The sequence below is a fragment of the Rhipicephalus microplus genome, chromosome 4, assembly GCF_043290135.1.
Source record: "Rhipicephalus microplus isolate Deutch F79 chromosome 4, USDA_Rmic, whole genome shotgun sequence".
Classification (NCBI taxonomy): domain Eukaryota; kingdom Metazoa; phylum Arthropoda; class Arachnida; order Ixodida; family Ixodidae; genus Rhipicephalus; species Rhipicephalus microplus.
Genome location: NC_134703.1, coordinates 191,938,560 through 192,010,648, shown reverse-complemented (window position 1 = coordinate 192,010,648; position 72,089 = coordinate 191,938,560). Strand labels below are relative to the sequence as shown.

The window sequence follows — 72,089 nt, the reverse complement described above, 5'->3', positions numbered from 1 at the left end:
CTGTTCTTTCTTCTTATTTACATTCCATTGGTTCTAATAACTTCCCCTGTACATTCCTTGGCATTACTGTCTGTTAGATCTCATTAATATTGTGTTAAAACACGGAAAACGCGCCCTTAGGTATACACTTTTTTCCCTTATTTCATTGAACGGGGGTCTCGTACTGGCAGACTTGGTGTGTTTAGGTTGTATAAGAGGGACAATTACAAAGCTTCCTGCTCATAATGAGTTAACGTGCTACGTGACGCCTAACATGCGCATAAGAGTGTTTTTACACTCACCGTTTGCTTATAGAAGGCGCTGACTGTCACTCCTACTTCTAAATTCACACATAAACCTCAAAAGAGGATGGAATAAAACCACTGTGGTAGCTCAGTGGTTAGAGCATCGAACGCGTTATTCGAAGGTCGTAGGTTCAATTCCTGCCAACGGCTGGTTATTTTTTCATCCACTTTTCTTTCTTCCTATTTACATTCTATTAGTTTAAATAACTTCACCTGTACATTCCTTGGCATTACTGTCTGTTAGATCTCATTAATATTGTATTAAAACACGGAAAACGAGCCCTTAGGTATACACTTCTTTCCCTTATTTCACTGAACGAGGGTCTCGTACTGGCAGACTTGGTGTGCTTAGGTTGAATAAGAGGGACAATTAATCAGCTGCCCGCTCATAATAAACTCATGTGCTACGTGACGACAAACATGCGCATAAGAGTGTTTTGTTTTCACACTCGCTGTTTGGCTTATGGCGCTGACTGTCACTCCTACTTCTAAATTCACTATAAACCCAAAAAAGTGGATGGAAGGAAGGCCGCTGTGGTAGCTCAGTGGTTAGAGCATCGAACGCGTTATTCGAAGGTCGTAGGGTCGATTCCTGCCTACGGCTGGTTATTTTTTCATCCACCTTTCTTTCTTCTTATTTACATTCCATTGGCTTTAATAACTTCCCCTGTACATTCCTTGGCATTACCGTCTGTTAGATCTCATTATTATTGTGTTAAGACACGGAAAACGCGCCCTTAGGTATACACTTTTTTCCCTTATTTCATTGAACGAGGGTCTCGTACTGGCAGGCTTGGTGTGTTTAGGTTGTATAAGAGGGACAATTACACAGCGGCCCGCTCATAATAAGTTAACGTGCTACGTGACGCCTAACATGCGCATAAGAGTGTTTTTACACTCACCGTTTCTTATAGAAGGCGCTGACTGTCACTCCTACCTCTAAATTCACATATAAACCTAAAAAGTGGACGGAGAGAAGGCCGCTGTGGTAGCTCAGTGGTTAGAACATCGAACGCGTTATTCGAAGGTCGTAGGTTCGATTCCTGCCCACGGCTGGTTATTTTTTCATCCACTTTTCTTTCTTCTTATTTACATTTCATTGGTTCTAATAACTTCCCCTGTACATTCCTTGGCATTACTGTCTGTTAGATCTCATTAATATTGTGTTAAAACACGGAAAACGAGCCCTTAGGTATACACTTTTTTCCCTTATTTCATTGAACGAGGGTCTCGTACTGGCAGGCTTGGTGTGTTTAGGTTGTATAAGAGGGACAATTACACAGCTGCCCGCTCAAAATAAGTTCACGTGCTACGTGACGCCAAACATGCGCATAAGAGTGTTGTCACACTCGCCGTTTGGCTTATAGATGGCGCTGACTGTCACTCCTACTTCTAAATTCACATATAACGCCAAAGAAGTGGATGGACGGAAGGCCGCTGTGGTCGCTCAGTGGTTAGAGCATCGAACGCGTTATTCGAAGGTCGTAGGTTCGATTCCTGCCCACGGCTGGTTATTTTTTCATCCACTTTTCTTTCTTCTTATTTACATTCCATTGGTTCTAATAACTTCCGCTGTACATTCCTTGGCATTACTGTCTGTTAGATCTCATTAGTATTGTGTTAAAACAAGGAAAACTAGCCCTTAGGTATACACTTCTTTCCCTTATTTCATTGAACGAGGGTCTCGTACTGGCAGACTTGGTGTGTTTAGGTTGAATAAGAGGGACAATTATTCAGCTGCACGCTCATAATAAGTTCACGTGCTACGTGACGACAAACGTGCGCATAAGAGTGTTTTCACACTCGCCGTTTGGCTTATAGATGGCGCTGACTGTCACTTCTACTTCTAAATTCACATATAAACCCAAAAAAGTGGATGGAAGGAAGGCCTCTGTGGTAGCTCAGTGGTTAGAGCATCGAACGCGTTATTCGAAGGTCGTAGATTCGATTCCTGCCCATGGCTGGTTATTTTTTCATCCACTATTCTTTCTTCTTATTTACATTCCATTGGTTCTAATAACTTCCCTTGTACATTTCTTCGCATTACTGTGTGTTAGATCTCATTATTATTGTGTTAAAACACGGAAAACGCGCCCTTAGGTATACACTTTTTCTCTTATTTCATTGAACGGGGGTCTCGTACTGGCAGACTTGGTGTGTTTAGGATGTATAAGAGGGACAATTACACAGCTGCCCGCTCATAATAAGTTCACGTGCTACGTGACGCCAAACATGCGCATAAGAGTGTTTTCACACTCGCCGTTTGGCCTATAGATGGCACTGACTGTCACTCCCACTTCTAAATTGACATATAAACCCAAAAAGTGGATGGAGGGAAGGCCGCTGTGGTAGCTCAGTGGTTAGAGCATCGAACGCGTTATTCGAAGGTCGTAGGGTCGATTCCTGCCCACGGCTGGTTATTTTTTCATCCACCTTTCTTTCTTCTTATTTACATTCCATTGGTTCTAATAACTTCCCCTGTACATTCCTTGGCATTACTGTCTGTTAGATCTCAATAATATTGTGTTAAGACACGGAAAACGAGCCCTTAGGTATACACTTCTTTCCCTTATTTCATTGAACGAGGGTTTCGTACTGGCAGACTTGGTGTGTTTTGTTTGTATAAGAGGAACAATTATACAGCTGCCTGCTCATAATAAGTTCACGTGCTACGTGACGCCAAACATGCGCATAAGAGTGTTTTCACACTCGCCGTTTGGCTTATAGATGGCGCTGACTGTCACTCCTAATTCTAAATTCACATATAAACCCAAAAAAGTGGATGGAGGGAAGGCCGCTGTGGTAGCTCAGTGGTTAGAGCATCGAACGCGTTATTCGAAGGGCGTAGGTTCGATTCCTGCCCATGGCTGGTTATTTTTTCATCCACTATTCTTTCTTCTTATTTACGTTTCATTGGTTCTAATAACTTCCCTTGTACATTTCTTCGCATTACTGTGTGTTAGATCTCATTATTATTGTGTTAAGACACGGAAAACGCGCCCTTAGGTATACACTTTTTTCCCTTATTTCATTGAACGGGGGTCTCGTACTGGCAGACTTGGTGTGTTTAGGTTGTATAAGAGGGACAATTACACAGCTGCCCGCTCATAATAAGTTAACGTGCTACGTGACGCCTAACATGCGCATAAGAGTGTTTTTACACTCGCTGTTTCTTATAGAAGGCGCTGAATGTCACTCCTACTTTAAAATTCACATATAAACCTAAAAAGTGGATGGAGGGAAGGCCGCTGTGGTAGCTCAGTGGATAGAGCATCGAACGCGTTATTCAAAGGTCGTAGGTTCGATTCCTGACCACGGTTGGTTAGTTTTTTCGTCCACTTTTCTTTCTTCCTATTTACATTCCATTAGTTTTAATAACTGCCCCTGTACATTCCTTGGTATTACTGTCTGTTAGATCTCATTATATTGTGTTAAAACACGGAAAACGAGCCCTTAGGTGTACACTTCTTTTCCTTATTTCATTGAACGAGGGTCTCGTACTGGCAGACTTGGTGTGTTTAGGTTGTATAAGAGGGACAATTACACAGCTGCCCGCTCATAATAAGTTAACGTGCTACGTGACGCCTAACATGCGCATAAGAGTGTTGTCACACTCGCCGTGTGGCTTATAGATGGCGCTGACTGTCACTCCTACTTCTAAATTCACATATAACCCCAAAGAAGTGGATGGACGGAAGGCCGCTGTGGTAGCTCAGTGGTTAGAGCATCGAACGCGTTATTCGAAGGTCGTAGGTTCGATTCCTGCCCACGGCTGGTTATTTTTTCATCCACTTTTCTTTCTTCTTATTTACATTCCATTGGTTCTAATAACTTCCCCTGTACATTCCTTGGCATTACTGTCTGTTAGATCTCATTAATATTGTGTTAAAACACGGAAAACTAGCCCTTAGGTATACACTTCTTTCCCTTATTTCATTGAACGAGGGTCTCGTACTGGCAGACTTGGTGTGTTTAGGTTGTATAAGAGGGACAATTATTCTGCTGCCCGCTCTTAATAAGTTCACGTGCTACGTGACGCCAAACATGCGCATATGAGTGTTTTCACACTCGCAGTTGGGCTTATAGATGGCGCTGACTGTCACTCCTACTTCTAAATTCACATATAAACCCAAAAAAGTGGATGGAGGGAAGGCCGCTGTAGTAGCTCAGTGGTCAGAGCATCGAACGTGTTATTCGAAGGTCGAAGGTTCGATTCCTGCGCACGGCTGGTTATTTTCTCATCCACTTTTCTTTCTTCTTATTTAGATTCGATTGGTTCTACTAACTTCCCCTGTACATTCTTTAGCATTACTGTCTGTTAGATCTCATTATATTGTGTTAAAACACGGAAAACGAGCCCTTAGGTATACACTTCTTTCCTTATTTCATTGAACTAGGGTCTCGTACTGGCAGACTTGGTGTGTTTAGGTTGAATAAGAGGGACAATTAATCAGCTGCACGCTCATAATAAGTTCACGTGCTACGTGACGACAAACGTGCGCATAAGAGTGTTTTCACACTCGCCGTTTGGCTTATAGATGGCGCTGACTGTCACTTCTACTTCTAAATTCACATATAAACCCAAAAAAGTGGATGGAAGGAAGGCCGCTTTGGTAGCTCAGTGGTTAGAGCATCGAACGCGTTATTCGAAGGTCGTAGGTTCGATTCCTGCCCATGGCTGGTTATTTTTTCATCCACTATTCTTTCTTCTTATTTACATTCCATTGGTTCTAATAACTTCCCTTGTACATTTCTTCGCATTACTGTGTGTTAGATCTCATTATTATTGTGTTAAGACACGGAAAACGCGCCCTTAGGTATACACTTTTTTCCCTTATTTCATTGAACGGGGGTCTCGTACTGGCAGACTTGGTGTGTTTAGGATGTATAAGAAGGACAATTACACAGCTGCCCGCTCATAATAAGTTCACGTGCTACGTGACGCCAAACATGCGCATAAGAGTGTTTTCACACTCGCCGTTTGGCCTATAGATGGCACTGACTGTCACTCCCACTTCTAAATTGACATATAAACCCAAAAAGTGGATGGAGGGAAGGCCGCTGTGGTAGCTCAGTGGTTAGAGCATCGAACGCGTTATTCGAAGGTCGTAGGGTCGATTCCTGCCCACGGCTGGTTATTTTTTCATCCACCTTTCTTTCTTCTTATTTACATTCCATTGGTTCTAATAACTTCCCCTGTACATTCCTTGGCATTACTGTCTGTTAGATCTCATTAATATTGTGTTAAGACACGGAAAACGAGCCCTTAGGTATACACTTCTTTCCCTTATTTCATTGAACGAGGGTCTCGTACTGGCAGACTTGGTGTGTTTTGGTTGTATAAGAGGAACAATTATACAGCTGCCTGTGCATAATAAGTTCACGTGCTACGTGACGCCAAACATGCGCATAAGAGTGTTTTCACACTCGCCGTTTGGCTTATAGATGGCGCTGACTGTCACTCCTAATTCTAAATTCACATATAAACCCAAAAAAGTGGATGGAGGGAAGGCCGCTGTGGTAGCTCAGTGGTTAGAGCATCGAACGCGTTATTCGAAGGGCGTAGGTTCGATTCCTGCCCATGGCTGGTTATTTTTTCATCCACTATTCTTTCTTCTTATTTACATTTCATTGGTTCTAATAACTTCCCTTGTACATTCCTTCGCATTACTGTGTGTTAGATCTCATTATTATTGTGTTAAGACACGGAAAACGCGCCCTTAGGTATACTCTTTTTTCCCTTATTTCATTGAACGGGGGTCTCGTACTGGCAGACTTGGTGTGTTTAGGTTGTATAAGAGGGACAATTACACAGCTGCCCGCTCATAATAAGTTAACGTGCTACGTGACGCCTAACATGCGCATAAGAGTGTTTTTACACTCGCTGTTTCTTATAGAAGGCGCTGAATGTCACTCCTACTTTAAAATTCACATATAAACCTAAAAAGTGGATGGAGGGAAGGCCGCTGTGGTAGCTCAGTGGTTAGAGCATCGAACGCGTTATTCGAAGGTCGTAGGTTCGATTCCTGACCACGGCTGGTTATTTTTTTCGTCCACTTTTCTTTCTTCCTATTTACATTCCATTGGTTTTAATAACTTCCCCTGTACATTCCTTGGTATTACTGTCTGTTAGATCTCAATAATATTGTGATAAAACACGGAAAACGAGCCCTTAGATGTACACTTCTTTCCCTTATTTCATTGAACGAGGGTCTCGTACTGGCAGACTTGGTGTGTTTAGGTTGTATAAGAGGGACAATTACACAGCTGCCCGCTCATAATAAGTTAACGTGCTACGTGACGCCTAACATGCGCATAAGAGTGTTTTTACACTCACCGTTTGCTTATAGAAGGCGCTGACTGTCACTCCTACTTCTAAATTCACACATAAACCTCAAAAGAGGATGGAATAAGGCCGCTGTGGTAGCTCAGTGGTTAGAGCATCGAACGCGTTATTCGAAGGTCGTAGGTTCAATCCCTGCTAACGGCTGGTTATTTTTTCATCCACTTTTCTTTCTTCCTATTTACATTCCATTGGTTTAAATAACTTCACCTGTACATTCTTTGGCATTACTGTCTGTTAGATCTCATTAATATTGTATTAAAACACGGAAAATGAGCCCTTAGGTATACACTTCTTTTCCTTATTTCACTGAACGAGGGTCTCGTACTGGCAGACTTGGTGTGTTTAGGTTGAATAAGAGGGACAATTAATCAGCTGCCCGCTCATAATAAAGTCATGTGCTACGTGACGACAAACATGCGCATAAGAGGGTTTTCACACTCGCTGTTTGGCTTATAGATGGCGCTGACTGTCACTCCTACTTCTAAATTCACTATAAACCCAAAAAAGTGGATGGAAGGAAGGCCGCTGTGGTAGCTCAGTGGTTAGAGCATCGAACGCGTTATCGAAGGTCGTAGGGTCGATTCCTGCCAACGGCTGGTTATTTTTTCATCCACTTTTCTTTCTTCCTATTTACATTCCATTGGTTTAAATAACTTCACCTGTACATTCCTTGGCATTACTGTCTGTTAGATCTCAATAATATTGTATTAAAACACGGAAAACGAGCCCTTAGGTATACACTTCTTTCCCTTATTTCATTGAACGAGGGTCTCGTACTGGCAGGCTTGGTGTGTTTAGGTTGAATAAGAGGGACAATTATACAGCTGCACGCTCATAATAAGTTCACGTGCTACGTGACGACAAACGTGCGCATAAGAGTGTTTTCACACTCGCCGTTTGGCTTAAAGATGGCGCTGACTGTCACTTCTACTTCTAAATTCACATATAAACCCAAAAAAGTGGATGGAAGGAAGGCCGCTTTGGTAGCTCAGTGGTTAGAGCATCGAACGCGTTATTCGAAGGTCGTAGGTTCGATTCCTGCCCATGGCTGGTTATTTTTTCATCCACTATTCTTTCTTCTTATTTACATTCCATTGGTTCTAATAACTTCCTTTGTACATTTCTTCGCATTACTGTGTGTTAGATCTCATTATTATTGTGTTAAGACACGGAAAACGCGCCCTTAGGTATACACTTTTTTCCCTTATTTCATTGAACGGGGGTCTCGTACTGGCAGACTTGGTGTGTTTAGGATGTATAAGAAGGACAATTACACAGCTGCCCGCTCATAATAAGTTCACGTGCTACGTGACGCCAAACATGCGCATAAGAGTGTTTTCACACTCGCCGTTTGGCCTATAGATGGCACTGACTGTCACTCCCACTTCTAAATTGACATATAAACCCAAAAAGTGGATGGAGGGAAGGCCGCTGTGGTAGCTCAGTTGTTAGAGCATCGAACGCGTTATTCGAAGGTCGTAGGGTCGATTCCTGCCCACGGCTGGTTATTTTTTCATCCACCTTTCTTTCTTCTTATTTACATTCCATTGGTTCTAATAACTTCCCCTGTACATTCCTTGGCATTACTGTCTGTTAGATCTCATTAATATTGTGTTAAGACACGGAAAACGAGCCCTTAGGTATACACTTCTTTCCCTTATTTCATTGAACGAGGGTCTCGTACTGGCAGACTTGGTGTGTTTTGGTTGTATAAGAGGAACAATTATACAGCTGCCTGCTCATAATAAGTTCACGTGCTACGTGACGCCAAACATGCGCATAAGAGTGTTTTCACACTCGCCGTTTGGCTTATAGATGGCGCTGACTGTCACTCCTAATTCTAAATTCACATATAAACCCAAAAAAGTGGATGGAGGGAAGGCCGCTGTGGTAGCTCAGTGGTTAGAGCATCGAACGCGTTATTCGAAGGGCGTAGGTTCGATTCCTGCCCATGGCTGGTTATTTTTTCATCCACTATTCTTTCTTCTTATTTACATTTCATTGGTTCTAATAACATTTCTTCGCATTACTGTGTGTTAGATCTCATTATTATTGTGTTAAGACACGGAAAACGCGCCCTTAGGTATACTCTTTTTTCCCTTATTTCATTGAACGGGGGTCTCGTACTGGCAGATTTGGTGTGTTTAGGTTGTATAAGAGGGACAATTACACAGCTGCCCGCTCATAATAAGTTAACGTGCTACGTGACGCCTAACATGCGCATAAGAGTGTTTTTACACTCGCTGTTTCTTATAGAAGGCGCTGAATGTCACTCCTACTTTAAAATTCACATATAAACCTAAAAAGTTGATGGAGGGAAGGCCGCTGTGGTAGCTCAGTGGTTAGAGCATCGAACGCGTTATTCGAAGGTCGTAGGTTCGATTCCTGACCACGGCTGGTTATTTTTTTCGTCCACTTTTCTTTCTTCCTATTTACATTCCATTGGTTTTAATAACTTCCCCTGTACATTCCTTGGTATTACTGTCTGTTAGATCTCATTAATATTGTGATAAAACACGGAAAACGAGCCCTTAGGTGTACACTTCTTTCCCTTATTTCATTGAACGAGGGTCTCGTACTGGCAGACTTGGTGTGTTTAGGTTGTATAAGAGGGACAATTACACAGCTGCCCGCTCATAATAAGTTAACGTGCTACGTGACGCCTAACACGCGCATAAGAGTGTTTTTACACTCACCGTTTGCTTATAGAAGGCGCTGACTGTCACTCCTACTTCTAAATTCACACATAAACCTAAAAAGTGGATGGAGGGAAGGCCGCTGTGGTAGCTCAGTGGTTAGAGCATCGAACGCGTTATTCGAAGGTCGGAGGTTCGATTCCTGACCACGACTGGTTATTTTTTTCGTCCACTTTTCTTTCTTCCTATTTACATTCCATTGGTTTTAATAACTTCCCCTGTACATTCCTTGGTTATACTGTCTGTTAGATCTCAATAATATTGTGTTAAAACATGGAAAACGAGCCCTTAGGTGTACACTTCTTTCCCTTATTTCACTGAACGAGGGTCTCGTACTGGCAGACTTGGTGTGTTTAGGTTGAATAAGAGGGACAATTAATCAGCTGCCCGCTCATAATAAACTCATGTGCTACGTGACGACAAACATGCGCATAAGAGTGTTTTGTTTTCACACTCGCTGTTTGGCTTATAGATGGCGCTGACTGTCACTCCTACTTCTAAATTCACTATAAACCCAAAAAAGTGGATGGAAGGAAGGCCGCTGTGGTTGCTCAGTGGATAGAGCATCGAACGCGTTATTCGAAGGTCGTAGGGTCGATTCCTGCCTACGGCTGGTTATTTTTTCATCCACCTTTCTTTCTTTTTATTTACAATCCATTGGTTTTGATAACTTCCCCTGTACATTCCTTGGCATTACCGTCTGTTAGATCTCATTATTATTGTGTTAAGACACGGAAAACGCGCCCTTAGGTATACACTTTTTTCCCTTATTTCATTGAACGAGGGTCTCGTACTGGCAGGCTTGGTGTGTTTAGGTTGTATAAGAGGGACAATTACACAGCTGCCCGCTCATAATAAGTTAACGTGCTACGTGACGCCTAACATGCGCATAAGAGTGTTTTTACACTCACCGTTTGCTTATAGAAGGCGCTGACTGTCACTCCTACTTCTAAATTCACACATAAACCTCAAAAGAGGATGGAATAAAACCGCTGTGGTAGCTCAGTGGTTAGAGCATCGAACGCGTTATTCGAAGGTCGTAGGTTCAATTCCTGCCAACGGCTGGTTATTTTTTCATCCACTTTTCTTTCTTCCTATTTACATTCCATTGGTTTAAATAACTTCACCTGTACATTCCTTGGCATTACTGTCTGTTAGATCTCATTATTATTGTATTAAAACACGGAAAACGAGCCCTTAGGTATACACTTCTTTCCCTTATTTCACTGAACGAGGGTCTCGTACTGGCAGACTTGGTGTGTTTAGGTTGAATAAGAGGGACAATTAATCAGCTGCCCGCTCATAATAAACTCATGTGCTACGTGACGACAAACATGCGCATAAGAGTGTTTTGTTTTCACACTCGCTGTTTGGCTTATGGCGCTGACTGTCACTCCTACTTCTAAATTCACTATAAACCCAAAAAAGTGGATGGAAGGAAGGCCGCTGTGGTAGCTCAGTGGTTAGAGCATCGAATGCGTTATTCGAAGGTCGTAGGGTCGATTCCTGCCTACGGCTGGTTATTTTTTCATCCACCTTTCTTTTTCTTATTTACATTCCATTGGTTTTAATAACTTCCCCTGTACATTCCTTGGCATTACCGTCTGTTAGATCTCATTATTATTGTGTTAAGACACGGAAAACGCGCCCTTAGGTATACACTTTTTTCCCTTATTTCATTGAACGAGGGTCTCGTACTGGCAGGCTTGGTGTGTTTAGGTTGTATAAGAGGGACAATTACACAGCTGCCCGCTCATAATAAGTTCACGTGCTACGTGACGCCAAACATGCGCATAAGAGTGTTGTCACACTCGCCGTTTGGCTTATAGATGGCGCTGACTGTCACTCCTACTTCTAAATTCACATATAACCCCAAAGAAGTGGATGGACGGAAGGCCGCTGTGGTAGCTCAGTGGTTAGAGCATCGAACGCGTTATTCGAAGGTCGTAGGTTCGATTCCTGCCCACGGCTGGTTATTTTTTCATCCACTTTTCTTTCTTCTTATTTACATTCCATTGGTTCTAATAACTTCCCCTGTACATTCCTTGGCATTACTGTCTGTTAGATCTCATTAATGTTGTGTTAAAACACGGAAAACTAGTCCTTAGGTATACACTTCTTTTCCTTATTTCATTGAACGAGGGTCTCGTACTGGCAGACTTGGTTTGTTTAGGTTGTATAAGAGGGACAATTATTCTGCTGCCCGCTCTTAATAGGTTCACGTGCTACGTGACGCCAAACATTCGCATATGAGTGTTTTCACACTCGCCGTTTGGCCTATAGATGGCACTGACTGTCACTCCCACTTCTAAATTGACATATAAACCCGAAAAGTGGATGCAGGGAAGGCCGCTGTGGTAGCTCAGTGGTTAGAGCATCGAACGCGTTATTCGAAGGTCGTAGGGTCGATTCCTGCCCACGGCTGGTTATTTTTTCATCCACCTTTCTTTCTTCTTATTTACATTCCATTGGTTCTAATAACTTCCCCTGTACATTCGTTGGCATTACTGTCTGTTAGATCTCATTATTATTGTGTTAAGACACGGAAAACGCGCCCTTAGGTATACACTTTTTTCCCTTATTTCATTGAACGGGGGTCTCGTACTGGCAGACTTGGTGTGTTTAGGTTGTATAAGAGGGACAATTACACAGCTGCCTGCTCATAATAAGTTAACGTGCTACGTGACGCCTAACATGCGCATAAGAGTGTCTTTACACTCGCTGTTTCTTATAGAAGGCGCTGACTGTCACTCCTACTTCTAAATTCACATATAAACCTAAAAAGTGGATGGAGGGAAGGGCGCTGTGGTAGCTAAGTGGTTAGAGCATCGAACGCGTTATTCGAAGGTCGTAAGGTCGATTCCTGCCCACGGCCGGTTATTTTTTCATCCACCTTTCTTTCTTCCTATTTACATTCCATTGGTTCTAATAACTTCCCCTGTACATTCCTTGGCATTACTGTCTGTTAGATCTCATTATTATTGTGTTAAGACACGGAAAACGAGCACTTAGGTATACACTTCTTTCCCTTATTTCATTGAACGAAGGTCTCGTACTGGCAGACTTGGTGTGTTTTGGTTGTATAAGAGGAAAAATTATACAGCTGCCCGCTCATAATAAGTTCACGTGCTACGTGACGCCAAACATGCGCATAAGTGTGTTTTAACACTCGCCGTTTGGCTTATAGATGGCGCTGACTGTCACTCCTAATTCTAAATTCACATATAAACCCAAAAAAGTGGATGGAGGGAAGGCCGCTGTGGTAGCTCAGTGGTTAGAGCATCGAACGCGTTATTCGAAGGTCGTAGGTTCGATTCCTGCCCATGGCTGGTTATTTTTTCATCCACTATTCTTTCTTCTTATTTACATTCCATTGGTTCTAATAACTTCCCTTGTACATTTCTTCGCAATACTGTGTGTTAGATCTCATTAATATTGTGTTAAGACACGGAAAACGAGCCCTTAGGTATACACTTCTTTCCCTTATTTCATTGAACGAAGGTCTCGTACTGGCAGACTTGGTGTGTTTTGGTTGTATAAGAGGAAAAATTATACAGCTGCCCGCTCATAATAAGTTCACGTGCTACGTGACGCCAAACATGCGCATAAGAGTGTTTTCACACTCGCCGTTTGGCTTATAGATGGCGCTGACTGTCACTCCTAATTCTAAATTCACATATAAACCCAAAAAAGTGGATGGAGGGAAGGCCGCTGTGGTAGCTCAGTGGTTAAAGCATCGAACGCGTTATTCGAAGGTCGTAGGTTCGATTCCTGCCCATGGCTGGTTATTTTTTCATCCACTATTCTTTCTTCTTATTTACATTCCATTGGTTCTAATAACTTCCCTTGTACATTTCTTCGCATTACTGTGTGTTAGATCTCATTATTATTGTGTTAAGACACGGAAAACGCGCCCTTAGGTATACACTTTTTTCCCTTATTTCATTGAACGGGGGTCTCGTACTGGCAGACTTGGTGTGTTTAGGTTGTATAAGAGGGACAATTACACAGCTGCCTGCTCATAATAAGTTAACGTGCTACGTGACGCCTAACATGCGCATAAGAGTGTTTTTACACTCACCGTTTGCTTATAGAAGGCGCTGACTGTCACTCCTACTTCTAAATTCACACATAAACCTCAAAAGAGGATGGAATAAAACCGCTGTGGTAGCTCAGTGGTTAGAGCATCGAACGCGTTATTCGAATGTCGTAGGTTCAATTCCTGCCAACGGCTGGTTATTTTTTCATCCACTTTTCTTTCTTCCTATTTACATTCCATTGGTTTAAATAACTTCACCTGTACATTCCTTGGCATTACTGTCTGTTAGATCTCATTAATATTGTATTAAAACACGGAAAACGAGCCCTTAGGTATACACTTCTTTCCCTTATTTCACTGAACGAGGGTCTCGTACTGGCAGACTTGGTGTGTTTAGGTTGAATAAGAGGGACAATTAATCAGCTGCCCGCTCATAATAAACTCATGTGCTACGTGACGACAAACATGCGCATAAGAGTGTTTTGTTTTCACACTCGCTGTTTGGCTTATGGCGCTGACTGTCACTCCTACTTCTAAATTCACTATAAACCCAAAAAAGTGGATGGAAGGAAGGCCGCTGTGGTAGCTCAGTGGTTAGAGCATCGAACGCGTTATTCGAAGGTCGTAGGGTCGATTCCTGCCTACGGCTGGTTATTTTTTCATCCACCTTTCTTTCTTCTTATTTACATTCCATTGGTTTTAATAACTTCCCCTCTACATTCCTTGGCATTACCGTCTGTTAGATCTCATTATTATTGTGTTAAGACACGGAAAACGCGCCCTTAGGTATACACTTTTTTCCCTTATTTCATTGAACGAGGGTCTCGTACTGGCAGGCTTGGTGTGTTTAGGTTGTATAAGAGGGACAATTACACAGCTGCTCGCTCATAATAAGTTCACGTGCTACGTGACGCCAAACATGCGCATAAGAGTGTTGTCACACTCGCCGTTTGGCTTATAGATGGCGCTGACTGTCACTCCTACTTCTAAATTCACATATAACCCCAAAGAAGTGGATGGACGGAAGGCCGCTGTGGTAGCTCAGTGGTTAGAGCATCGAACGCGTTATTCGAAGGTCGTAGGTTCGATTCCTGCCCACGGCTGGTTATTTTTTCATCCACTTTTCTTTCTTCTTATTTACATTCCATTGGTTCTAATAACTTCCCCTGTACATTCCTTGGCATTACTGTCTGTTAGATCTCATTAATGTTGTGTTAAAACACGGAAAACTAGTCCTTAGGTATACACTTCTTTCCCTTATTTCATTGAACGAGGGTCTCGTACTGGCAGACTTGGTTTGTTTAGGTTGTATAAGAGGGACAATTATTCTGCTGCCCGCTCTTAATAGGTTCACGTGCTACGTGACGCCAAACATGCGCATATGAGTGTTTTCACACTCGCCGTTTGGCCTATAGATGGCACTGACTGTCACTCCCACTTCTAAATTGACATAACAACCCAAAAAGTGGATGGAGGGAAGGCCGCTGTGGTAGCTCAGTGGTTAGAGCATCGAACGCGTTATTCGAAGGTCGTAGGGTCGATTCCTGCCCACGGCTGGTTATTTTTTCATCCACCTTTCTTTCTTCTTATTTACATTCCATTGGTTCTAATAACTTCCCCTGTACATTCCTTGGCATTACTGTCTGTTAGATCTCATTAATATTGTGTTAAGACACGGAAAACGAGCCCTTAGGTATACACTTCTTTCCCTTATTTCATTGAACGAAGGTCTCGTACTGGCAGACTTGGTGTGTTTTGGTTGTATAAGAGGAAAAATTATACAGCTGCCCGCTCATAATAAGTTCACGTGCTACGTGACGCCAAACATGCGCATAAGAGTGTTTTCACACTCGCCGTTTGGCTTATAGATGGCGCTGACTGTCACTCCTAATTCTAAATTCACATATAAACCCAAAAAAGTGGATGGAGGGAAGGCCGCTGTGGTAGCTCAGTGGTTAGAGCATCGAACGCGTTATTCGAAGGTCGTAGGTTCGATTCCTGCCCATGGCTGGTTATTTTTTCATCCACTATTCTTTCTTCTTATTTACATTCCATTGGTTCTAATAACTTCCCTTGTACATTTCTTCGCATTACTGTGTGTTAGATCTCATTATTATTGTGTTAAGACACGGAAAACGCGCCCTTAGGTATACACTTTTTTCCCTTATTTCATTGAACGGGGGTCTCGTACTGGCAGACTTGGTGTGTTTAGGTTGTATAAGAGGGACAATTACACAGCTGCCTGCTCATAATAAGTTAACGTGCTACGTGACGCCTAACATGCGCATAAGAGTGTTTTTACGCTCGCTGTTTCTTATAGAAGGCGCTGACTGTCACTCCTACTTCTAAATTCACATATAAACCTAAAAAGTGGATGGAGGGAAGGGCGCTGTGGTAGCTAAGTGGCTAGAGCATCGAACGCGTTATTCGAAGGTCGTAAGGTCGATTCCTGCCCACGGCCGGTTATTTTTTCATCCACCTTTCTTTCTTCCTATTTACATTCCATTGGTTTTAATAACGTCCCCTGTACATTCCTTGGCATTACTGTCTGTTAGATCTCATTGTTATTGCGTTAAGACACGGAAAACGAGCCCTTAGGTATACACTTCTTTCCCTTATTTCATTGAACGAAGGTCTCGTACTGGCAGACTTGGTGTGTTTTGTTTGTATAAGAGGAAAAATTATACAGCTGCCCGCTCATAATAAGTTCACGTGCTACGTGACGCCAAACATGCGCATAAGAGTGTTTTCACACTCGCCGTTTGGCTTATAGATGGCGCTGACTGTCACTCCTAATTCTAAATTCACATATAAACCCAAAAAAGTGGATGGAGGGAAGGCCGCTGTGGTAGCTCAGTGGTTAGAGCATCGAACGCGTTATTCGAAGGTCGTAGGTTCGATTCCTGCCCATGGCTGGTTATTTTTTCATCCACTATTCTTTCTTCTTATTTACATTCCATTGGTTCTAATAACTTCCCTTGTACATTTCTTCGCATTACTGTGTGTTAGATCTCATTATTATTGTGTTAAGACACGGAAAACGCGCCCTTAGGTATACACTTTTTTCCCTTATTTCATTGAACGGGGGTCTCGTACTGGCAGACTTGGTGTGTTTAGGTTGTATAAGAGGGACAATTACAAAGCTGCCCGCTCATAATAAGTTAACGTGCTACGTGACGCCTAACATGCGCATAAGAGTGTTTTTACACTCGCTGTTTCTTATAGAAGGCGCTGAATGTCACTCCTACTTTAAAATTCACATATAAACCTAAAAAGTGGATGGAGGGAAGGCCGCTGTGGTAGCTCAGTGGTTAGAGCATCGAACGCGTTATTCGAAGGTCGTAGGTTCGATTCCTGACCACGGCTGGTTATTTTTTTCGTCCACTTTTCTTTCTTCCTATTTACATTCCATTGGTTTTAATAACTTCCCCTGTACATTCCTTGGTATTACTGTCTGTTAGATCTCATTAATATTGTGTTAAAACACGGAAAACGAGCCCTAGGTGTACACTTCTTTCCCTTATTTCATTGAACGAGGGTCTCGTACTGGCAGACTTGGTGTGTTTAGGTTGTATAAGAGGGACAATTACGCAGCTTCCCGCTCATAATAAGTTAACGTGCTACGTGACGCCTAACATGCGCATAAGAGTGTTTTTACACTCACCGTTTGCTTATAGAAGGCGCTGACTGTCACTCCTACTTCTAAATTCACACATAAACCTCAAAAGAGGATGGAATAAAACCGCTGTGGTAGCTCAGTGGTTAGAGCATCGAACGCGTTATTCGAAGGTCGTAGGTTCAATTCCTGCCAACGGCTGGTTATTTTTTCATCCACTTTTCTTTCTTCCTATTTACATTTCATTGGTTTAAATAACTTCACCTGTACATTCCTTGGCATTACTGTCTGTTAGATCTCATTAATATTGTATTAAAACACGGAAAACGAGCCCTTAGGTATACACTTCTTTCCCTTATTTCACTGAACGAGGGTCTCGTACTGGCAGACTTGGTGTGTTTAGGTTGAATAAGAGGGACAATTAATCAGCTGCCCGCTCATAATAAACTCATGTGCTACGTGACGACAAACATGCGCATAAGAGTGTTTTGTTTTCACACTCGCTGTTTGGCTTATGGCGCTGACTGTCACTCCTACTTCTAAATTCACTATAAACCCAAAAAAGTGGATGGAAGGAAGGCCGCTGTGGTAGCTCAGTGGTTAGAGCATCGAACGCGTTATTCGAAGGTCGTAGGGTCGATTCCTGCCTACGGCTGGTTATTTTTTCATCCACCTTTCTTTCTTCTTATTTACATTCCATTGGTTTTAATAACTTCCCCTGTACATTCCTTGGCATTACCGTCTGTTAGATCTCATTATTATTGTGTTAAGACACGGAAAACGCGCCCTTAGGTATACACTTTTTTCCCTTATTTCATTGAACGAGGGTCTCGTACTGGCAGGCTTGGTGTGTTTAGGTTGTATAAGAGGGACAATTACACAGCTGCCCGCTCATAATAAGTTCACGTGCTACGTGACGCCAAACATGCGCATAAGAGTGTTGTCACACTCGCCGTTTGGCTTATAGATGGCGCTGACTGTCACTCCTACTTCTAAATTCACATATAACCCCAAAGAAGTGGATGGACGGAAGGCCGCTGTGGTAGCTCAGTGGTTAGAGCATCGAACGCGTTATTCGAAGGTCGTAGGGTCGATTCCTGCCTACGGCTGGTTATTTTTTCATCCACCTTTCTTTCTTCTTATTTACATTCCATTGGTTTTAATAACTTCCCCTGTACATTCCTTGGCATTACCGTCTGTTAGATCTCATTATTATTGTGTTAAGACACGGAAAACGAGCCCTTAGGTATACACTTCTTTCCCTTATTTCACTGAACGAGGGTCTCGTACTGGCAGACTTGGTGTGTTTAGGTTGAATAAGAGGGACAATTAATCAGCTGCCCGCTCATAATAAACTCATGTGGTACGTGACGACAAACATGCGCATAAGAGTGTTTTGTTTTCACACTCGCTGTTTGGCTTATGGCGCTGACTGTCACTCCTACTTCTAAATTCACTATAAACCCAAAAAAGTGGATGGAGGGAAGGCCGCTGTGGTAGCTCAGTGGTTAGAGCATCGAACGCGTTATTCGAAGGTCGTAGGTTCGATTCCTGCCCACGGCTGGTTATTTTTTCATCCACTTTTCTTTCTTCTTATTTACATTCCATTGGTTCTAATAACTTCCCCTGTACATTCCTTGGCATTACTGTCTGTTAGATCTCATTAATGTTGTGTTAAAACACGGAAAACTAGTCCTTAGGTATACACTTCTTTCCCCTATTTCATTGAACGAGGGTCTCGTACTGGCAGACTTGGTTTGTTTAGGTTGTATAAGAGGGACAATTATTCTGCTGCCCGCTCTTAATAAGTTCACGTGCTACGTGACGCCAAACATGCGCATATGAGTGTTTTCACACTCGCCGTTTGGCCTATAGATGGCAGTGACTGTCACTCCCACTTCTAAATTGACATATAAACCCAAAAAGTGGATGGAGGGAAGGCCGCTGTGGTAGCTCAGTGGTTAGAGCATCGAACGCGTTATTCGAAGGTCGTAGGGTCGATTCCTGCCCACGGCTGGTTATTTTTTCATCCACCTTTCTTTCTTCTTATTTACATTCCATTGGTTCTAATAACTTCCCCTGTACATTCCTTGGCATTACTGTCTGTTAGATCTCATTAATATTGTGTTAAGACACGGAAAACGAGCCCTTAGGTATACACTTCTTTCCCTTATTTCATTGAACGAAGGTCTCGTACTGGCAGACTTGGTGTGTTTAGGTTGTATAAGAGGGACAATTATTCTGCTGCCCGCTCTTAATAAGTTCACGTGCTACGTGACGCCAAACATGCGCATATGAGTGTTTTCACACTCGCCGTTTGGCCTATAGATGGCACTGACTGTCACTCCCACTTCTAAATTGACATATAAACCCAAAAAGTGGATGGAGGGAAGGCCGCTGTGGTAGCTCAGTGGTTAGAGCATCGAACGCGTTATTCGAAGGTCGTAGGGTCGATTCCTGCCCACGGCTGGTTATTTTTTCATCCACCTTTCTTTCTTCTTATTTACATTCCATTGGTTCTAATAACTTCCCCTGTACATTCCTTGGCATTACTGTCTGTTAGATCTCATTAATATTGTGTTAAGACACGGAAAACGAGCCCTTAGGTATACACTTCTTTCCCTTATTTCATTGAACGAAGGTCTCGTACTGGCAGACTTGGTGTGTTTTGGTTGTATAAGAGGAAAAATTATACAGCTGCCCGCTCATAATAAGTTCACGTGCTACGTGACGCCAAACATGCGCATAAGAGTGTTTTCACACTCGCCGTTTGGCTTATAGATGGCGCTGACTGTCACTCCTAATTCTAAATTCACATATAAACCCAAAAAAGTGGATGGAGGGAAGGCCGCTGTGGTAGCTCAGTGGTTAGAGCATCGAACGCGTTATTCGAAGGTCGTAGGTTAAATTCCTGCCCATGGCTGGTTATTTTTTCATCCACTATTCTTTCTTCTTATTTACATTCCATTGGTTCTAATAACTTCCCTTGTACATTTCTTCGCATTACTGTGTGTTAGATCTCATTATTATTGTGTTAAGACACGGAAAACGCGCCCTTAGGTATACACTTTTTTCCCTTATTTCATTGAACGGGGGTCTCGTACTGGCAGACTTGGTGTGTTTAGGTTGTATAAGAGGGACAATTACACAGCTGCCTGCTCATAATAAGTTAACGTGCTACGTGACGCCTAACATGCGCATAAGAGTGTTTTTACACTCGCTGTTTCTTATAGAAGGCGCTGACTGTCACTCCTACTTCTAAATTCACATATAAACCTAAAAAGTGGATGGAGGGAAGGGCGCTGTGGTAGCTAAGTGGTTAGAGCATCGAACGCGTTATTCGAAGGTCGTAAGGTCGATTCCTGCCCACGGCCGGTTATTTTTTCATCCACCTTTCTTTCTTCCTATTTACATTCCATTGGTTCTAATAACTTCCCCTGTACATTCCTTGGCATTACTGTCTGTTAGATCTCATTATTATTGTGTTAAGACACGGAAAACGCGCCCTTAGGTATACACTTTTTTTCCTTATTTTATTGAACGAGGGTTTCGTACTGGCAGACTTGGTGTGTTTAGGTTGTATAAGAGGGACAATTACACAGCTGCCCGCTCATAATAAGTTAACGTGCTACGTGACGCTTAACATGCACATAAGAGTGTTTTTACACTCACCGTTTGCTTATAGAAGGCGCTGACTGTCACTCCTACTTCTAAATTCACACATAAACCTCAAAAGAGGATGGAATAAAACCGCTGTGGTAGCTCAGTGGTTAGAGCATCGAACGCGTTATTCGAAGGTCGTAGGTTCAGTTCCTGCCAACGGCTGGTTATTTTTTCATCCACTTTTCTTTCTTCCTATTTACATTCCATTGGTTTAAATAACTTCACCTGTACATTCCTTGGCATTACTGTCTGTTAGATCTCATTAATATTGTATTAAAACACGGAAAACGAGCCCTTAGGTATACACTTCTTTCCCTTATTTCACTGAACGAGGGTCTCGTACTGGCAGACTTGGTGTGTTTAGGTTGTATAAGAGGGACAATTACAAAGCTGCCCGCTCATAATAAGTTAACGTGCTACGTGACGCCTAACATGCGCATAAGAGTGTTTTTACACTCGCTGTTTCTTATAGAAGGCGCTGAATGTCACTCCTACTTTAAAATTCACATATAAACCTAAAAAGTGGATGGAGGGAAGGCCGCTGTGGTAGCTCAGTGGTTAGAGCATCGAACGCGTTATTCGAAGGTCGTAGGTTCGATTCCTGACCACGGCTGGTTATTTTTTTCGTCCACTTTTCTTTCTTCCTATTTACATTCCATTGGTTTTAATAACTTCCCCTGTACATTCCTTGGTATTACTGTCTGTTAGATCTCATTAATATTGTGTTAAAACACGGAAAACGAGCCCTAGGTGTACACTTCTTTCCCTTATTTCATTGAACGAGGGTCTCGTACTGGCAGACTTGGTGTGTTTAGGTTGTATAAGAGGGACAATTACGCAGCTTCCCGCTCATAATAAGTTAACGTGCTACGTGACGCCTAACATGCGCATAAGAGTGTTTTTACACTCACCGTTTGCTTATAGAAGGCGCTGACTGTCACTCCTACTTCTAAATTCACACATAAACCTCAAAAGAGGATGGAATAAAACCGCTGTGGTAGCTCAGTGGTTAGAGCATCGAACGCGTTATTCGAAGGTCGTAGGTTCAATTCCTGCCAACGGCTGGTTATTTTTTCATCCACTTTTCTTTCTTCCTATTTACATTTCATTGGTTTAAATAACTTCACCTGTACATTCCTTGGCATTACTGTCTGTTAGATCTCATTAATATTGTATTAAAACACGGAAAACGAGCCCTTAGGTATACACTTTTTTCCCTTATTTCACTGAACGAGGGTCTCGTACTGGCAGACTTGGTGTGTTTAGGTTGAATAAGAGGGACAATTAATCAGCTGCCCGCTCATAATAAACTCATGTGCTACGTGACGACAAACATGCGCATAAGACTGTTTTGTTTTCACACTCGCTGTTTGGCTTATGGCGCTGACTGTCACTCCTACTTCTAAATTCACTATAAACCCAAAAAAGTGGATGGAAGGAAGGCCGCTGTGGTAGCTCAGTGGTTAGAGCATCGAACGCGTTATTCGAAGGTCGTAGGGTCGATTCCTGCCTACGGCTGGTAATTTTTTCATCCACCTTTCTTTCTTCTTATTTACATTCCATTGGTTTTAATAACTTCCCCTGTACATTCCTTGGCATTACCGTCTGTTAGATCTCATTATTATTGTGTTAAGACACGGAAAACGCGCCCTTAGGTATACACTTTTTTCCCTTATTTCATTGAACGAGGGTCTCGTACTGGCAGGCTTGGTGTGTTTAGGTTGTATAAGAGGGACAATTACACAGCTGCCCGCTCATAATAAGTTCACGTGCTACGTGACGCCAAACATGCGCATAAGAGTGTTGTCACACTCGCCGTTTGGCTTATAGATGGCGCTGACTGTCACTCCTACTTCTAAATTCACATATAACCCCAAAGAAGTGGATGGACGGAAGGCCGCTGTGGTAGCTCAGTGGTTAGAGCATCGAACGCGTTATTCGAAGGTCGTAGGGTCGATTCCTGCCTACGGCTGGTTATTTTTTCATCCACCTTTCTTTCTTCTTATTTACATTCCATTGGTTTTAATAACTTCCCCTGTACATTCCTTGGCATTACCGTCTGTTAGATCTCATTATTATTGTGTTAAGACACGGAAAACGAGCCCTTAGGTATACACTTCTTTCCCTTATTTCACTGAACGAGGGTCTCGTACTGGCAGACTTGGTGTGTTTAGGTTGAATAAGAGGGACAATTAATCAGCTGCCCGCTCATAATAAACTCATGTGGTACGTGACGACAAACATGCGCATAAGAGTGTTTTGTTTTCACACTCGCTGTTTGGCTTATGGCGCTGACTGTCACTCCTACTTCTAAATTCACTATAAACCCAAAAAAGTGGATGGAGGGAAGGCCGCTGTGGTAGCTCAGTGGTTAGAGCATCGAACGCGTTATTCGAAGGTCGTAGGTTCGATTCCTGCCCACGGCTGGTTATTTTTTCATCCACTTTTCTTTCTTCTTATTTACATTCCATTGGTTCTAATAACTTCCCCTGTACATTCCTTGGCATTACTGTCTGTTAGATCTCATTAATGTTGTGTTAAAACACGGAAAACTAGTCCTTAGGTATACACTTCTTTCCCCTATTTCATTGAACGAGGGTCTCGTACTGGCAGACTTGGTTTGTTTAGGTTGTATAAGAGGGACAATTATTCTGCTGCCCGCTCTTAATAAGTTCACGTGCTACGTGACGCCAAACATGCGCATATGAGTGTTTTCACACTCGCCGTTTGGCCTATAGATGGCACTGACTGTCACTCCCACTTCTAAATTGACATATAAACCCAAAAAGTGGATGGAGGGAAGGCCGCTGTGGTAGCTCAGTGGTTAGAGCATCGAACGCGTTATTCGAAGGTCGTAGGGTCGATTCCTGCCCACGGCTGGTTATTTTTTCATCCACCTTTCTTTCTTCTTATTTACATTCCATTGGTTCTAATAACTTCCCCTGTACATTCCTTGGCATTACTGTCTGTTAGATCTCATTAATATTGTGTTAAGACACGGAAAACGAGCCCTTAGGTATACACTTCTTTCCCTTATTTCATTGAACGAAGGTCTCGTACTGGCAGACTTGGTGTGTTTTGGTTGTATAAGAGGAAAAATTATACAGCTGCCCGCTCATAATAAGTTCACGTGCTACGTGACGCCAAACATGCGCATAAGAGTGTTTTCACACTCGCCGTTTGGCTTATAGATGGCGCTGACTGTCACTCCTAATTCTAAATTCACATATAAACCCAAAAAAGTGGATGGAGGGAAGGCCGCTGTGGTAGCTCAGTGGTTAGAGCATCGAACGCGTTATTCGAAGGTCGTAGGTTCGATTCCTGCCCATGGCTGGTTATTTTTTCATCCACTATTCTTTCTTCTTATTTACATTCCATTGGTTCTAATAACTTCCCTTGTACATTTCTTCGCATTACTGTGTGTTAGATCTCATTATTATTGTGTTAAGACACGGAAAACGCGCCCTTAGGTATACACTTTTTTCCCTTATTTCATTGAACGGGGGTCTCGTACTGGCAGACTTGGTGTGTTTAGGTTGTATAAGAGGGACAATTACACAGCTGCCTGCTCATAATAAGTTAACGTGCTACGTGACGCCTAACATGCGCATAAGAGTGTTTTTACACTCGCTGTTTCTTATAGAAGGCGCTGACTGTCACTCCTACTTCTAAATTCACATATAAACCTAAAAAGTGGATGGAGGGAAGGGCGCTGTGGTAGCTAAGTGGTTAGAGCATCGAACGCGTTATTCGAAGGTCGTAAGGTCGATTCCTGCCCACGGCCGGTTATTTTTTCATCCACCTTTCTTTCTTCCTATTTACATTCCATTGGTTCTAATAACTTCCCCTGTACATTCCTTGGCATTACTGTCTGTTAGATCTCATTATTATTGTGTTAAGACACGGAAAACGCGCCCTTAGGTATACACTTTTTTTCCTTATTTTATTGAACGAGGGTTTCGTACTGGCAGACTTGGTTTGTTTAGGTTGTATAAGAGGGACAATTACACAGCTGCCCGCTCATAATAAGTTAACGTGCTACGTGACGCTTAACATGCGCATAAGAGTGTTTTTACACTCACCGTTTGCTTATAGAAGGCGCTGACTGTCACTCCTACTTCTAAATTCACACATAAACCTCAAAAGAGGATGGAATAAAACCGCTGTGGTAGCTCAGTGGTTAGAGCATCGAACGCGTTATTCGAAGGTCGTAGGTTCAGTTCCTGCCAACGGCTGGTTATTTTTTCATCCACTTTTCTTTCTTCCTATTTACATTCCATTGGTTTAAATAACTTCACCTGTACATTCCTTGGCATTACTGTCTGTTAGATCTCATTAATATTGTATTAAAACACGGAAAACGAGCCCTTAGGTATACACTTCTTTCCCTTATTTCACTGAACGAGGGTCTCGTACTGGCAGACTTGGTGTGTTTAGGTTGAATAAGAGGGACAAATTATCAGCTGCCCGCTCATAATAAACTCATGTGCTACGTGACGACAAACATGCGCATAAGAGTGTTTTGTTTTCACACTCGCTGTTTGGCTTATAGATGGCGCTGACTGTCACTCCTACTTCTAAATTCACTATAAACCCAAAAAAGTGGATGGAAGGAAGGCTCCTGTGGTAGCTCAGTGGTTAGAGCATCGAACGCGTTATTCGAAGGTCGTAGGGTCGATTCCTGCCTACGGCTGGTTATTTTTTCATCCACCTTTCTTTCTTCTTATTTACATTCCATTGGTTCTAATAACTTTCCCTGTACATTCCTTGGCATTACTGTCTGTTACATCTCATTAATATTGTGTTAAAACACGGAAAACGAGCCCTTAGGTATACACTTTTTTCCCTTATTTCATTGAACGAGGGTCTCGTACTGGCAGGCTTGGTGTGTTTAGGTTGTATAAGAGGGACAATTACACAGCTGCCCGCTCATAATAAGTTCACGTGCTACGTGACGCCAATCATGCGCATAAGAGTGTTGTCACACTCGCCATTTGGCTTATAGATGGCGCTGACTGTCACTCCTACTTCTAAATTCACATATAAACCCAAAAAAGTGGATGGACGGAAGGCCGCTGTGGTAGCTCAAAGGTTAGAGCATCGAACGCGTTATTCGAAGGTCGTAGGTTCGATTCCTGCCCACGGCTGGTTATTTTTTCATCCACTTTTCTTTCTTCTTATTTACATTCCATCGGTTCTAATAACTTCCCCTGTACATTCCTTGGCATTACTGTCTGTTAGATCTCATTAATATTGTGTTAAAACACGGAAAACTAGCCCTTAGGTATACACTTCTTTCCCTTATTTCATTGAACGAGGGTCTCGTACTGGCAGACTTGGTGTGTTTAGGTTGTATAAGAGGGACAATTATTCTGCTGCCCGCTCTTAATAAGTTCACGTGCTACGTGACGCCAAACATGCGCATATGAGTGTTTTCACACTCGCAGTTTGGCTTATAGATGGCGCTGACTGTCACTCCTACTTCTAAATTCACATATAAACCCAAAAAAGTCCATGGAGGGAAGGCCGCTGTAGTAGCTCAGTGGTTAGAGCATCGAACGTGTTATTCGAAGGTCGAAGGTTCGATTCCTGCGCACGGCTGGTTATTTTCTCATCCACTTTTCTTTCTTCTTATTTAGATTCCATTGGTTCTACTAACTTCCCCTGTACATTCTTCAGCATTACTGTCTGTTAGATCTCATTAATATTGTGTTAAAACATGGAAAACTAGCCCTTAGGTATACACTTCTTTCCCTTATTTCATTGAACGAGGGTCTCGTACTGGCAGACTTGGTGTGTTTTGGTTGTATAAGAGGAACAATTATACAGCTGCCCGCTCATAATAAGTTCACGTGCTACGTGACGCCAAACATGCGCATAAGAGTGTTTTCACACTCGCCGTTTGGCTTATAGATGGCGCTGACTGTCACTCCCACTTCTAAATTGACATATAAACCCAAAAATTGGATGGAGGGAAGGCCGCTGTGGTAGCTCAGTGGTTAGAGCATCGAACGCGTTATTCGAAGGTCGTAGGGTCGATTCCTGCCCACGGCTGGTTATTTTTTCATCCACCTTTCTTTCTTCTTATTTACATTCCATTGGTTCTAATAACTTCCCCTGTACATTCCTTGGCATTACTGTCTGTTAGATCTCATTAATATTGTGTTAAGACACGGAAAACGAGCCCTTAGGTATACACTTCTTTCCCTTATTTCATTGAACGAGGGTCTCGTACTGGCAGACTTGGTGTGTTTTGGTTGTATAAGAGGAACAATTATACAGCTGCCCGCTCATAATAAGTTCACGTGCTACGTGACGCCAAACATGCGCATAAGAGTGTTTTCACACTCGCCGTTTGGCTTATAGATGGCGCTGACTGTCACTCCTAATTCTAAATTCACATATAAACACAAAAAAGTGGATGGAGGGAAGGCCGCTGTGGTAGCTCAGTGGTTAGAGCATCGAACGCGTTATTCGAAGGTCGTAGGTTCGATTCCTGCCCATGGCTGGTTATTTTTTCATCCACTATTCTTTCTTATTTACATTCCATTGGTTCTAATAACTTCCCTTGTACATTTCTTCGCATTACTGTGTGTTAGATCTCATTATTATTGTGTTAAGACACGGAAAACGCGCCCTTAGGTATACACTTTTTTCCCTTATTTCATTGAACGGGGGTCTCGTACAGGCAGACTTGGTGTGTTTAGGTTGTATAAGAGGGAAAATTACACAGCTGCCCGCTCATAATAAGTTAACGTGCTACGTGACGCCTAACATGCGCATAAGAGTGTTTTTACACTCGCTGTTTCTTATAGAAGGCGCTGACTGTCACTCCTACTTCTAAATTCACATATAAACCTAAAAAGTGGATGGAGGGAAGGGCGCTGTGGTAGCTAAGTGGTTAGAGCATCGAACGCGTTATTCGAAGGTCGTAAGGTCGATTCCTGCCCACGGCTGGTTATTTTTTCATCCACCTTTCTTTCTTCCTATTTACATTCCATTGGTTCTAATAACTTCCCCTGTACATTCCTTGGCATTACTGTCTGTTAGATCTCATTAATATTGTGCTAAGACACGGAAAACGCGCCCTTAGGTATACACTTTTTTTTCTTATTTCATTGAACGAGGGTTTCGTACTGGCAGACTTGGTGTGTTTAGGTTGTATAAGAGGGACAATTACACAGCTGCCCGCTCATAATAAGTTAACGTGCTACGTGACGCCTAACATGCGCATAAGAGTGTTTTTACACTCACCGTTTGCTTATAGAAGGCGCTGACTGTCACTCCTACTTCTAAATTCACACATAAACCTCAAAAAAGGATGGAATAAAACCGCTGTGGTAGCTCAGTGGTTAGAGCATCGAACGCGTTATTCGAAGGTCGTAGGTTCAATTCCTGCCAACGGCTGGTTATTTTTTCATCCACTTTTCTTTCTTCCTATTTACAATCCATTGGTTTAACTAACTTCACCTGTACATTCCTTGGCATTACTGTCTGTTAGATCTCATTATTATTGTATAAAAACAGGGAAAACGAGCCCTTAAGTATACACTTCTTTCCCTTATTTCACTGAACGAGGGTCTCGTACTGGCAGACTTGGTGTGTTTAGGTTGAATAAGAGGGACAATTAATCAGCTGCCCGCTCATAATAAACTCATGTGCTACGAGACGACAAACATGCGCATAAAAGTGTTTTCACACTCGCTGTTTGGCTTATAGATGGCGCTGACTGTCACTCCTACTTCTAAATTCACTATAAACCCAAAAAAGTTGATGGAAGGAAGGCCGCTGTGGTAGCTCAGTGGTTAGAGCATCGAACGCGTTATTCGAAGGTCGTAGGGTCGATTCCTGCCCACGGCTGGTTATTTTTTCATCCACCTTTCTTTCTTCTTATTTACATTTCATTGGTTTTAATAACTTCCCCTGTACATTCCTTGGCATTACCGTCTGTTAGATCTCATTATTATTGTGTTAAGACACGGAAAACGCGCCCTTAGGTATACACTTTTTTCCCTTATTTCATTGAACGAGGGTCTCGTACTGGCAGGCTTGGTGTGTTTAGGTTGTATAAGAGGGACAATTACACAGCTGCCCGCTCATAATAAGTTAACTTGCTACGTGACGCCTAACATGCGCATAAGAGTGTTTTTACACTCACCGTTTCTTATAGAAGGCGCTGACTGTCACTCCTACCTCTAAATTCACATATAAACCTAAAAAGTGGACGGAGGCAAGGCCGCTGTGGTAGCTCAGTGGTTAGAGCATTGAACGCGTTATTCGAAGGTCGTAGGTTCGATTCCTGCCGACGGCTGGTTATTTTTTCATCCACTTTTCTTTCTTCTTATTTACATTCCATTGGTTCTAATAACTTCCCCTGTACATTCTTTGGCATTACTGTCTGTTAGATCTCATTAATATTGTGTTAAAACACGGAAAACGAGCCCTTAGGTATACACTTTTTTCCCTTATTTCATTGAACGAGGGTCTCGTACTGGCAGGCTTGGTGTGTTTAGGTTGTATAAGAGGGACAATTACACAGCTGCCCGCTCATAATAGGTTCACGTGCTACGTGACGCCAAACATGCGCATAAGAGTGTTGTCACACTCGCCGTTTGGCTTATAGATGGCGCTGACTGTCACTCCTACTTCTAAGTTCACATATAAACCAAAAAAGTGGATGGACGGAAGGCCGCTGTGGTAGCTCAGTGGTTAGAGCATCGAACGCATTATTCGAAGGTCGTAGAATCGATTCCTGCCCACGGCTGGTTATTTTTTCATCCACTTTTCTTTCTTCCTATTTACATTCCATTGGTTCTAATAACTTCCCCTGTACATTCCTTGGCATTACTGTCTGTTAGATCTCATTATTATTGTGTTAAAACACGAAAAACGAGCCCTTAGGTATACACTCCTTTCCCTTATTTCATTGAACGAGGGTCTCGTACTGGCAGACTTGGTGTGTTTAGGTTGTATAAGAGGGACAATTATTCTGCTGCCCGCTCTTAATAAGTTCACGTGCTACGTGACGCCAAACATGCGCATATGAGTGTTTTCACACTCGCAGTTTGGCCTATAGAAGGCGCTGACTGTCACTCCTACTTCTAAATTCACATATAAACCCAAAAAAGTGGATGGAGGGAAGGCCGCTGTAGTAGCTCAGTGGTTAGAGCATCGAACGTGTTATTCGAAGGTCGAAGGTTCGATTCCTGCGCACGGCTGGTTATTTTCTCATCCACTTTTCTTTCTTCTTATTTACATTCCATTGGTTCTACTAACTTCCCCTGTACATTCTTTAGCACAACTGTCTGTTAGATCTCATTATTATTGTGTTAAGACACGGAAAACGCCCCCTTAGGTATACACTTTTTTTCCTTATTTCATTGAACGGGGGTCTCGTACTGGCAGACTTGGTGTGTTTAGGTTGTATAAGAGAGACAATTACACAGCTGCCCGCTCATAATAAGTTAACGTGCTACGTGACTCCTAACATGCGCATAAGAGTGTTTTTACACTCGCTGTTTCTTATAGAAGGCGCTGAATGTCACTCCTACTTTAAAATTCACATATATACCTAAAAAGTGGATGGAGGGAAGGCCGCTGTGGTAGCTCAGTGGTTAGAGCATCGAACGCGTTATTTGAAGGTCGTAGGTTCGATTCCTGACCACGGCTGGTTATTTTTTTCGTCCACTTTTTTTTCTTCCTATTTACATTCCATTGGTTTTAATAACTTCCCCTGTACATTCCTTGGTATTACTGTCTGTTAGATCTCATTAATATTGTGTTAAAACACGGAAAACGAGCCCTTAGGTGTACACTTCTTTCCCTTATTTCATTGAACGAGGGTCTCGTACTGGCAGACTAGGTGTGTTTAGGTTGTATAAGAGGGACAATTACGCAGCTTCCCGCTCATAATAAGTTAACGTGCTACGTGACGCCTAACATGCGCATAAGAGTGTTTTTACACTCACCGTTTGCTTATAGAAGGCGCTGACTGTCACTCCTACTTCTAAATTCACATATAAACCTAAAAAGTGGATGGAGGGAAGGGCGCTGTGGTAGCAAAGTGGTTAGAGCATCGAACGCGTTATTCGAAGGTCGTAAGGTCGATTCCTGCCCATGGCTGGTTATTTTTTCATCCACCTTTCTTTCTTCCTATTTACATTCCATTGGTTCTAATAACTTCCCCTGTACATTCCTTGGCATTACTGTCTGTTAGATCTCATTATTATTGTGTTAAGACACGGAAAACGCGCCCTTAGGTATACACTTTTTTTCCTTATTTCATTGAACGAGGGTTTCGTACTGGCAGACTTGGTGTGTTTAGGTTGTATAAGAGGGACAATTACACAGCTGCCCGCTCATAATAAGTTAACGTGCTACGTGACGCCTAACATGCGCATAAGAGTGTTTTTACACTCACCGTTTGCTTATAGAAGGCGCTGACTGTCACTCCTACTTCTAAATTCACACATAAACCTCAAAAGAGGATGGAATAAGGCCGCTGTGGTAGCTCAGTGGTTAGAGCATCGAACGCGTTATTCGAAGGTCGTAGGTTCAATTCCTGCCAACAGCTGGTTATTTTTTCATCCACTTTTCTTTCTTCCTATTTACATTCCATTGGTTTAAATAACTTCACCTGTACATTCCTTGGCATTACTGTCTGTTAGATCTCATTATTATTGTATTAAAACACGGAAAACGAGCCCTTAGGTATACACTTCTTTCCCTTATTTCACTGAACGAGGGTCTCGTACTGGCAGACTTGGTGTGTTTAGGTTGAATAAGAGGGACAATTAATCAGCTGCCCGCTCATAATAAACTCATGTGCTACGTGACGACAAACATGCGCATAAGAGTGTTTTCACACTCGCTGTTTTGCTTATAGATGGCGCTGACTGTCACTCCTACTTCTAAATTCACTATAAACCCAAAAAAGTGGATGGAAGGAAGGCCGCTGTGGTAGCTCAGTGGTTAGAGCATCGAACGCGTTATTCGAAGGTCGTAGGGTCGATTCCTGCCCACGGCTGGTTATTTTTTCATCCACCTTTCTTTCTTCTTATTTACATTTCATTGGTTTTAATAACTTCCCCTGTACATTCCTTGGCATTACTGTCTGTTAGATCTCATTATTATTGTGTTAAAACACGGAAAACGAGCCCTTAGGTATACACTTCTTTCCCTTATTTCATTGAACGAGGGTCTCGTACTGGCAGACTTGGTGTGTTTAGGTTGTATAAGAGGGACAATTATTCTGCTGCCCGCTCTTAATAAGTTCACGTGCTACGTGACGCCAAACATGTGCATATGAGTGTTTTCACACTCGCAGTTTGGCCTATAGAAGGCGCTGACTGTCACTCCTACTTCTAAATTCACATATAAACCCAAAAAAGTGGATGGAGGGAAGGCCGCTGTAGTAGCTCAGTGGTTAGAGCATCGAACGTGTTATTCGAAGGTCGAAGGTTCGATTCCTGCGCACGGCTGGTTATTTTCTCATCCACTTTTCTTTCTTCTTATTTACATTCCATTGGTTCTACTAACTTCCCCTGTACATTCTTTAGCACAACTGTCTGTTAGATCTCATTAATATTGTGTTAAAACACGGAAAACGAGCCCTTAGGTATACACTTCTTTCCTTATTTCATTGAACTAGGGTCTCGTACTGGCAGACTTGGTGCGTTTAGGTTGAATAAGAGGGACAATTAATTAGTTGCCCGCTCATAATAAGTACACGTGCTATGTGACGACAAACGTGCGCATAAGAGTGTTTTCACACTCGCCGTTTGGCTTATAGATGGCACTGACTGTCACTTCTACTTCTAAATTCACATATAAACCCAAAAAAGTGGATGGAAGGAAGGCCGCTGTGGTAGCTCAGTGGTTAGAGCATCGAACGCGTTATTGCAAGGTTGTAGGTTCAATTCCTGCCTACGGCTGGTTAATTTTTCATCCAGTTTTCTTTTTTCTTATTTACATCCCATTTGTTTTAATAACTTCCCCTATACATTCCTTGGCATTACTGTCTGTTAGATCTCATTAATATTGTGTTAAAACACGCAAAAAGGAGCCCATAGGTATACACTTCTTTGCCTTATTTCATTGAACGAGGGTCTCGTACTGGCAGACTTGGTGTGTTTAGGTTGTATAAGAGGGACAATTAATGAGCTGCCTGCTCATAATAAGTTCACGTGCTACGTGACGCCAAACATGCGCATAAGATTGTTTTCACACTCGCCGTTTGGCCTATAGATGGCACTGACTGTCACTCCCACTTCTAAATTGACATATAAACCCAAAAAGTGGATGGAGGGAAGGCCGCTGTGGTAGCTCAGTGGTTAGAGCATCGAACGCGTTATTCGAAGGTCGTAGGTTCGATTCCTGCCCATGGCTGATTATTTTTACATCCACTATTCTTTCTTCTTATTTACATTCCATTGGTTCTAATAACTTCCCTTGTACATTTCTTCGCATTACTGTCTGTTAGATCTCATTAATATTGTGTTAAGACATGGAAAACGAGCCCTTAGGTATACACTTCTTTCCCTTATTTCATTGAACGAGGGTCTCGTACTGGCAGACTTGGTGTGTTTTGGTTGTATAAGAGGAACAATTATACAGCTGCCCGCTCATAATAAGTTCACGTGCTACGTGACGCCAAACATGCGCATAAGAGTGTTTTCACACTCGCCGTTTGGCCTATAGATGGCGCTGACTGTCACTCCTAATTCTAAATTCACATATAAACCCAAAAAGTGGATGGAGGGAAGGCCGCTGTGGTAGCTCAGTGGTTAGAGCATCGAACGCGTTATTCGTAGGTCGTAGGTTCGATTCCTGCTCATGGCTGGTTATTTTTTCATCCACTATTCTTTCTTCTTATTTACATTCCATTGGTTCTAATAACTTCCCTTGTACATTTCTTCGCATTACTGTGTGTTAGATCTCATTATTATTGTGTTAAGACACGGAAAACGCGCCCTTAGGTATACACTTTTTTCCCTTATTTCATTGAACGGGGGTCTCGTTCTGGCAGACTTGGTGTGTTTAGGTTGTATAAGAGAGACAATTACACAGCTGCCCGCTCATAATAAGTTAACGTGCTACGTGACTCCTAACATGCGCATAAGAGTGTTTTTACACTCGCTGTTTCTTATAGAAGGCGCTGAATGTCACTCCTACTTTAAAATTCACATATATACCTAAAAAGTGGATGGAGGGAAGGCCGCTGTGGTAGCTCAGTGGTTAGAGCATCGAACGCGTTATTCGAAGGTCGTAGGTTCGATTCCTGACCACGGCTGGTTATTTTTTTCGTCCACTTTTCTTTCTTCCTATTTACATTCCATTGGTTTTAATAACTTCCCCTGTACATTCCTTGGTATTACTGTCTGTTAGATCTCATTAATATTGTGTTAAAACACGGAAAACGAGCCCTTAGGTGTACACTTCTTTCTCTTATTTCATTGAACGAGGGTCTCGTACTGGCAGACTAGGTGTGTTTAGGTTGTATAAGAGGGACAATTACGCAGCTTCCCGCTCATAATAAGTTAACGTGCGACGTGACGCCTAACATGCGCATAAGAGTGTTTTTACACTCACCGTTTGCTTATAGAAGGCGCTGACTGTCACTCCTACTTCTAAATTCACGTATAAACCTAAAAAGTGGATGGAGGGAAGGGCGCTGTGGTAGCAAAGTGGTTAGAGCATCGAACGCGTTATTCGAAGGTCGTAAGGTCGATTCCTGCCCATGGCTGGTTATTTTTTCATCCACCTTTCTTTCTTCCTATTTACATTCCATTGGTTCTAATAACTTCCCCTGTACATTCCTTGGCATTACTGTCTGTTAGATCTCATTATTATTGTGTTAAGACACGGAAAACGCGCCCTTAGGTATACACTTTTTTTCCTTATTTCATTGAACGAGGGTTTCGTACTGGCAGACTTGGTGTGTTTAGGTTGTATAAGAGGGACAATTACACAGCTGCCCGCTCATAATAAGTTAACGTGCTACGTGACGCCTAACATGCGCATAAGAGTGTTTTTACACTCACCGTTTGCTTATAGAAGGCGCTGACTGTCACTCCTACTTCTAAATTCACACATATACCTCAAAAGAGGATGGAATAAGGCCGCTGTGGTAGCTCAGTGGTTAGAGCATCGAACGCGTTATTCGAAGGTCGTAGGTTCAATTCCTGCCAACGGCTGGTTATTTTTTCATCCACTTTTCTTTCTTCCTATTTACATCCCATTGGTTTAAATAACTTCACCTGTACATTCCTTGGCATTACTGTCTGTTAGATCTCATTATTATTGTATTAAAACACGGAAAACGAGCCCTTAGGTATACACTTCTTTCCCTTATTTCACTGAACGAGGGTCTCGTACTGGCAGACTTGGTGTGTTTAGGTTGAATAAGAGGGACAATTAATCAGCTGCCCGCTCATAATAAACTCATGTGCTACGTGACGACAAACATGCGCATAAGAGTGATTTCACACTCGCTGTTTGGCTTATAGATGGCGCTGACTGTCACTCCTACTTCTAAATTCACTATAAACCCAAAAAAGTGGATGGAAGGAAGGCCGCTGTGGTAGCTCAGTGGTTAGAGCATCGAACGCGTTATTCGAAGGTCGTAGGGTCGATTCCTGCCCACGGCTGGTTATTTTTTCATCCACCTTTCTTTCTTCTTATTTACATTTGATTGGTTTTAATAACTTCCCCTGTACATTCCTTGGCATTACCGTCTGTTAGATCTCATTATTATTGTGTTAAGACACGGAAAACGCGCCCTTAGGTATACACTTTTTTCCCTTATTTCATTGAACGAGGGTCTCGTACTGGCAGGCTTGGTGTGTTTAGGTTGTATAATAGGGACAATTACACAGCTGCCCGCTCATAATAAGTTAACGTGCTACGTGACGCCTAACATGCACATAAGAGTGTTTTTACACTCACCGTTTCTTATAGAAGGCGCTGACTGTCACTCCTACCTCTAAATTCACATATAAACCTAAAAAGTGGACGGAGGGAAGGCCGCTGTGGTAGCTCAGTGGTTAGAGCATCGAACGCGTTATTCGAAGGTCGTAGGTTCGATTCCTGCCGACGGCTGGTTATTTTTTCATCCACTTTTCTTTCTTCTTATTTACATTCCATTGGTTCTAATAACTTCCCCTGTACATTCTTTGGCATTACTGTCTGTTAGATCTCATTAATATTGTGTTAAAACACGGAAAACGAGCCCTTAGGTATACACTTTTTTCCCTTATTTCATTGAACGAGGGTCTCGTACTGGCAGGCTTGGTGTGTTTAGGTTGTATAAGAGGGACAATTACACAGCTGCCCGCTCATAATAAGTTCACGTGCTACGTGACGCCAAACATGCGCATAAGAGTGTTGTCACACTCGCCGTTTGGCTTATAGATGGCGCTGACTGTCACTCCTACTTCTAAATTCACATATAAACCCAAAAAAGTGGATGGACGGAAGGCCGCTGTGGTAGCTCAGTGGTTAGAGCATCGAACGCGTTATTCGAAGGTCGTAGAATCGATTCCTGCCCACGGCCGGTTATTTTTTCATCCACTTTTCTTTCTTCCTATTTACATTCCATTGGTTCTAATAACTTCCCCTGTACATTCCTTGGCATTACTGTCTGTTAGATCTCATTATTATTGTGTTAAAACACGGAAAACGAACCCTTAGGTATACACTTCTTTCCCTTATTTCATTGAACGAGGGTCTCGTACTGGCAGACTTGGTGTGTTTAGGTTGTATAAGAGGGAAAATTATTCTGCTGCCCGCTCTTAATAAGTTCACGTGCTACGTGACGCCAAACATGCGCATATGAGTGTTTTCACACTCGCAGTTTGGCCTATAGAAGGCGCTGACTGTCACTCCTACTTCTAAATTCACATATAAACCCAAAAAAGTGGATGGAGGGAAGGCCGCTGTAGTAGCTCAGTGGTTAGAGCATCGAACGTGTTATTCGAAGGTCGAAGGTTCGATTCCTGCGCACGGCTGGTTATTTTCTCATCCACTTTTCTTTCTTCTTATTTACATTCCATTGGTTCTAATAACTTCCCCTGTACATTCTTTGGCATTACTGTCTGTTAGATCTCATTAATATTGTGTTAAAACACGCAAAACGAGCCCTTAGGTATACACTTTTTTCCCTTATTTAATTGAACGAGGGTCTCGTACTGGCAGGCTTGGTGTGTTTAGGTTGTATAAGAGGGACAATTACACAGCTGCCCGCTCATAATAAGTTCACGTGCTACGTGACGCCAAACATGCGCATAAGAGTGTTGTCACACTCGCCGTTTGGCTTATAGATGGCGCTGACTGTCACTCCTACTTCTAAATTCACATATAAACCCAAAAAAGTGGATGGACGGAAGGCCGCTGTGGTAGCTCAGTGGTTAGAGCCTCGAACGCGTTATTCGAAGGTCGTAGAATCGATTCCTGCCCACGGCTGGTTATTTTTTCAACCACTTTTCTTTCTTCCTATTTACATTCCATTGGTTCTAATAACTTCCCCTATACATTCCTTGGCATTACTGTCTGTTAGATCTCATTAATATTGTGTTAAAACACGGAAAACGAGCCCATAGGTATACACTTCTTTGCCTTATTTCATTGAACGAGGGTCTCGTACTGGCAGACTTGGTGTGTTTAGGTTGTATAAGAGGGACAATTAATGAGCTGCCTGCTCATAATAAGTTCACGTGCTACGTGACGCCAAACATGCGCATAAGATTGTTTTCACACTCGCCGTTTGGCCTATAGATGGCACTGACTGTCACTCCCACTTCTAAATTGACATATAAACCCAAAAAGTGGATGGAGGGAAGGCCGCTGTGGTAGCTCAGTGGTTAGAGCATCGAACGCGTTATTCGTAGGTCGTAGGTTCGATTCCTGCTCATGGCTGGTTATTTTTTCATCCACTATTCTTTCTTCTTATTTACATTCCATTGGTTCTAATAACTTCCCTTGTACATTTCTTCGCATTACTGTGTGTTAGATCTCATTATTATTGTGTTAAGACACGGAAAACGCGCCCTTAGGTATACACTTTTTTCCCTTATTTCATTGAACGGGGGTCTCGTACTGGCAGACTAGGTGTGTTTAGGTTGTATAAGAGAGACAATTACACAGCTGCCCGCTCATAATAAGTTAACGTGCTACGTGACGCCTAACATGCGCATAAGAGTGTTTTTACACTCACCGTTTGCTTATAGAAGGCGCTGACTGTCACTCCTACTTCTAAATTCACATATAAACCTAAAAAGTGGATGGAGGGAAGGGCGCTGTGGTAGCAAAGTGGTTAGAGCATCGAACGCGTTATTCGAAGGTCGTAAGGTCGATTCCTGCCCATGGCTGGTTATTTTTTCATCCACCTTTCTTTCTTCCTATTTACATTCCATTGGTTCTAATAACTTCCCCTGTACATTCCTTGGCATTACTGTCTGTTAGATCTCATTATTATTGTGTTAAGACACGGAAAACGCGCCCTTAGGTATACACTTTTTTTCCTTATTTCATTGAACGAGGGTTTCGTACTGGCAGACTTGGTGTGTTTAGGTTGTATAAGAGGGACAATTACACTGCTGCCCGCTCATAATAAGTTAACGTGCTACGTGACGCCTAACATGCGCATAAGAGTGTTTTTACACTCACCGTTTGCTTATAGAAGGCGCTGACTGTCACTCCTACTTCTAAATTCACACATAAACCTCAAAAGAGGATGGAATAAGGCCGCTGTGGTAGCTCAGTGGTTAGAGCATCGAACGCGTTATTCGAAGGTCGTAGGTTCAATTCCTGCCAACGGCTGGTTATTTTTTCATCCACTTTTCTTTCTTCCTATTTACATTCCATTGGTTTAAATAACTTCACCTGTACATTCCTTGGCATTACTGTCTGTTAGATCTCATTATTATTGTATTAAAACACGGAAAACGAGCCCTTAGGTATACACTTCTTTCCCTTATTTCACTGAACGAGGGTCTCGTACTGGCAGACTTGGTGTGTTTAGGTTGAATAAGAGGGACAATTAATCAGCTGCCCGCTCATAATAAACTCATGTGCTACGTGACGACAAACATGCGCATAAGAGTGTTTTCACACTCGCTGTTTGGCTTATAGATGGCGCTGACTGTCACTCCTACTTCTAAATTCACTATAAACCCAAAAAAGTGGATGGAAGGAAGGCCGCTGTGGTAGCTCAGTGGTTAGAGCATCGAATGCGTTATTCGAAGGTCGTAGGGTCGATTCCTGCCCACGGCTGGTTATTTTTTCATCCACCTTTCTTTCTTCTTATTTACATTTGATTGGTTTTAATAACTTCCCCTGTACATTCCTTGGCATTACCGTCTGTTAGATCTCATTATTATTGTGTTAAGACACGGAAAACGCGCCCTTAGGTATACACTTTTTTCCCTTATTTCATTGAACGAGGGTCTCGTACTGGCAGGCTTGGTGTGTTTAGGTTGTATAATAGGGACAATTACACAGCTGCCCGCTCATAATAAGTTAACGTGCTACGTGACGCCTAACATGCGCATAAGAGTGTTTTTACACTCACCGTTTCTTATAGAAGGCGCTGACTGTCACTCCTACCTCTAAATTCACATATAAACCTAAAAAGTGGACGGAGGGAAGGCCGCTGTGGTAGCTCAGTGGTTAGAGCATCGAACGCGTTATCCGAAGGTCGTAGGTTCGATTCCTGCCGACGGCTGGTTATTTTTTCATCCACTTTTCTTTCTTCTTATTTACATTCCATTGGTTCTAATAACTTCCCCTGTACATTCTTTGGCATTACTGTCTGTTAGATCTCATTAATATTGTGTTAAAACACGCAAAACGAGCCCTTAGGTATACACTTTTTTCCCTTATTTCATTGAACGAGGGTCTCGTACTGGCAGGCTTGGTGTGTTTAGGTTGTATAAGAGGGACAATTACACAGCTGCCCGCTCATAATAAGTTCACGTGCTACGTGACGCCAAACATGCGCATAAGAGTGTTGTCACACTCGCCGTTTGGCTTATAGATGGCGCTGACTGTCACTCCTACTTCTAAATTCACATATAAACCCAAAAAAGTGGATGGACGGAAGGCCGCTGTGGTAGCTCAGTGGTTAGAGCATCGAACGCGTTATTCGAAGGTCGTAGAATCGATTCCTGCCCACGGCTGGTTATTTTTTCATCCACTTTTCTTTCTTCCTATTTACAATCCATTGGTTCTAATAACTTCCCCTGTACATTCCTTGGGATTACTGTCTGTTAGATCTCATTATTATTGTGTTAAAACACGGAAAACGAACCCTTAGGTATACACTTCTTTCCCTTATTTCATTGAACGCGGGTCTCGTACTGGCAGACTTGGTGTGTTTAGGTTGTATAAGAGGGACAATTATTCTGCTGCCCGCTCTTAATAAGTTCACGTGCTACGTGACGCCAAACATGCGCATATGAGTGTTTTCACACTCGCAGTTTGGCCTATAGAAGGCGCTGACTGTCACTCCTACTTCTAAATTCACATATAAACCCAAAAAAGTGGATGGAGGGAAGGCCGCTGTAGTAGCTCAGTGGTTAGAGCATCGAACGTGTTATTCGAAGGTCGAAGGTTCGATTCCTGCGCACGGCTGGTTATTTTCTCATCCACTTTTCTTTCTTCTTATTTACATTTCATTGGTTCTACTAACTTCCCCTGTACATTCTTTAGCACAACTGTCTGTTAGATCTCATTAATATTGTGTTAAAACACGGAAAACGAGCCCTTAGGTATTCACTTCTTTCCTTATTTCATTGAACTAGGGTCTCGTACTGGCAGACTTGGTGTGTTTAGGTTGAATAAGAGGGACAATTAATTAGTTGCCCGCTCATAATAAGTACACGTGCTACGTGACGACAAACGTGCGCATAAGAGTGTTTTCACACTCGCCGTTTGGCTTATAGATGGCACTGACTGTCACTTCTACTTCTAAATTCACATATAAACCCAAAAAAGTGGATGGAAGGAAGGCCGCTGTGGTAGCTCAGTGGTTAGAGCATCGAACGCGTTATTCGAAGGTTGTAGGTTCAATTCCTGCCTACGGCTGGTTATTTTTTCATCCAGTTTTCTTTTTTCTTATTTACATTCCATTTGTTTTAATAACTTCCCCTATACATTCCTTGGCATTACTGTCTGTTAGATCTCATTAATATTGTGTTAAAACACGGAAAACGAGCCCATAGGTATACACTTCTTTGCCTTATTTCATTGAACGAGGGTCTCGTACTGGCAGACTTGGTGTGTTTAGGTTGTATAAGAGGGACAATTATTGAGCTGCCTGCTCATAATAAGTTCACGTGCTACGTGACGCCAAACATGCGCATAAGATTGTTTTCACACTCGCCGTTTGGCCTATAGATGGCACTGACTGTCACTCCCACTTCTAAATTGACATATAAACCCAAAAAGTGGATGGAGGGAAGGCCGCTGTGGTAGCTCAGTGGTTAGAGCATCGAACGCGTTATTCGAAGGTCGTAGGTTCGATTCCTGCCCATGGCTGATTATTTTTACATCCACTATTCTTTCTTCTTATTTACATTCCATTGGTTCTAATAACTTCCCTTGTACATTTCTTCGCATTACTGTGTGTTAGATCTCATTATTATTGTGTTAAGACACGGAAAACGCGCCCTTAGGTATACACTTTTTTCCCTTAATTCATTGAACGGGGGTCTCGTACTGGCAGACTTGGTGTGTTTAGGATGTATAAGAGGGACAATTACACAGCTGCCCGGTCATAATAGGTTCACGTGCTACGTGACGCCAAACATGCGCATAAGAGTGTTTTCACACTCGCCGTTTGGCCTATAGATGGCACTGACTGTCACTCTCACTTCTAAGTTGACATATAAACCCAAAAAGTGGATGAAGGGAAGGCCGCTGTGGTAGCTCAGTGGTTAGAGCATCGAACGCGCTATTCGAAGGTCGTAGGGTCGATTCCTGCCCACGGCTGGTTATTTTTTCATCCACCTTTCTTTCTTCTTATATACATTCCATTGGTTCTAATAACTTCCCCTGTACATTCCTTGGCATTACTGTCTGTTAGATCTCATTAATATTGTGTTAGGACACGGAAAACGAGCCCTTAGGTATACACCTCTTTCCCTTATTTCATTGAACGAGGGTCTCGTACTGGCAGACTTGGTGTGTTTAGGTTGAATAAGAGGGACAATTAATCAGCTGCCCGCTCATAATAAACTCATGTGCTACGTGACGACAAACATGCGCATAAGAGTGTTTTCACACTCGCTGTTTGGCTTATAGATGGCGCTGACTGTCACTCCTACTTCTAAATTCACTATAAACCCAAAAAAGTGGATGGAAGGAAGGCCGCTGTGGTAGCTCAGTGGTTAGAGCATCGAATGCGTTATTCGAAGGTCGTAGGGTCGATTCCTGCCCACGGCTGGTTATTTTTTCATCCACCTTTCTTTCTTCTTATTTACATTTGATTGGTTTTAATAACTTCCCCTGTACATTCCTTGGCATTACCGTCTGTTAGATCTCATTATTATTGTGTTAAGACACGGAAAACGCGCCCTTAGGTATACACTTTTTTCCCTTATTTCATTGAACGAGGGTCTCGTACTGGCAGGCTTGGTGTGTTTAGGTTGTATAATAGGGACAATTACACAGCTGCCCGCTCATAATAAGTTAACGTGCTACGTGACGCCTAACATGCGCATAAGAGTGTTTTTACACTCACCGTTTCTTATAGAAGGCGCTGACTGTCACTCCTACCTCTAAATTCACATATAAACCTAAAAAGTGGACGGAGGGAAGGCCGCTGTGGTAGCTCAGTGGTTAGAGCATCGAACGCGTTATCCGAAGGTCGTAGGTTCGATTCCTGCCGACGGCTGGTTATTTTTTCATCCACTTTTCTTTCTTCTTATTTACATTCCATTGGTTCTAATAACTTCCCCTGTACATTCTTTGGCATTACTGTCTGTTAGATCTCATTAATATTGTGTTAAAACACGCAAAACGAGCCCTTAGGTATACACTTTTTTCCCTTATTTCATTGAACGAGGGTCTCGTACTGGCAGGCTTGGTGTGTTTAGGTTGTATAAGAGGGACAATTACACAGCTGCCCGCTCATAATATGTTCACGTGCTACGTGACGCCAAACATGCGCATGAGTGTTGTCACACTCGCCGTTTGGCTTATAAATGGCGCTGACTGTCACTCCTACTTCTAAATTCACATATAAACCCAAAAAAGTGGATGGACGGAAGGCCGCTGTGGTAGCTCAGTGGTTAGAGCATCGAACGCGTTATTCGAAGGTCGTAGAATCGATTCCTGCCCACGGCTGGTTATTTTTTCATCCACTTTTCTTTCTTCCTATTTACATTCCATTGGTTCTAATAACTTCCCCTGTACATTCCTTGGCATTACTGTCTGTTAGATCTCATTATTATTGTGTTAAAACACGGAAAACGAACCCTTAGGTATACACTTCTTTCCCTTATTTCATTGAACGAGGGTCTCGTACTGGCAGACTTGGTGTGTTTAGGTTGTATAAGAGGGACAATTAGTCTGCTGCCCGCTCTTAATAAGTTCACGTGCTACGTGACGCCAAACATGCGCATATGAGTGTTTTCACACTCGCAGTTTGGCCTATAGAAGGCGCTGACTGTCACTCCTACTTCTAAATTCACATATAAACCCAAAAAAGTGGATGGAGGGAAGGCCGCTGTAGTACCTCAGTGGTTAGAGCATCGAACGTGTTATTCGAAGGTCGAAGGTTCGATTCCTGCGCACGGCTGGTTATTTTCTCATCCACTTTTCTTTCTTCTTATTTACATTTCATTGGTTCTACTAACTTCCCCTGTACATTCTTTAGCACAACTGTCTGTTAGATCTCATTAATATTGTGTTAAAACACGGAAAACGAGCCCTTAGGTATTCACTTCTTTCCTTATTTCATTGAACTAGGGTCTCGTACTGGCAGACTTGGTGTGTTTAGTTTGAATAAGAGGGACAATTAATTAGTTGCCCGCTCATAATAAGTACACGTGCTACGTGACGACAAACGTGCGCATAAGAGTGTTTTCACACTCGCCGTTTGGCTTATAGATGGCACTGACTGTCACTTCTACTTCTAAATTCACATATAAACCCAAAAAAGTGGATGGAAGGAAGGCCGCTGTGGTAGCTCAGTGGTTAGAGCATCGAACGCGTTATTCGAAGGTTGTAGGTTCAATTCCTGCCTACGGCTGGTTATTTTTTCATCCAGTTTTCTTTTTTCTTATTTACATTCCATTTGTTTTAATAACTTCCCCTATACATTCCTTGGCATTACTGTCTGTTAGATCTCATTAATATTGTGTTAAAACACGGAAAACGAGCCCATAGGTATACACTTCTTTGCCTTATTTCATTGAACGAGGGTCTCGTACTGGCAGACTTGGTGTGTTTAGGTTGTATAAGAGGGACAATTAATGAGCTGCCTGCTCATAATAAGTTCACGTGCTACGTGACGCCAAACATGCGCATAAGATTGTTTTCACACTCGCCGTTTGGCCTATAGATGGCACTGACTGTCACTCCCACTTCTAAATTGACTTATAATCCCAAAAAGTGGATGGAGGGAAGGCCGCTGTGGTAGCTCAGTGGTTAGAGCATCGAACGCGTTATTCGAAGGTCGTAGGTTCGATTCCTGCCCATGGCTGATTATTTTTACATCCACTATTCTTTCTTCTTATTTACATTCCATTGGTTCTAATAACTTCCCTTGTACATTTCTTCGCATTACTGTGTGTTAGATCTCATTATTATTGTGTTAAGACACGGAAAACGCGCCCTTAGGTATACACTTTTTTCCCTTAATTCATTGAACGGGGGTCTCGTACTGGCAGACTTGGTGTGTTTAGGATGTATAAGAGGGACAATTACACAGCTGCCCGGTCATAATAGGTTCACGTGCTACGTGACGCCAAACATGCGCATAAGAGTGTTTTCACACTCGCCGTTTGGCCTATAGATGGCACTGACTGTCACTCCCACTTCTAAGTTGACATATAAACCCAAAAAGTGGATGAAGGGAAGGCCGCTGTGGTAGCTCAGTGGTTAGAGCATCGAACGCGCTATTCGAAGGTCGTAGGGTCGATTCCTGCCCACGGCTGTTTATTTTTTCATCCACCTTTCTTTCTTCTTATATACATTCCATTGGTTCTAATAACTTCCCCTGTACATTCCTTGGCATTACTGTCTGTTAGATCTCATTAATATTGTGTTAGGACACGGAAAACGAGCCCTTAGGTATACACTTCTTTCCCTTATTTCATTGAACGAGGGTCTCGTACTGGCAGACTTGGTGTGTTTTGGTTGTATAAGAGGAACAATTATACAGCTGCCCGCTCATAATAAGTTCACGTGCTACGTGACGCCAAACATGCGCATAAGAGTGTTTTCACACTCGCCGTTTGGCTTATAGATGGCGCTGACTGTCACTCCTAATTCTAAATTCACATATAAACCCAAAAAGTGGATGGAGGGAAGGCCGCTGTGGTAGCTCAGTGGTTAGAGCATCGAACGCGTTATTCGAAGGTCGTAGGTTCGATTCCTGCCCATGGCTGGTTATTTTTTCATCCACTATTCTTTCTTCTTATTTACATTCCATTGGTTCTAATAACTTTCCTTGTACATTTCTTCGCATTACTGTGTGTTAGATCTCATTATTATTGTGTTAAGACACGGAAAACGCGCCCTTAGGTATACACTTTTTTCCCTTATTTCATTGAACGGGGGTCTCGTACTGGCAGACTTGGTGTGTTTAGGTTGTATAAGAGGGATAATTACACAGCTGCCCGCTCATAATAAGTTAACGTGCTACGTGACGCCTAACATGCGCATAAGAGTGTTTTTACACTCGCTGTTTCTTATAGAAGGCGCTGAATGTCACTCCTACTTTAAAATTCACATATAAACCTAAGAAGTGGATGGAGGGAAGGCCGCTGTGGTAGCTCAGTGGTTAGAGCATCGAACGCGTTATTCGAAGGTCGTAGGTTCGTTTCCTGACCAAGGCTGGTTATTTTTTTCGTCCACTTTTCTTTCTTCCTATTTACATTCCATTGGCTTTAATAACTTCCCCTGTACATTCCTTGGTATTACTGTCTGTTAGATCTCATTAATATTGTGTTAAAACACGGAAAACAAGCCCTTAGGTGTAAACTTCTTTCCCTTATTTCATTGAACGAGGGTCTCGTACTGGCAGACTTGGTGTGTTTAGGTTGTATAAGAGGGACAATTACGCAGCTTCCCGCTCATAATAAGTTAACGTGCTACGTGACGCCTAACATGCGCATAAGAGTGTTTTTACACTCACCGTTTGCTTATAGAAGGCGCTGACTGTCACTCCTACTTCTAAATTCACATATAAACCTAAAAAGTGGATGGAGGGAAGGGCGCTGTGGTAGCTAAGTGGTTAGAGCATCGAACGCGTTATTCGAAGGTCGTAAGGTCGATTCCTGCCCACGGCTGGTTATTTTTTCATCCACCTTTCTTTCTTCCTATTTACAATCCATTGGTTCTAATAACTTCCCCTGTACATTCCTTGGCATTACTGTCTGTTAGATCTCATTATTATTGTGTTGAGACACGGAAAACGCGCCCTTAGGTATACACTTTTTTGCCTTATTTCATTGAACGAGGGTTTCGTACTGGCAGACTTGGTGTGTTTAGGTTGTATAAGAGGGACAATTACACAGCTGCCCGCTCATAATAAGTGCTACGTGACGCCTAACATGCGCATAAGAGTGTTTTTACACTCACCGTTTGCTTATAGAAGGCGCTGACTGTCACTCCTACTTCTAAATTCACACATAAACCTCAAAAGAGGATGGAATAAGGCCGCTGTGGTAGATCAGTGGTTAGAGCATCGAACGCGCTATTCGAAGGTCGTAGGTTCAATTCCTGCCAACGGCTGGTTATTTTTTCATCCACTTTTCTTTCTTCCTATTTACATTCCATTGGTTTAAATAACTTCACCTGTACATTCCTTGGCATTACTGTCTGTTAGATCTCATTAATATTGTATTAAAACACGGAAAACGAGCCCTTAGGTATACACTTCTTTCCCTTATTTCACTGAACGAGGGTCTCGTACTGGCAGACTTGGTGTGTTTAGGTTGAATAAGAGGGACAATTAATCAGCTGCCCGCTCATAATAAACTCATGTGCTACGTGACGACAAACATGCGCATAAGAGTGTTTTCACACTCGCTGTTTGGCTTATAGATGGCGCTGACTGTCACTCCTACTTCTAAATTCACTATAAACCCAAAAAAGTGGATGGAAGGAAGGCCGCTGTGGTAGCTCAGTGGTTAGAGCATCGAACGCGTTATTAGAAGGTCGTAGGGTCGATTCCTGCCCACGGCTGGTTATTTTTTCATCCACCTTTCTTTCTTCTTATTTACATTTCATTGGTTTTAATAACTTTCCCTGTACATTCCTTGGCATTACCGTCTGTTAGATCTCATTATTATTGTGTTAAAACACGGAAAACGAGCCCTTAGGTATACACTTTTTTCCCTTATTTCATTGAACGAGGGTCTCGTACTGGCAGGCTTTGTGTGTTTAGGTTGTATAAGAGGGACAATTACACAGCTGCCCGCTCATAATAAGTTCACGTGCTACGTGACGCCAAACATGCGCATAAGAGTGTTGTCACACTCGCCGTTTGGCTTATAGATGGCGCTGACTGTCACTACTACTTCTAAATTCACATATAAACCCAAAAAAGTGGATGGACGGAAGGCCGCTGTGGTAGCTCAGTGGTTAGAGCATCGAACGCGTTATTCGAAGGTCGTAGAATCGATTCCTGCCCACGGCTGGTTATTTTTTAATCCACTTTTCTTTCTTCTTATTTACATTCCATTGGTTCTAATAACTTCCCCTGTACATTCCTTGGCATTACTGTCTGTTAGATCTCATTAATATTGTGTTAAAACACGGAAAACGAGCCCTTAGGTATACACTTCTTTCCCTTATTTCATTGAACGAGGGTCTCGTACTGGCAGACTTGGTGTGTTTAGGTTGTATAAGAGGGACAATTATTCTGCTGCCCGCTCTTAATAAGTTCACGTGCTACGTGACGCCAAACATGCGCATATGAGTGTTTTCACACTCGCAGTTTGGCTTATAGATGGTGCTGACTGTCACTCCTACTTCTAAATTCACATATAAACCCAAAAAAGTGGATGGAGGGAAGGCCGCTGTAGTAGCTCAGTGGTTAGAGCATCGAACGTGTTATTCGAAGGTCGAAGGTTCGATTCCTGCGCACGGCTGGTTATTTTCTCATCCACTTTTCTGTCTTCTTTTTTACATTCCATTGGTTCTACTAACTTCCCCTGTACATTCTTTAGCATTACTGTCTGTTAGATCTCATTAATATTGTGTTAAAACACTGAAAACGAGCCCATAGGTATACACTTCTTTCCCTTATTTCATTGAACGAGGGTCTCGTACTGGCAGACTTGGTGTGTTTAGGTTGTATAAGAGGGACAATTAATGAGCTGCCCGCTCATAATAAGTTCACGTGCTACGTGACGCCAAACATGCGCATAAGAGTGTTTTCACACTCGCCGTTTGGCCTATAGATGGCACTGACTGTCACTCCCACTTCTAAATTGACATATAAACCCAAAAAGTGGATGGAGGGAAGGCCGCTGTGGTAGCTCAGTGGTTAGAGCATCGAACGCGTTATTCGAAGGTCGTAGGGTCGATTCCTGCCCACGGCTGGTTATTTTTTCATCCACCTTTCTTTCTTCTTATTTACATTCCATTGGTTCTAATAACTTCCCCTGTACATTCCTTGGCATTACTGTCTGTTAGATCTCATTAATATTGTGTTAAGACACAGAAAACGAGCCCTTAGGTATACACTTCTTTCCCTTATTTCATTGAACGAGGGTCTCGTACTGGCAGACTTGGTGTGTTTTGGTTGTATAAGAGGAACAATTATACAGCTGCCCGCTCATAATAAGTTCACGTGCTACGTGACGCCAAACATGCGCATAAGAGTGTTTTCACACTCGCCGTTTGGCTTATAGATGGCGCTGACTGTCACTCCTAATTCTAAATTCACATATAAACCCAAAAAAGTGGATGGAGGGAAGGCCGCTGTGGTAGCTCAGTGGTTAGAGCATCGAACGCGTTATTCGAAGGTCGTAGGTTCGATTCCTGTCCATGGCTGGTTATTTTTTCATCCACTATTCTTTCTTCTTATTTACATTCCATTGGTTCTAATAACTTCCCTTGTACATTTCTTCGCATTACTGTGTGTTAGATCTCATTATTATTGTGTTAAGACACGGAAAACGCGCCCTTAGGTATACACTTTTTTCTCTTATTTTATTGAACGGGGGTCTCGTACTGGCAGACTTGGTGTGTTTAGGTTGTATAAGAGGGACAATTACACAGCTTCCCGCTCATAATAAGTTAACGTCCTACGTGACGCCTAACATGCGCATAAGAGTGTTTTTACACTCGCTGTTTCTTATAGAAGGCGCTGACTGTCACTCCTACTTCCAAATTCACATATAAACCTAAAAAGTGGATGGAGGGAAGGCCGCTGTGGTAGCTCAGTGGTTAGAGCATCGAACGCGTTATTCGAAGGTCGTAGGTTCGATTCCTGACCACGGCTGGTTATTTTTTTTGTCCACTTTTCTTTCTTCCTATTTACATTCCATTGGTTTCAATAACTTCCCCTGTACATTCCTTGGTATTACTGTCTGTTAGATCTCATTAATATTGTGTTAAAACACGGAAAACGAGCCCTTAGGTGTACACTTCTTTCCCTTATTTCATTGAACGAGGGTCTCGTACTGGCAGACTTGGTGTGTTTAGGTTGTATAAGAGGGACAATTACGCAGCTTCCCGCTCATAATAAGTTAACGTGCTACGTGACGCCTAACATGCACATAGGAGTGTTTTTACACTCACCGTTTGCTTATAGAAGGCGCTGACTGTCACTCCTACTTCTAAATTCACATATAAACCTCAAAAGTGGATGGAGGGAAGGCCGCTGTGGTAGCTCAGTGGTTAGAGCATCGAACGCGTTATTCGAAGGTCGTAGGGTCGATTCCTGCCCATGGCTGGTTATTTTTTCATCCACCTTTCTTTCTTCTTATTTACATTCCATTGGTTCTGATAACTTCCCCTGTACATTCCTTGGCATTACTGTCTGTTAGATCTCATTAATATTGTATTAAAACACGGAAAACGAGCCCTTAGGTATACACTTCTTTCCCTTATTTCACTGAACAAGGGTCTCGTACTGGCAGACTTGGTGTGTTTAGGTTGAATAAGAGGGACAATTAATCAGCTGCCCGCTCATAATAAACTCATGTGCTACGTGACGACGAACATGCGCATAAGAGTGTTTTCACACTCGCTGTTTGGCTTATAGATGGCGCTGACTGTCACTCCTACTTCTAAATTCACTATAAACCCAAAAAAGTGGATGGAAGGAAGGCGGCTGTGGTAGCTCAGTGGTTAGAGCATCGAACGCGTTATTCGAAGGTCGTAGGGTCGATTCCTGCCCACGGCTGGTTATTTTTTCATCCACCTTTCTTTCTTCTTATTTACATTCCATTGGTTTTAGTAACTTCCCCTGTACATTCCTTGGCATTACCGTCTGTTAGATCTCATTATTATTGTGTTAAGACACGGAAAACGCGCCCTTAGGTATACACTTTTTTCCCTTATTTCATTGAACGAGGGTCTCGTACTGGCAGGCTTGGTGTGTTTAGGTTGTATAAGAGGGACAATTACACAGCTGCCCGCTCATAATAAGTTAACGTGTTACGTGACGCCTAACATGTGCATAAGAGTGTTTTTACACTCACCGTTTCTTATAAAGGCGCTGACTGTCACTCCTACCTCTAAATTCACATATAAACCTAAAAAGTGGACGGAGGGAAGGCCGCTGTGGTAGCTCAGTGGTTAGAGCATCGAACGCGTTATTCGAAGGTCGTAGGTTCGATTCCTGCCCACGGCTGGTTATTTTTTCATCCACTTTTCTTTCTTCTTATTTACATTCCATCGGTTCTAATAACTTCCCCTGTACATTCCTTGGCATTACTGTCTGTTAGATCTCATTAATATTGTGTTAAAACACGGAAAACGAGCCCTTAGGTATAAACTTCTTTCCCTTATTTCATTGAACGAGGGTCTCGTACTGGCAGACTTGGTGTGTTTAGGTTGTATAAGAGGGACAATTACGCAGCTTCCCGCTCATAATAAGTTAACGTGCTACGTGACGCCTAACATGCGCATAAGAGTGTTTTTACACTCACCGTTTGCTTATAGAAGGCGCTGACTGTCACTCCTACTTCTAAATTCACATATAAACCTAAAAAGTGGATGGAGGGAAGGGCGCTGTGGTAGCTAAGTGGTTAGAGCATCGAACGCGTTATTCGAAGGTCGTAAGGTCGATTCCTGCCCACGGCTGGTTATTTTTTCATCCACCTTTCTTTCTTCCTATTTACAATCCATTGGTTCTAATAACTTCTCCTGTACATTCCTTGGCATTACTGTCTGTTAGATCTCATTATTATTGTGTTAAGACACGGAAAACGCGCCCTTAGGTATACACTTTTTTGCCTTATTTCATTGAACGAGGGTTTCGTACTGGCAGACTTGGTGTGTTTAGGTTGTATAAGAGGGACAATTACACAGATGCCCGCTCATAATAAGTGCTACGTGACGCCTAACATGCGCATAAGAGTGTTTTTACACTCACTGTTTGCTTATAGAAGGCGCTGACTGTCACTCCTACTTCTAAATTCACACATAAACCTCAAAAGAGGATGGAATAAGGCCGCTGTGGTAGCTCAGTGGTTAGAGCATTGAACGCGCTATTCGAAGGTCGTAGGTTCAATTCCTGCCAACGGCTGGTTATTTTTTCATCCACTTTTCTTTCTTCCTATTTACATTCCATTGGTTTAAATAACTTCACCTGTACATTCCTTGGCATTACTGTCTGTTAGATCTCATTAATATTGTGTTAAAACACGGAAAACGAGCCCATAGGTATACACTTCTTTCCCTTATTTCATTGAACGAGGGTCTCGTACTGGCAGACTTGGTGTGTTTAGGTTGTATAAGAGGGACAATTAATGAGCTGCCCGCTCATAATAAGTTCACGTGCTACGTGACGCCAAACATGCGCATAAGAGTGTTTTCACACTCGCCGTTTGGCCTATAGATGGCACTGACTGTCACTTCCACTTCTAAATTGACATATAAACCCAAAAAGTGGATGGAGGGAAGGCCGCTGTGGTAGCTCAGTGGTTAGAGCATCGAACGCGTTATTCGAAGGTCGTAGGGTCGATTCCTGCCCACGGCTGGTTATTTTTTCATCCACCTTTCTTTCTTCTTATTTACATTCCATTGGTTCTAATAACTTTCCCTGTACATTCCTTGGCATTACTGTCTCTTAGATCTCAATAATATTGTGTTAAGACACGGAAAACGAGCCCTTAGGTATACACTTCTTTCCCTTATTTCATTGAACGAGGGTCTCGTACTGGCAGACTTGGTGTGTTTTGGTTGTATAAGAGGAACAATTATACAGCTGCCCGCTCATAATAAGTTCACGTGCTACGTGACGCCAAACATGCGCATAAGAGTGTTTTCACACTCGCCGTTTGGCTTATAGATGGCGCTGACTGTCACTCCTAATTCTAAATTCACATATAAACCCAAAAAAGTGGATGGAGGGAAGGCCGCTGTGGTAGCTCAGTGGTTAGAGCATCGAACGCGTTATTCGAAGGTCGTAGGTTCGATTCCTGCCCATGGCTGGTTATTTTTTCATCCACTATTCTTTCTTCTTATTTACATTCCATTGGTTCTAATAACTTCCCTTGTACATTTCTTCGCATTACTGTGTGTTAGATCTCATTATTATTGTGTTAAGACACGGAAAACGCGCCCTTAGGTATACACTTTTTTCCCTTATTTCATTGAACGGGGGTCTCGTACTGGCAGACTTGGTGTGTTTAGGTTGTATAAGAGGGACAATTACACAGCTTCCCGCTCATAATAAGTTAACGTCCTACGTGACGCCTAACATGCGCATAAGAGTGTTTTTACACTCGCTGTTTCTTATAGAAGGCACTGACTGTCACTCCTACTTCCAAATTCACATATAAACCTAAAAAGTGGATGGAGGGAAGGCCGCTGTGGTAGCTCAGTGGTTAGAGCATCGAACGCGTTATTCGAAGGTCGTAGGTTCGATTCCTGACCACGGCTGGTTATTTTTTTCGTCCACTTTTCTTTCTTCCTATTTACATTCCATTGGTTTCAATAACTTCCCCTGTACATTCCTTGGTATTACTGTCTGTTAGATCTCATTAATATTGTGTTAAAACACGGAAAACGAGCCCTTAGGTGTACACTTCTTTCCCTTATTTCATTGAACGAGGGTCTCGTACTGGCAGACTTGGTGTGTTTAGGTTGTATAAGAGGGACAATTACGCAGCTTCCCGCTCATAATAAGTTAACGTGCTACGTGACGCCTAACATGCACATAAGAGTGTTTTTACACTCACCGTTTGCTTATAGAAGGCGCTGACTGTCACTCCTACTTCTAAATTCACATATAAACCTCAAAAGTGGATGGAGGGAAGGCCGCTGTGGTAGCTCAGTGGTTAGAGCATCGAACGCGTTATTCGAAGGTCGTAGGGTCGATTCCTGCCCATGGCTGGTTATTTTTTCATCCACCTTTCTTTCTTCTTATTTACATTCCATTGGTTCTAATAACTTCCCCTGTACATTCCTTGGCATTACTGTCTGTTAGATCTCATTAATATTGTATTAAAACACGGAAAACGAGCCCTTAGGTATACACTTCTTTCCCTTATTTCACTGAACGAGGGTCTCGTACTGGCAGACTTGGTGTGTTTAGGTTGAATAAGAGGGACAATTAATCAGCTGCCCGCTCATAATAAACTCATGTGCTACGTGACGACAAACATGCGCATAAGAGTGTTTTCACACTCGCTGTTTGGCTTATAGATGGCGCTGACTGTCACTCCTACTTCTAAATTCACTATAAACCCAAAAAAGTGGATGGAAGGAAGGCCGCTGTGGTAGCTCAGTGGTTAGAGCATCGAACGCGTTATTCGAAGGTCGTAGGGTCGATTCCTGCTCACGGATGGTTATTTTTTCATCCACCTTTCTTTCTTCTTATTTACATTCCATTGGTTTTAGTAACTTCCCCTGTACATTCCTTGGCATTACCGTCTGTTAGATCTCATTATTATTGAGTTAAGACACGGAAAACGCGCCCTTAGGTATACACTTTTTTCCCTTATTTCATTGAACGAGGGTCTCGTACTGGCAGGCTTGGTGTGTTTAGGTTGTATAAGAGGGACAATTACACAGCTGCCCGCTCATAATAAGTTAACGTGTTACGTGACGCCTAACATGCGCATAAGAGTGTTTTTACACTCACCGTTTCTTATAAAGGCGCTGACTGTCACTCCTACCTCTAAATTCACATATAAACCTAAAAAGTGGACGGAGGGAAGGCCGCTGTGGTAGCTCAGTGGTTAGAGCATCGAACGCGTTATTCGAAGGTCGTAGGTTCGATTCCTGCCCACGGCTGGTTATTTTTTCATCCACTTTTCTTTCTTCTTATTTACATTCCATCGGTTCTAATAACTTCCCCTGTACATTCCTTGGCATTACTGTCTGTTAGATCTCATTAATATTGTGTTAAAACACGGAAAACGAGCCCTTAGGTATACACTTCTTTCCCTTATTTCATTGAACGAGGGTCTCGTACTGGCAGACTTGGTGTGTTTAGGTTGTATAAGAGGGACATTTATCCTGCTGCCCGCTCTTAATAAGTTCACGTGCTACGTGACGCCAAACATGCGCATATGAGTGTTTTCACACTCGCAGTTTGGCTTATAGATGGCGCTGACTGTCACTCCTACTTCTAAATTCACATATAAACCCAAAAAAGTGGATGAAGGGAAGGCCGCTGTAGTAGCTCAGTGGTTAGAGCATCGAACGTGTTATTCGAAGGTCGAAGGTTCGATTCCTGCGCACGGCTGGTTATTTTCTCATCCACTTTTCTTTCTTCTTATTTACATTCCATTGGTTCTACTAACTTCCCCTGTACATTCTTTAGCATTACTGTCTGTTAGATCTCATTAAGATTGTGTTAAAACACGGAAAACGAGCCCTTAGGTATACAATTCTTTCCTTATTTCATTGAACTAGGGTCTCGTACTGGCAGACTTGGTGTGTTTAGGTTGAATAAGAGGGACAATTAATCAGCTGCCCGCTCATAAGTTCACGTGCTACGTGACGACAAACATGCGCATAAGAGTGTTTTCACACTCGCCGTTTGGCTTATAGATGGCGCTGACTGTCACTTCTACTTCTAAATTCACATATAAACCCAAAAAAGTGGACGGAAGGAAGGCCGCTGTGGTAGCTCAGTGGTTAGAGCATCGAACGCGTTATTCGAAGGTTGTAGGTTCAATTCCTGCCTACGGCTGGTTATTTTTTCATCCAGTTTTCTTTTTTCTTATTTACATTCCCTTTGTTCTAATAACTTCCCCGTTACATTCCTTGGCATTACTGTCTGTTAGATCTCATTAATATTGTGTTAAAACACGGAAAACGAGCCCATAGGTATACACTTCTTTCCCTTATTTCATTGAACGAGGGTCTCGTACTGGCAGACTTGGTGTGTTTAGGTTGTATAAGAGGGACAATTATTGAGTTGCCCGCTCATAATAAGTTAACGTGCTACGTGACGCCAAACATGCGTATAAGAGTGTTTTCACACACGCCGTTTGGCCTATAGATGGCACTGACTGTCACTCCCACTTCTAAATTGACATATAAACCCAAAAAGTGGATGGAGGGAAGGCCGCTTTGGTAGCTCAGTGGTTAGAGCATCGAACGCGTTATTCAAAGGTCGTAGGGTCGATTCCTGCCCACGGCTGGTTATTTTTTCATCCACCTTTCTTTCTTCTTATTTACATTCCATTGGTTCTAATAACTTCCCCTGTACATTCCTTGGCATTACTGTCTGTTAGATCTCATTAATATTGTGTTAAGACACGGAAAACGAGCCCTTAGGTATACACTTCTTTCCCTTATTTCATTGAACGAGGGTCTCGTACTGGCAGACTTGGTGTGTTTTGGTTGTATAAGAGGAACAATTATACAGCTGCCCGCTCATAATAAGTTCACGTGCTACGTGACGCCAAACATGCGCATAAGAGTGTTTTCACACTCGCCGTTTGGCCTATAGATGGCACTGACTGTCACTCCCACTTCTAAATTGACATATAAACCCAAAAAGTGGATGGAGGGAAGGCCGCTTTGGTAGCTCAGTGGTTAGAGCATCGAACGCGTTATTCGAAGGTCGTAGGGTCGATTCCTGCCCACGGCTGGTTATTTTTTCATCCACTGTTCTTTCTTCTTATTTACATTCCATTGGTTCTAATAACTTCCCTTGTACATTTCTTCGCATTACTGTGTGTTAGATCTCATTATTATTGTGTTAAGACACAGAAAACGCGCCCTTAGGTATACACTTTTTTCCCTTATTTCATTGAACGGGGGTTTCGTACTGGCAGACTTGGTGTGTTTAGGTTGTATAAGAGGGACAATTACACAGCTGCCCGCTCATAATAAGTTAACGTCCTACGTGACGCCTAACATGCGCATAAGAGTGTTTTTACACTCGCTGTTTTTTATAGAAGGCGCTGACTGTCACTCCTACTTCAAAATTCACATATAAACCTAAAAAGTGGATGGAGGGAAGGCCGCTGTGGTAGCTCAGTGGTTAGAGCATCGAACGCGTTATTCGAAGGTCGTAGGTTCGATTCCTGACCACGGCTAGTTATTTTTTTCGTCCACTTTTCTTTCTTCCTATTTACATTCCATTGGTTTCAATAACTTCCCTTGTACATTTCTTCGCATTACTCTGTGTTAGATCTCGTTATTATTGTGTTAAGACACGGAAAACGCGCCCTTAGGTATACACTTTTTTCCCTTATTTCATTGAACGGGGGTCTCGTACTGGCAGACTTGGTGTGTTTAGGTTGTATAAGAGGGACAATTACACAGCTGCCCGCTCATAATAAGTTAACGTGCTACGTGACGCCTAACATGCGCATAAGAGTGTTTTTACACTCGCTGTTTCTTATAGAAGGCGCTGACTGTCACTCCTACTTCAAAATTCACATATAAACCTAAAAAGTGGATGGAGGGAAGGCCGCTGTAGTAGCTCAGTGGTTAGAGCATCGAACGCGTTATTCGAAGGTCGTAGGTTTGATTCCTGACCACGGCTGGTTATTTTTTTCGTCCACTTTTCTTTCTTTCTATTTACATTCCATTGGTTTCAATATCTTCCCCTGTACATTCCTTGGTATTACTGTCTGTTAGATCTCATTAATATTGTGTTAAAACACGGAAAACGAGCCCTTAGGTGTACACTTCTTTCCTTTATTTCATTGAACGAGGGTCTCGTACTGGCAGACTTGGTGTGTTTAGGTTGTATAAGAGGGACAATTACGCAGCTGCCCGCTCATAATTAGTTAACGTGCTACGTGACGCCTAACATGCGCATAAGAGTGTTTTTACACGCACCGTTTGCTTATAGAAGGCGCTGACCGTCACTCCTACTTCTAAATTCACATATAAACGTAAAAAGTGGATGGAGGGAAGGCCGCTGTGGTAGCTCAGTGGTTAGAGCATCGAACGCGTTATTCGAAGGTCGTAGGGTCGATTCCTGCCCATGGCTGGTTATTTTTTCATCCACCTTTCTTTCTTCTTATTTACTTTCCATTGGTTCTAATAACTTCCCCTGTACATTCCTTGGCATTACTGTCTGTTAGATCTCATTATTATTGTGTTAAGACACGGAAAACGCGCCCTTAGGTATACACTTTTTTTCCTTATTTCATTGAACGAGGGTTTCGTACTGGCAGACTTGGTGTGTTTAGGTTGTATAAGAGGGACAATTACACAGCTGCCCGCTCATAATAAGTTAACGTCCTACGTGACGCCTAACATGCGCATAAGAGTGTTTTTACACTCGCTGTTTCTTATAGAAGGCGCTGACTGTCACTCCTACTTCAAAATTCACATATAAACCTAAAAAGTGGATGGAGGGAAGGCCGCTGTGGTAGCTCAGTGGTTAGAGCATCGAACGCGTTATTCGAAGGTCGTAGGTTCGATTCCTGACCACGGCTGGTTATTTTTTTCGTCCACTTTTCTTTCTTCCTATTTACATTCCATTGGTTTCAATAACTTCCCTTGTACATTTCTTCGCATTACTGTGTGTTAGATCTCATTATTAATGTGTTAAGACACGGAAAACGCGCCCTTAGGTATACACTTTTTTCCCTTATTTCATTGAACGGGGGTCTCGTACTGGCAGACTTGGTGTGTTTAGGTTGTATAAGAGGGACAATTACACAGCTGCCCGCTCATAATAGGTTAACGTGCTACGTGACGCCTAACATGCGCATAAGAGTGTTTTTACACTCGCTGTTTCTTATAGAAGGCGCTGACTGTCACTCCTACTTCAAAATTCACATATAAACCTAAAAAGTGGATGGAGGGAAGGCCGCTGTGGTAGCTCAGTGGTTAGAGCATCGAACGCGTTATTCGAAGGTCGTAGGTTTGATTCCTGACCACGGCTGGTTATTTTTTTCGTGCACTTTTCTTTCTTTCTATTTACATTCCATTGGTTTCAATAACTTCCCCTGTACATTCTTTGGTATTACTGTCTGTTAGATCTCATTAATATTGTGTTAAAACACGGAAAACGAGCCCTTAGGTGTACACTTCTTTCCCTTATTTCATTGAACGAGGGTCTCGTACTGGCAGACTTGGTGTGTTTAGGTTGTATAAGAGGGACAATTACGCAGCTTCCCGCTCATAATTAGTTAACGTGCTACGTGACGCCTAACATGCGCATAAGAGTGTTTTCACACGCACCGTTTGCTTATAGAAGGCGCTGACTGTCACTCCTACTTCTAAATTCACATATAAACGTAAAAAGTGGATGGAGGGAAGGCCGCTGTGGTAGCTCAGTGGTTAGAGCATCGAACGCGTTATTCGAAGGTCGTAGGGTCGATTCCTGCCCACGGCTGGTTATTTTTTCATCCACCTTTCTTTCTTCTTATTTACATTCCATTGGTTCTAATAACTTCCCCTGTACATTCCTTGGCATTACTGTCTGTTAGATCTCATTAATATTGTGTTAAGATACGGAAAACGAGCCCTTAGGTATACACTTCTTTCCCTTATTTCATTGAACGAGGGTCTCGTACTGGCAGACTTGGTGTGTTTTGGTTGTATAAGAGGAACAATTATACAGCTGCCCGCTCATAATAAGTTCACGTGCTACGTGACGCCAAACATGCGCATAAGAGTGTTTTCACACTCGCCGTTTGGCTTATAGATGGCGCTGACTGTCACTCCTAATTCTAAATTCACATATAAACCCAAAAAAGTGGATGGAGGGAAGGCCGCTGTGGTAGCTCAGTGGTTAGTGCATCGAACGCGTTATTCGAAGGTCGTAGGTTCGATTCCTGCCCAGGCTGGTTATTTTTTCATCCACTATTCTTTCTTCTTATTTACATTCCATTGGTTCTAATAACTTCCCTTGTACATTTCTTCGCATTACTGTGTGTTAGATCTCATTATTATTGTGTTAAGACACGGAAAACGCGCCCTTAGGTATACACTTTTTTCCCTTATTTCATTGAACGGGGGTCTCGTACTGGCAGACTTGGTGTGTTTTGGTTGTATAAGAGGAACAATTATACAGCTGCCCGCTCATAATAAGTTCACGTGCTACGTGACGCCAAACATGCGCATATGAGTGTTTTCACACTCGCAGTTTGGCTTATAGATGGCGCTGACTGTCACTCCTACTTCTAAATTCACATATAAACCCAAAAAAGTGGATGAAGGGAAGGCCGCTGTAGTAGCTCAGTGGTTAGAGCATCGAACGTGTTATTCGAAGGTCGAAGGTTCGATTCCTGCGCACGGCTGGTTATTTTCTCATCCACTTTTCTTTCTTCTTATTTACATTCCATTGGTTCTACTAACTTCCCCTGTACATTCTTTAGCATTACTGTCTGTTAGATCTCATTAAGATTGTGTTAAAACACGGAAAACGAGCCCTTAGGTATACAATTCTTTCCTTATTTCATTGAACTAGGGTCTCGTACTGGCAGACTTGGTGTGTTTAGGTTGAATAAGAGGGACAATTAATCAGCTGCCCGCTCATAAGTTCACGTGCTACGTGACGACAAACATGCGCATAAGAGTGTTTTCACACTCGCCGTTTGGCTTATAGATGGCGCTGACTGTCACTTCTACTTCTAAATTCACATATAAACCCAAAAAAGTGGACGGAAGGAAGGCCGCTGTGGTAGCTCAGTGGTTAGAGCATCGAACGCGTTATTCGAAGGTTGTAGGTTCAATTCCTGCCTACGGCTGGTTATTTTTTCATCCAGTTTTCTTTTTTCTTATTTACATTCCCTTTGTTCTAATAACTTCCCCGTTACATTCCTTGGCATTACTGTCTGTTAGATCTCATTAATATTGTGTTAAAACACGGAAAACGAGCCCATAGGTATACACTTCTTTCCCTTATTTCATTGAACGAGGGTCTCGTACTGGCAGACTTGGTGTGTTTAGGTTGTATAAGAGGGACAATTATTGAGTTGCCCGCTCATAATAAGTTAACGTGCTACGTGACGCCAAACATGCGTATAAGAGTGTTTTCACACACGCCGTTTGGCCTATAGATGGCACTGACTGGCTCTCCCACTTCTAAATTGACATATAAACCCAAAAAGTGGATGGAGGGAAGGCCGCTTTGGTAGCTCAGTGGTTAGAGCATCGAACGCGTTATTCAAAGGTCGTAGGGTCGATTCCTGCCCACGGCTGGTTATTTTTTCATCCACCTTTCTTTCTTCTTATTTACATTCCATTGGTTCTAATAACTTCCCCTGTACATTCCTTGGCATTACTGTCTGTTAGATCTCATTAATATTGTGTTAAGACACGGAAAACGAGCCCTTAGGTATACACTTCTTTCCCTTATTTCATTGAACGAGGGTCTCGTACTGGCAGACTTGGTGTGTTTTGGTTGTATAAGAGGAACAATTATACAGCTGCCCGCTCATAATAAGTTCACGTGCTACGTGACGCCAAACATGCGCATAAGAGTGTTTTCACACTCGCCGTTTGGCCTATAGATGGCACTGACTGTCACTCCCACTTCTAAATTGACATATAAACCCAAAAAGTGGATGGAGGGAAGGCCGCTTTGGTAGCTCAGTGGTTAGAGCATCGAACGCGTTATTCGAAGGTCGTAGGGTCGATTCCTGCCCACGGCTGGTTATTTTTTCATCCACTGTTCTTTCTTCTTATTTACATTCCATTGGTTCTAATAACTTCCCTTGTACATTTCTTCGCATTACTGTGTGTTAGATCTCATTATTATTGTGTTAAGACACAGAAAACGCGCCCTTAGGTATACACTTTTTTCCCTTATTTCATTGAACGGGGGTTTCGTACTGGCAGACTTGGTGTGTTTAGGTTGTATAAGAGGGACAATTACACAGCTGCCCGCTCATAATAAGTTAACGTCCTACGTGACGCCTAACATGCGCATAAGAGTGTTTTTACACTCGCTGTTTTTTATAGAAGGCGCTGACTGTCACTCCTACTTCAAAATTCACATATAAACCTAAAAAGTGGATGGAGGGAAGGCCGCTGTGGTAGCTCAGTGGTTAGAGCATCGAACGCGTTATTCGAAGGTCGTAGGTTCGATTCCTGACCACGGCTAGTTATTTTTTTCGTCCACTTTTCTTTCTTCCTATTTACATTCCATTGGTTTCAATAACTTCCCTTGTACATTTCTTCGCATTACTCTGTGTTAGATCTCGTTATTATTGTGTTAAGACACGGAAAACGCGCCCTTAGGTATACACTTTTTTCCCTTATTTCATTGAACGGGGGTCTCGTACTGGCAGACTTGGTGTGTTTAGGTTGTATAAGAGGGACAATTACACAGCTGCCCGCTCATAATAAGTTAACGTGCTACGTGACGCCTAACATGCGCATAAGAGTGTTTTTACACTCGCTGTTTCTTATAGAAGGCGCTGACTGTCACTCCTACTTCAAAATTCACATATAAACCTAAAAAGTGGATGGAGGGAAGGCCGCTGTAGTAGCTCAGTGGTTAGAGCATCGAACGCGTTATTCGAAGGTCGTAGGTTTGATTCCTGACCACGGCTGGTTATTTTTTTCGTCCACTTTTCTTTCTTTCTATTTACATTCCATTGGTTTCAATATCTTCCCCTGTACATTCCTTGGTATTACTGTCTGTTAGATCTCATTAATATTGTGTTAAAACACGGAAAACGAGCCCTTAGGTGTACACTTCTTTCCTTTATTTCATTGAACGAGGGTCTCGTACTGGCAGACTTGGTGTGTTTAGGTTGTATAAGAGGGACAATTACGCAGCTGCCCGCTCATAATTAGTTAACGTGCTACGTGACGCCTAACATGCGCATAAGAGTGTTTTTACACGCACCGTTTGCTTATAGAAGGCGCTGACTGTCACTCCTACTTCTAAATTCACATATAAACGTAAAAAGTGGATGGAGGGAAGGCCGCTGTGGTAGCTCAGTGGTTAGAGCATCGAACGCGTTATTCGAAGGTCGTAGGGTCGATTCCTGCCCATGGCTGGTTATTTTTTCATCCACCTTTCTTTCTTCTTATTTACTTTCCATTGGTTCTAATAACTTCCCCTGTACATTCCTTGGCATTACTGTCTGTTAGATCTCATTATTATTGTGTTAAGACACGGAAAACGCGCCCTTAGGTATACACTTTTTTTCCTTATTTCATTGAACGAGGGTTTCGTACTGGCAGACTTGGTGTGTTTAGGTTGTATAAGAGGGACAATTACACAGCTGCCCGCTCATAATAAGTTAACGTCCTACGTGACGCCTAACATGCGCATAAGAGTGTTTTTACACTCGCTGTTTCTTATAGAAGGCGCTGACTGTCACTCCTACTTCAAAATTCACATATAAACCTAAAAAGTGGATGGAGGGAAGGCCGCTGTGGTAGCTCAGTGGTTAGAGCATCGAACGCGTTATTCGAAGGTCGTAGGTTCGATTCCTGACCACGGCTGGTTATTTTTTTCGTCCACTTTTCTTTCTTCCTATTTACATTCCATTGGTTTCAATAACTTCCCTTGTACATTTCTTCGCATTACTGTGTGTTAGATCTCATTATTAATGTGTTAAGACACGGAAAACGCGCCCTTAGGTATACACTTTTTTCCCTTATTTCATTGAACGGGGGTCTCGTACTGGCAGACTTGGTGTGTTTAGGTTGTATAAGAGGGACAATTACACAGCTGCCCGCTCATAATAGGTTAACGTGCTACGTGACGCCTAACATGCGCATAAGAGTGTTTTTACACTCGCTGTTTCTTATAGAAGGCGCTGACTGTCACTCCTACTTCAAAATTCACATATAAACCTAAAAAGTGGATGGAGGGAAGGCCGCTGTGGTAGCTCAGTGGTTAGAGCATCGAACGCGTTATTCGAAGGTCGTAGGTTTGATTCCTGACCACGGCTGGTTATTTTTTTCGTGCACTTTTCTTTCTTTCTATTTACATTCCATTGGTTTCAATAACTTCCCCTGTACATTCTTTGGTATTACTGTCTGTTAGATCTCATTAATATTGTGTTAAAACACGGAAAACGAGCCCTTAGGTGTACACTTCTTTCCCTTATTTCATTGAACGAGGGTCTCGTACTGGCAGACTTGGTGTGTTTAGGTTGTATAAGAGGGACAATTACGCAGCTTCCCGCTCATAATTAGTTAACGTGCTACGTGACGCCTAACATGCGCATAAGAGTGTTTTCACACGCACCGTTTGCTTATAGAAGGCGCTGACTGTCACTCCTACTTCTAAATTCACATATAAACGTAAAAAGTGGATGGAGGGAAGGCCGCTGTGGTAGCTCAGTGGTTAGAGCATCGAACGCGTTATTCGAAGGTCGTAGGGTCGATTCCTGCCCACGGCTGGTTATTTTTTCATCCACCTTTCTTTCTTCTTATTTACATTCCATTGGTTCTAATAACTTCCCCTGTACATTCCTTGGCATTACTGTCTGTTAGATCTCATTAATATTGTGTTAAGATACGGAAAACGAGCCCTTAGGTATACACTTCTTTCCCTTATTTCATTGAACGAGGGTCTCGTACTGGCAGACTTGGTGTGTTTTGGTTGTATAAGAGGAACAATTATACAGCTGCCCGCTCATAATAAGTTCACGTGCTACGTGACGCCAAACATGCGCATAAGAGTGTTTTCACACTCGCCGTTTGGCTTATAGATGGCGCTGACTGTCACTCCTAATTCTAAATTCACATATAAACCCAAAAAAGTGGATGGAGGGAAGGCCGCTGTGGTAGCTCAGTGGTTAGTGCATCGAACGCGTTATTCGAAGGTCGTAGGTTCGATTCCTGCCCAGGCTGGTTATTTTTTCATCCACTATTCTTTCTTCTTATTTACATTCCATTGGTTCTAATAACTTCCCTTGTACATTTCTTCGCATTACTGTGTGTTAGATCTCATTATTATTGTGTTAAGACACGGAAAACGCGCCCTTAGGTATACACTTTTTTCCCTTATTTCATTGAACGGGGGTCTCGTACTGGCAGACTTGGTGTGTTTAGGTTGTATAAGAGGGACAATTACACAGCTTCCCGCTCATAATAAGTTAACGTCCTACGTGACGCCTAACATGCGCATAAGAGTGTTTTTACACTCGCTGTTTCTTATAGAAGGCGCTGACTGTCACTCCTACTTCAAAATTCACATATAAACCTAAAAATTGGATGGAGGGAAGGCCGCTGTGGTAGCTCAGTGGTTAGAGCATCGAACGCGTTATTCGAAGGTCGTAGGTTCGATTCCTGACCACGGCTGGTTATTTTTTTCGTCCACTTTTCTTTCTTCCTATTTACATTCCATTGGTTTCAATAACTTCCCTTGTACATTTCTTCATATTACTGTGTGTTAGATCTCAATATTATTGTGTTAAGACACGGAAAACGCGCCCTTAGGTATACACTTTTTTCCCTTATTTCATTGAACGGGGGTCTCGTACTGGCAGACTTGGTGTGTTTAGGTTGTATAAGAGGGACAATTACACAGCTGCCCGCTCATAATAAGTTAACGTGCTACGTGACGCCTAACATGCGCATAAGAGTGTTTTTACACTCGCTGTTTCTTATAGAAGGCGCTGACTGTCACTCCTACTTCAAAATTCACATATAAACCTAAAAAGTGGATGGAGGGAAGGCCGCTGTGGTAGCTCAGTGGTTAGAGCATCGAACGCGTTATTCGAAGGTCGTAGGTTCGATTCCTGACCACGGCTGGTTATTTTTTTCGTCCACTTTTCTTTCTTCCTATTTACATTCCATTGGTTTCAATAACTTCCCCTGTACATTCCTTGGTATTACTGTCTGTTAGATCTCATTAATATTGTGTTAAAACACGGAAAACGAGCCCTTAGGTGTACACTTCTTTCCCTTATTTCATTGAACGAGGGTCTCGTACTGGCAGACTTGGTGTGTTTAGGTTGTATAAGAGGGACAATTACGCAGCTTCCCGCTCATAATAAGTTAACGTGCTACGTGACGCCTAACATGCACATAAGAGTGTTTTTACACTCACCGTTTGCTTATAGAAGGCGCTGACTGTCACTCCTACTTCTAAATTCACATATAAACCTAAAAAGTGGATGGAGGGAAGGCCGCTGTGGTAGCTCAGTGGTTAGAGCATCGAACGCGTTATTCGAAGGTCGTAGGGTCGATTCCTGCCCATGGCTGGTTATTTTTTCATCCACCTTTCTTTCTTCTTATTTACATTCCATTGGTTCTAATAACTTCCCCTGTACATTCCTTGGCATTACTGTCTGTTAGATCTCATTAATATTGTATTAAAACACGGAAAACGAGCCCTTAGGTATACACTTCTTTCCCTTATTTCACTGAACGAGGGTCTCGTACTGGCAGACTTGGTGTGTTTAGGTTGAATAAGAGGGACAATTAATCAGCTGCCCGCTCATAATAAACTCATGTGCTACGTGACGACAAACACGCGCATAAGAGTGTTTTCACACCCGCTGTTTGGCTTATAGATGGCGCTGACTGTCACTCCTACTTCTAAATTCACTATAAACCCAAAAAAGTGGATGGAAGGAAGGCCGCTGTGGTAGCTGAGTGGTTAGAGCATCGAACGCGTTATTCGAAGGTCGTAGGGTCGATTCCTGCCCACGGCTGGTTATTTTTTCATCCACCTTTCTTTCTTCTTATTTACATTCCATTGGTTTTAGTAACTTCCCCTGTACATTCCTTGGCATTACCGTCTGTTAGATCTCATTATTATTGTGTTAAGACACGGAAAACGCGCCCTTAGGTATACACTTTTTTCCCTTATTTCATTGAACGAGGGTCTCGTACTGGCAGGCTTGGTGTGTTTAGGTTGTATAAGAGGGACAATTACACAGCTGCCCGCTCATAATAAGTTAACGTGTTACGTGACGCCTAACATGCGCATAAGAGTGTTTTTACACTCACCGTTTCTTATAAAGGCGCTGACTGTCACTCCTACCTCTAAATTCACATATAAACCTAAAAAGTGGACGGAGGGAAGGCCGCTGTGGTAGCTCAGTGGTTAGAGCATCGAACGCGTTATTCGAAGGTCGTAGGTTCGATTCCTGCCCACGGCTGGTTATTTTTTCATCCACTTTTCTTTCTTCTTATTTACATTCCATCGGTTCTAATAACTTCCCCTGTACATTCCTTGGCATTACTGTCTGTTAGATCTCATTAATATTGTGTTAAAACACGGAAAACGAGCCCTTAGGTATACACTTCTTTCCCTTATTTCATTGAACGAGGGTCTCGTACTGGCAGACTTGGTGTGTTCAGGTGGTATAAGAGGGACATTTATCCTGCTGCCCGCTCTTAATAAGTTCACGTGCTACGTGACGCCAAACATGCGCATATGAGTGTTTTCACACTCGCAGTTTGGCTTATAGATGGCGCTGACTGTCACTCCTACTTCTAAATTCACATATAAACCCAAAAAAGTGGATGGAGGGAAGGCCGCTGTAGTAGCTCAGTGGTTAGAGCATCGAACGTGTTATTCGAAGGTCGAAGGTTCGATTCCTGCGCACGGCTGGTTATTTTCTCATCCACTTTTCTTTCTTCTTATTTACATTCCATTGGTTCTACTAACTTCCCCTGTACATTCTTTAGCATTACTGTCTGTTAGATCTCATTAAGATTGTGTTAAAACACGGAAAACGAGCCCTTAGGTATACACTTCTTTCCTTATTTCATTGAACTAGGGTCTCGTACTGGCAGACTTGGTGTGTTTAGGTTGAATAAGAGGGACAATTAATCAGCTGCCCGCTCATAATAAGTTCACGTGCTACGTGACGACAAACATGCGCATAAGAGTGTTTTCACACTCGCCGTTTGGCTTATAGATGGCGCTGACTGTCACTTCTACTTCTAAATTCACATATAAACCCAAAAAAGTGGACGGAAGGAAGGCCGCTGTGGTAGCTCAGTGGTTAGAGCATCGAACGCGTTATTCGAAGGTTGTAGGTTCAATTCCTGCCTATGGCTGGTTATTTTTTCATCCAGTTTTCTTTTTTCATATTTACATTCCATTTGTTCTAATAATTTCCCCGTTACATTCCTTGGCATTACTGTCTGTTAGATCTCATTAATATTGTGTTAAAACACGGAAAACGAGCCCATAGGTATACACTTCTTTCCCTTATTTCATTGAACGAGGGTCTCGTACTGGCAGACTTGGTGTGTTTAGGTTGTATAAGAGGGACAATTATTGAGTTGCCCGCTCATAATAAGCTAACGTGCTACGTGACGCCAAACATGCGCATAAGAGTGTTTTCACACTCGCCGTTTGGCCTATAGATGGCACTGACTGTCACTCCCACTTCTAAATTGACATATAAACCCAAAAAGTGGATGGAGGGAAGGCCGCTTTGGTAGCTCAGTGGTTAGAGCATCGAACGCGTTATTCGAAGGTCGTAGGGTCGATTCCTGCCCACGGCTGGTTATTTTTTCATCCACTGTTCTTTCTTCTTATTTACATTCCATTGGTTCTAATAACTTCCCTTGTACATTTCTTCGCATTACTGTGTGTTAGATCTCATTATTATTGTGTTAAAACACGGAAAACGAGCCCTTAGGTGTACACTTCTTTCCCTTATTTCATTGAACGAGGGTCTCGTACTGGCAGACTTGGTGTGTTTAGGTTGTATAAGAGGGACAATTACGCAGCTTCCCGCTCATAATAAGTTAATGTGCTACGTGACGCCTAACATGCGCATAAGAGTGTTTTTACACTCACCGTTTGCTTATAGAAGGCGCTGACTGTCACTCCTACTTCTAAATTCACATATAAACCTAAAAAGTGGATGGACGGAAGGCCGCTGGGGTAGCTCAGTGGTTAGAGCATCGAACGCGTTATTCGAAGGTCGTAGGGTCGATTCCTGCCCGTGGCTGGGTATTTTTTCATCCACCTTTCTTTCTTCTTATTTACATTTTATTGGTTCTAATAACTTCCCCTGTACATTCCTTGGCATTACTGTCTGTTAGATCTCATTATTATTGTGTTAAGACACGGAAAACGCGCCCTTAGGTATACACTTTTTTTCCTTATTTCATTGAACGAGGGTTTCGTACTGGCAGACTTGGTGTGTTTAGGTTGTATAAGAGGGACAATTACACAGCTGCCCGCTCATAATAAGTTAACGTGCTACGTGAAGCCTAACATGCGCATAAGAGTGGTGTTACACTCACCGTTTGCTTATAGAAGGCGCTGACTGTCACTCCTACTTCGAAAGTCACATATAAACCTAAAAAGAGGATGGAATAAGGCCGCTGTGGTAGCTCAATGGTTAGAGCATCGAACGCGTTATTCGAAGGTCGTAGGTTCAATTCCTGCCAACGGCTGGGTATTTTTTCATCCACTTTTCTTTCTTCCTATATACATTCCATTGGTTCAAATAACTTCACCTGTACATTCCTTGGCATTACTGTCTGTTAGATCTCATTATTATTGTATTAAAACACGGAAAACGAGCCCTTAGGTATACACTTCTTTTCCTTATTTCATTGAACGAGAGTTTCGTACTGGCAGACTTGGTGTGTTTAGGTTGTATAAGAGGGACAATTACACAGCTGCCCGCTCATAATAAGTTAACGTGCTACGTGACGCCTAACATGCGCATAAGAGTGTTTTTACACTCGCTGTTTCTTATAGAAGGCGCTGACTGTCACTCCTACTTCAAAATTCACATATAAACCTAAAAAGTGGATGGAGGGAAGGCCACTGTAGTAGCTCAGTGGTTAGAGCATCGAACGCGTTATTCAAAGGTCGTAGGTTTGATTCCTGACCACGGCTGGTTATTTTTTTCGTCCACTTTTCTTTCTTTCTATTTACATTCCATTGGTTTCAATAACTTCCCCTGTACATTCCTTGGTATTACTGTCTGTTATATCTCATTAATATTGTGTTAAAACACAGAAAACGAGCCCTTAGGTGTACACTTCTTTCCCTTATTTCATTGAACGAGGGTCTCGTACTGGCAGACTTGGTGTGTTTAGGTTGTATAAGAGGGACAATTACGCAGCTTCCCGCTCATAATTAGTTAACGTGCTACGTAACGCCTAACATGCGCATAAGAGTGTTTTTACACGCACCGTTTGCTTATAGAAGGCGCTGACTGTCACTCCTACTTCTAAATTCACATATAAACCTAAAAAGTGGATGGAGGGAAGGCCGCTGGGGTAGCTCAGTAGTTAGAGCATCGAACGCGTTATTCGAAGGTCGTAGGGTCGATTCCTGCCCATGGCTGGTTATTTTTTCATCCACCTTTCTTTCTTCTTATTTACATTCCATTGGTTCTAATAACTTCCCCTGTACATTCCTTGGCATTACTGTCTGTTAGATCTCATTATTATTGTGTTAAGACACGGAAAACGCGCCCTTAGGTATACACTTTTTTTCCTTATTTCATTGAACGAGGGTTTCGTACTGGCAGACTTGGTGTGTTTAGGTTGTATAAGAGGGACAATTACACAGCTGCCCGCTCATAATAAGTTAACGTGCTACGTGACGCCTAACATGCGCATAAGAGTGTTTTTACACTCGCCGTTTGCTTATAGAAGGCGCTGACTGTCACTCCTACTTCAAAATTCACATATAAACCTAAAAAGTGGATGGAGGGAAGGCCGCTGTGGTAGCTCAGTGGTTAGAGCATCGAACGCGTTATTCGAAGGTCGTAGGGTCGATTCCTGCCCATGGCTGGTTATTTTTTCATCCACCTTTCTTTCTTCTTATTTACATTCCATTGGTTCTAATAACTTCCCCTGTACATTCCTTGGTATTACTGTCTGTTAGATCTCATTAATATTGTGTTAAAACACGGAAAACGAGCCCTTGGGTGTACACTTCTTTCCCTTATTTCATTGAACGAGGGTCTCGTACTGGCAGACTTGGTGTGTTTAGGTTGTATAAGAGGGACAATTACGCAGCTTCCCGCTCATAATAAGTTAACGTGCTACGTGACGCCTAACATGCGCATAAGAGTGTTTTTACACTCACCGTTTGCTTATAGAAGGCGCTGACTATCACTCCTACTTCTAAATTCACATATAAACCTAAAAAGTGGATGGACGGAAGGCCGCTGGGGTAGCTCAGTGGTTAGAGCATCGAACGCGTTATTCGAAGGTCGTAGGGTCGATTCCTGCCCATGGCTGGGTATTTTTTCATCCACCTTTCTTTCTTCTTATTTACATTCCATTGGTTCTAATAACTTCCCCTGTACATTCCTTGGCATTACTGTCTGTTAGATCTCATTATTATTGTGTTAAGACACGGAAAACGCGCCCTTAGGTATACACTTTTTTTCCTTATTTCATTGAACGAGGGTTTCGTACTGGCAGACTTGGTGTGTTTAGGTTGTATAAGAGGGACAATTACACAGCTGCCCGCTCATAATAAGTTAACGTGCTACGTGACGCCTAACATGCGCATAAGAGTGTTTTTACACTCACCGTTTGCTTATAGAAGGCGCTGACTGTCACTCCTACTTCTAAAGTCACATATAAACCTAAAAAGAGGATGGAATAAGGCCGCTGTGGTAGCTCAGTGGTTAGAGCATCGAACGCGTTATTCGAAGGTCGTAGGTTCAATTCCTGCCAACGGCTGGGTATTTTTTCATCCACTTTTCTTTCTTCCTATATACATTCCATTGGTTCAAATAACTTCACCTGTACATTCCTTGGCATTACTGTCTGTTAGATCTCATTATTATTGTATTAAAACACGGAAAACGAGCCCTTAGGTATACACTTCTTTCCCTTATTTCACTGAACGAGGGTCTCGTACTGGCAGACTTGGTGTGTTTAGGTTGAATAAGAGGGACAATTAATCAGCTGCCCGCTCATAATAAACTCATGTGCTACGTGACGACAAACATGCGCATAAGAGTGTTTTCACACTCGCTGTTTGGCTTATAGATGGCGCTGACTGTCACTTCTACTTCTAAATTCACTATAAACCCAAAAAAGTGGATGGAAGGAAGGCCGCTATGGTAGCTCAGTGGTTAGAGCATCGAACGCGTTATTCGAAGGTCGTAGGGTCGATTCCTGCCCACGGCTGGTTATTTTTTCATCCACCTTTCTTTCTTCTTATTTACATTCCATTGGTTTTAATAACTTCCCCTGTACATTCCTTGGCATTACTGTCTGTTAGATCTCATTATTATTGTGTTAAGACACGGAAAACGCGCCCTTAGGTATACACTTTTTTCCCTTATTTCATTGAACGAGGGTCTCGTACTGGCAGGCTTGGTGTGTTTAGGTTGTATAAGAGGGAAAATTACACAGCTGCCCGCTCATAATAAGTTAACGTGCTACGTGACGCCTAACATGCGCATAAGAGTGTTTTTACACTCACCGTTTGCTTATAGAAGGCGCTGACTGTCACTCCTAGTTATAAAGTCACATATAAACCTAAAAAGAGGATGAAAAAGGCCGCTGTGGTAGCTCAGTGGTTAGAGCATCGAACGCGTTATTCGAAGGTCGTAGGTTCAATTCCTGCCAACGGCTGGGTATTTTTTCATCCACTTTTCTTTCTTCCTATTTACATTCCATTGGTTCTAATAACTTCACCTGTACATTCCTTGGCATTACTGTCTGTTAGATCTCATTAATATTGTATTAAAACACGGAAATTGAGCCCTTAGGTATACACTTCTTTCCCTTATTTCATTGA

The 72,089-nt window shown here is 42.5% G+C and overlaps 2 non-coding genes across 2 annotated transcripts; both read left to right on the top strand.

Annotated features, from left to right (window-relative positions):
* Positions 1-41,559: 41,559 nt before the first annotated feature.
* TRNAA-CGC (transfer RNA alanine (anticodon CGC)) lies at positions 41,560-41,632 on the top strand. Its single transcript has one exon. It is a non-coding gene; the product is annotated as a tRNA-Ala (tRNA).
* A 3,096-nt stretch (positions 41,633-44,728) lies between these two features.
* TRNAA-CGC (transfer RNA alanine (anticodon CGC)) lies at positions 44,729-44,801 on the top strand. The gene has a single exon. It is a non-coding gene; the product is annotated as a tRNA-Ala (tRNA).
* Positions 44,802-72,089: the final 27,288 nt, after the last annotated feature.